Below are 72,089 nucleotides of genomic sequence, written 5' to 3'. Positions count from 1 at the left end.
TTAACTCATAATATTTACTTTTCATGAAATAAACCAATTATTTCTTTACATCTGAGCAAAACTTTCATTAAATTTAATTAATTTAATAGGTAGTTATAATCTCTCCATACCACTATACAATTTAATTTTAAAATTAAAAATTTCATTTATTTGTAAGATTTTTAATTTCTTTGTTTTATGCATATATTTATTTATTTTGACATATTTTAACTTTATCGAAACCGATCTAAGTTAACTATTATATATTTTTAACTTTTTTTTTTCTTTTTTCAATGTCATGTCACTCTAAATTTAAAAAACAAATGACAATGTTTCTATGTACGTCTCAATATAAATTTAATTCAATATCGACCTCATGTAGCGCACAATCAAAACACGTATGTCAGCTATAATATATTTTTATTTTCTTCACTGCAACTTAGTTAATTTTGAATAAAGACAACCTTATTTCACCGTACGTTTCGATATTAATTTTATAATAACCGAACCACCATAACGCGCGGACAAACTCTGTTAATTAACTTCATATTTTATCATGTCTCCATCACGACGTGCGGGCTAATCTGTATCAACACTCCCGCCACGAAGCGCGGGAATATTTACTAGTTAACTAATAAATTTCTAGTTTTTAGTTTTGTTAATAGACTAATTCAATAGTCTAAATATTTTACGCGTTTTGAAATAAACTTCCAACTTACTTAGATTTGGTCAATTAAGACTTGTGTCTTTGAATATTCTTTGGTCTTCGAGTGTATATATTCGTAGTGGAATTTGATCGTTTTTAAGTTTTAAGTCATTTACACATTCATTCAATTCTCTTTATTAATCACTTGATTCCTGTTGCTTATGATAATAATAATAATAACAACAACAACAATCGTCGTAAGTCAGTTCTATAATCTATTTCACTGCTTTGCTTTGATTGATTCATCATTTAATTATTCATCTTCATCCGTTAAGCTTTTGTCAGACGGTTCGTGAATGGCTAACCGGACAAAAGTTTCCGTTTGTCAAGTAAACGAACTTGTTTGTAAACAATTCACAAATACAAACAACGCTTTATATGATTTGGATAATCAAGAGTGGCCAGTGTCAAACGGTTCGGTCTAGCTACCAAGCATCTGTTGGTGTTTTTTTCTTTTTCAAATGCATATGTTGATTTACATATAAATTAATTGATGTTTTGGTCAAAAGGCCTTGTTTATGTTCATGTTCGTCCATTACAATGTTGTTGAGACCAGATCGTACCGGGCGGTTGGACCGGTCCGACCGGTATTTGGTCAACCGAACCGGTTCGGCTACCAGAAAACCGGCCGGTTCACCGATCCGATCAGGAACCGGACAGGTTGAATCGGTTTATTATGATTTTTTTTTTGAAAATTCTATTTTTCAACCTTAATCATCGTTTTTAGAGAAAAGTGATTCGCCCGGTCCAACCGATTCGACCGGTTGAACTGGTGAGCCTATTGCCCGGTCGGTTCGCTGTCAGATTTGGTTATGAAAACATTGGTCCATTAAGCTTTTGTCGGACAAACAACGGTTCACAAACAGCTAACTAGACAATATTTCTTGCTCATGTACGTTCGCCAAGTAAATGAACTTGTTCATGAACAGTCCATATTTCACAAACACAAACAATGCTTTATATGAGTTGGCAAATTTTACGTGATCGGTGTAACGGTTTGGTCCGGCTGTGTTTTTTTATCATTCATATTCATATGCTAATTTACATAAAACTTAATCACATAATACTCACATATATTTTTGTTTTTATAGTTAATAATTTTGCTTCATGTTCGTTCATTTATTAAGCGAGCTTCCATTATTGTCTTCATATTAATGTCAGGTGTTGGTTAACTGATGCAATGGAGATATCACTATTAAAAACACTTTTGGAAAACATATCTAGTGTTCTTGATCTGTCATGCCAACAAGATAACATATTTATAGAATTTGTTCAAAACTATTACATCAAGATTGAAGAAGTGTTGAAGCTACTTAAGCCGATACTTGAGTCTGTTATCGACGCTGATGTGGCATCAGATGAAGCACTTCAAGACAACTTTGCAGGCTTGAATCAGTCTGTTGATGAACTCAAAAAGATTCTTGCAGACTCTCATCCATTAATGAGTAAACTTTACTTTGTAAGTTTGTATGAATAGTTTTTTTATATAATATATATGATATTGAAATATTGTGTTAGTGACCGGTTTATCTGATTCGAAGGTTTTGAAGGTCGAATCGTTGTTTACAGAAGTTCAAGCCCGTGGCGTTGACCTTGTTGACTTGCTTCAGTCATGTGAAGAACTGCCTGTTGGACTGAGTTCAGCATCACTTGAGGTATATTTATAAATTGCAGTTGAAACCGAAATAACCAAAAGCGATGGTTTGGTTTTATGTCTTTTTAAAAACCAAATTTCTGGTTCGGTTTTGATTTTGTGTCTACTGAAACTGAAAACATAGAACCATGAAAACCAAACCGATTTATATAACTAAGCTCAGCCAGTGAAAACGAAAATAAAACGACTTTTGTTGTTGAATTTATGGATGATATACTTTATTTTTTTTAATAAAAAAGTTGTGCATGAAACTGAAATAATTGGCATAACTGAATCCAACCCAAAACCGAAGGTTTGATTTTATGCTTTTTTCGAAAACTTAATTTTTGGTTCATTTTTGCATCCACCGAATAAAAAAAAGAACCAAACCATAAAAACTGAACCAAACCTGTAAAAAAAAAAAACTTTGTTAATGAATTTAAGGATTATAACCTTATTTTTGAATGTTATGTATTCATAAAAATATAATAAATTTTGTAGCCCAAAATTTGTAAACCCAAATATGTGATAGTCAATTAATAATTAATTAATAAACAAAAAAGTTCAGGCTTAAAGTTTCGTGGCCAAATTCATTATTCTGGGCCTTTCCTTTCAGCAAGCCGAAATGGCAAAACTGAAAGAAAACCGAAACCTGACGGTTTTCAAAAACCAAACTTTTGGTTTCTGGCACAGTTTGAACCCAAAACCGGCCCACGCACACTGCTACAGCGAACTTTTATGTTCATGACCTTTTTTAAAATAACATAATCGATTGCAGCATTGCACGGAGAATATTAAACACATGGGATACGAAAAGCAATCGGATATTATCTCGAAAGCTATAAAAGATCAAGTTGAAGGCATAAAACCGGTCTCGGGTATCAGGTCAAAAATTGCTGACTTGCTTAGTTTAAACACGAACCAAGAACTTTTAATCGAGTTAGTCGCTCTCGAGACGCTAAAGGAGAATGCAGAACAGTTAGAACATATTAATGATGTAGAGAATATTGAACAAATTATTAATCTTGTTACTTTCATGCATGACTGCTTTGTTGAAACAAAGCAGTCAACAAAGCAGTCGCAAGGCTGCAACACGGTCCCGGTCCCACCCGACTTTTGCTGCCCGTTATCACTCGAACTCATGACCGACCCGGTGATTGTGGCATCGGGTCAAACGTACGAGCGAGGGTATATTCGTAAATGGATTGATCTTGGTCTTAGAGTTTGTCCCAAGACAATGCAGACCCTTGTGCACATTAATCTTATTCCTAATTACACGGTTAAGGCGTTAATCGCAAGCTGGTGTGATTTAAACAATGTGGAGAACTTAAGTGGGCCCCACCATGAAGAATATTCTCTCGAGGAACGAGAACGTCATGCCCGTTCGTGTTCAGAAGATTCCGTGCCTGGAGTGTCAGAAAACGGGCACGAGGTGTCTGTTGACTCTGTTCCACCGCTAGCTAAAGAAAAAGCAGCTAAAGAAAAAGAATCTTTAGCTGGCGGTGGAGTGGAGCAGGAACCAAACCCGAGTGAATACTCACCGGGATTAAGAACCCAGTCACGAACCAGAATATGGAATAGACCTTTCCAACCGTCTCAACGATTCGGGCCAAGAATCGGGTTGGTTAGCGAACCCGAAGTTGAAACACAAGTTGAACAACTAGTTGATGATTTAACTAGCACTTCACTTGAAACGGTTAAAAACGCCACGCTTGAACTCCGGTTACTGACCCGAAATGATAAAGATATACGAAACGTAATAGCAAAATGTGGGGCGATCGCGTTATTAATCGAGCTTCTACATTCACCCGACACAAACATCCAAGAAAATGCCGTTACGACCCTTTTAAACTTGTCGATAAACGACGTAAACAAGACCATAATCGGTAACTCCAACTCACTCGGCCCGTTAATACACGTCCTCGAAACTGGGAGCTCGGAGGCTCGGGAAAACTCGGCTGCAACACTTTTTAGCCTATCGTTAACCGAAGAAAACAAGATAAAAATCGGGCGGGCTGGGGCGATCGGGCCGTTAGTTAAGTTACTAGCGAACGGGACCCCGAGGGGGAAGAAAGATGCAGCCACAGCTTTATTTAACCTATCTACATTCCACGAAAACAAGGCCTGTATTGTTAACGAGGGTGCGGTTAAGTTTTTCGTGGAGTTGATGGACCCGACAACCGGGTTGTTTGATAAGGCCGTTGCGGTTTTGTCAAATCTAGCTACAATTCCCGAGGGTCGGGCCAAGATCGGTCAAGAGGGTGGGATACCAATGTTGGTTGAAGTCGTCGAGTTGGGTTCGGCTCGGGGTAAGGAGAATGCGGCTGCAGCTCTTTTACAGTTGTGTACGAATAGTAATCGGTATTGTAACATGGTCCTTCATCAAGGGGCGGTCCCACCATTGGCCGCTTTGTCGCGGACGGGTACACCGAGAGCTAAAGAAAAGGTACTTTTTATTTTTTTCTGTTTTGGTTCGGTTTTTTCTGTTTTAATTCTGTTTTATGTTTTTTAATAATGTGGGGTTGGTTTTGTTACCGTGTAGGCGCAATCGTTGCTTAGTTACTTTAGGAACCAACGACGGAGCAAGTAGCGAAAGTTAGTCGATTTTTCGGGTGCAACTATGTTGTTGGATAGTTAACAAATGATAATTTCTGATGATAAGAATTTATAGTAGAGATGATGTTACGTATGATGATTAATTTGTTATTATTTGAACTCACAAGAGTTGTATGTTGTAAAGAATGAATTTTAACGAATGGTTAATGAAACCATTTGGAAATAAGTATTGGCTTTTAGTCTTAAGGTAATAAGTATTGGCTTTTAGTCTTAAGGTATATTGGTTTTTAATGATCCCAACTATTGTCTTTTGGTAACTATTGGTCTCAACTAATGAATTAGCTACTGATGGTCCCAACTTTTAAAGTATTTGTTCCTAATGGTCCGCGACTAACTGAATCCTAACGCCGTTAGTTTCAGGTTGTCGGGAAAACGTTTTTGGCCAGAAAATTCAAATTTGTTACCAGAAAACACCACCTGAACACCGTACTCACCACCAATTGACTCACCGCTAACCAACTACCACCACTTGAGCGCCATCAACCGATTCCGACGGATGGTTCTAGGGTTTCCGGCGACCACAATAATTGGGGCTTTTACTTGGAAAATATTCCTAAAGGTCCAATACGAAGTTACCAAGATATTTGGGACGAAAATGTTGAGTTTTCGAGGAAATAATTGAGTTTTCTGGCAAAAACTGTTTTTCCAGCGACCTGAAACTAACGACGTTAGGATTCTGTTAGTTGCGGACCGTTAGAAACAAATACTTTAAAAGTTGGGATCATTAGTAGCAAATTCATTAGTTGGGACCAGCAGTGACCAAAAGACAATAGTTTGAATCATTAAAAACCAATATACCTAAGTCTAATGATTTTCTTTCTAACTTTATTTAATGTTTTAAATCCATATATATATTAGTTAGTTAAAAAGAGGTAAAGTAGTGGTCCTTTGGATGAACAAATTCGATATGGTACCGATTGTTATATGTATCGGTTCGGCACTGGTATCGAAATCAGTACCGATTTGGTACCGTCGGTATCGAATCGGTACAAAGGTTTTGAGTTTTCGGGGCCGGTACGGTACCGGTATTTCCCGAATTTTACCTTAAATATCGATACCTGTACCAAAAATTTGTGATTTTCGGGATCAGGATTTTCGGTACCAATACGGTACCGAGCTCATCCCTAGTGGTCCTAATTAGAGATGGGCAAATAAACCGATTAACCGAACCGACCCAAAAATCAAACAGATTCTAAACCAGTTTGAAGCCGGTTTAGAACCGGTTGCAACCACATGTGACAGGTCGGAACCGGTGTAATTTTCTCAGCTGTTCCAAACTGGCTAGCTGAACCGAAACCGGTCGAAACCCGAAGCAAAACCGATCAAAACCCTAACCGAAAATGATCGTAACCTAGTCAAGAAACCAGTTTTTATCCGAATCGAAACCGATCATAAAACGGTTTTGAATTTTGTTAAACAAACTAAACCAGTTTCAACCCAAACTGGTTTTAAGTTTTATACCGGTTTATGCACCGCTAGTCCTAATTGAAAAGTATTATAATATGTAATTGTTATCATCATTAGATTGAAATTACAAGTACAATTTTAAACCAATCACTTTTTTTTGTTTTTTTTTAATACCATGTTTAATTATAAACCATGTTCACAACGCTTGTTTTATAAGTTGGTTAGTTAAAATTCACTGTCTATGTGGCAACAACGTGACGTGTTATTTTACAAATAGTAAGCATATTACTATATGACATCAAATCTGTAATTTTTCAAATACATAAAAATAATTCTTAAAATAGACATACAATGAATGTAATTTAGTCAAATTAATTTATTACACATCTAACTTTGTTTCGAACCCACAATGTCGAATAGGCCTCACGCAATAAATGTCATATCTATCTATAATATATATAAACGAAACCTCTAAAATCCTATGTGTCATGATGTGGTCGCTCCCTCCTTTTATGGAAGTCACCAAATTGCTTGATTTTTAAATGGAGGTCTCTAATTGATTTAACCAAAATTCATGGGTATGGGTCTTACTAAAACCAGATAACTCTTAAACTGGTTATAACATCTCGTTAGATTAAAACTTAATCATACCAATTACTTAATATGAAAATCTTATAAAATAAGGATATACTAAAATTTAATATCCAATTTAAAAAGAAAAAAGATATTATTTATAACTAATAAACAATTTTATAGTAAAAAACATAAGCGGGTCATGGGTCACCAAATGCAAATAGCTTTTAAACGGGTTATAACATATCATTTATTTGTGAAATCCTTTCATCATTAAACCCTAACTAAGTATATTATTAACTCAATCGGTTCTCCCGCATAATATGTTTGAAGAAGTCAAAGCTATTGGTTACTTGTGGGTTAAATCTCGGTTAAAAAGAAGGGGCTTAACTTAGGAAGATTGACGTAGTTTTAGATGGAATTAGGAGTGTTTTGTTGTTACTTTGTTGCTGGTGTTGTTTTGGTTTTGGTTTGGCTTTGGTAGATGTTTTATTGGTCTAGCTCCTTGCTAGTTTGTGTTATTTAATATAATCTTTGTTGGTCTTTCAAAAAAAAGTATATTATTAACTTTCTTATAATAAAAAAAATTAAAATCCAAAAACTAAATATTAAAAAACGAAAAATGTAAAACAACCATTCTCTCAAGTCATCAGATTGTTTTATTTGTAAATGAAGGCTTCTCAAGCATTTAATCCGAATTCACGGATAAAGGTCTCACCAAACCCAGATAGCTCTTAAACGGGTTATATCATCTCATTATATTAAAAATTAATCTCTTCAAATATTTGACATGAAAATCCTATAAAATATGGATATACTAAAAATTAATATCCTATTCTATTTAAAAAAAGATATTATTTATAATTAAAAAACAATTTTATAATAAAGAAAATAAACGGGTAATGTGTATCACCAAACTCAGATAGCTTTTAAAACGGATTATAACATATCATTAACCATTTCATCATCAAACCTCAAGTATATTAATTATTAACTTTTTTACAATAAATAAAATTAAAATCCAAATATACATAAATAAATATGAAAAATGAATAATATAAAACAACCCCCGTAATACGGGAGATAAAATCTAGTTACGCAATATAAGAGCATGTTTGGGATTGAGTTTGAAAAATGCTTATAGGTTTTTTTAAAAAGCCATTTTGAAAAGCCAAGATTTGGGGCTTTTGGGAAACTGCTTTTTAACCATTTCAAAAAGCTAAAATAAAAAAAAAGTGTGATTGCCAAACACCATTTAACTTATTGGCTTTTTAAAAACACTAATAAGCCATTAAGCATTTTTCAAACTCAATCCCAAACATGCTCTAAATGTCGTATTATATGATGTCGAAATAAATGCCTTCGTGGGATATTTGATGAAACGGCTACTCATGAAATTAAAAACATAATTTGGACCATGTGAAGTCAATGATGTAAGATAAAACCTATACCCGTCTTTTCATTAAGAGATATCTTCGATCATCACAAGATCATTCCCGACTGCAAAAGTAAAATAGATCAAGTACAGATTTTTCGCTGTAAAGATAAAATTCGTCTGATTTACATGATCCTCTCACCATATAAGACGAGTTATGGTACTTTTACATACATGAACCACAACTTTATTATCAAAGCAATATAACACTCATAAATATGCATCAAGACATATAAAGCACATTGTATTTTAGAACCTAAAAACATAGCATATGAAACATAAAACACCACAACTAATTAAGGGCACTTGGGTTTCTTCTTTGAGTTCTTCAAGTCGCGATAGCAAGGGCACTCAGACTTGCTAGCATAAGGACTAGAAGGAACACAACCCAGACACTTGTTGCAACAGATCCCGCAATATTGCAAACATCGCTCTTTGTAGCCTGCATTCGCACATCGTTTCCCACACTTCGTGTCACATCCAAACGTAACTACACATTCAAATCATATCAAAAGGTTCATATTAATATATGTAGTGATGCAAACATTAACACAAAAATCAGTTAGATTTGACAAGACATTGACCAATGATTTGAACAGGGCCATCTTCAAAATTTTTCAGGTGCCTTAACGAGTACTAAAATAGACTCTTATATAGTGCCCTGCTTGCGGTACGCGCATATAATGTATATATGTGTGAACCCTCGGGTGGGCAAAAGTAAAATTGCACTAATTTTGACGTTATTTTACTAATTTTGTGAAAATAACGTTAAAAGTGATGGAAGGTTAATCAGGCATCATGTGGTGGCGTTGATAGCCGAAAGACAAGGGTACATGCACCAATCAGCCGGCGTCCCGATGATTGAGTGCTATGTGCCTTATGTAATATGTCAAAGGCTTGATGCAAAACTACTATCGAGCCGGGGGTCTCACCGGAAGCAGTCTCTCTATCCCCATGGGATAGAGGTAAGGCTGTCTACATCTTACCCTCCTCAGACCCTACCATAGCTTTGCTATTGGTGGGATATACTGAGTACGATGATGATGATGATGATGAAAATAGACTCTTATATAAATATTTTTGTTCAAAGATCGACTATAAATGTGATAACAATAAACAAAAACAAAGTTTTTTTTTCTTTTTTTTTTTTTGAATAGCGGAAATTTTATTAAACTAACCAACTAGCAATACCCAAGACCCAAGATGGGCAACTTAAATAAAAATGGGGTTTGGATCCACTTAGTCCACTTAATCTTATATTTCCGATTTCTACCACTATACAACGATAAACAAATACAAAATGCTTAAGTTTTAATTACCCATATATGTTATGGTTTAAACTGTTTAACCAGACTGAATTACCTTTTTTAAGCAGGCTGTTGTGAGTTTAAATGCTTAAATTGGGCCTATAATAGTGTTGAATTACATGTCTCTTAATGTAGAAAAAATATATACAGATATAAACTTTATATCAAACACAAATTAAATTAACATGCTAAACGTGCGAATCAAATAGTATAATTATACGCACAAGTAGTATAATTACACTATTTGATTCGCATGTTTAGTACAATTTTTTAATTTGTACGTTAACCTTCCTCTTTTTATATATAGATAAATATTTTAAAAAATTTTAGACTACTCTCAATATCGGCCCTCAGTTATGTCTGAGGCCCGACTGGCCAACTAGCCTTGGAAATGGCACCGGATTTGGATATTACCTAGGTTTGGGGAAGGGACCGAAGGCGCATTGGTGGCGGAATCTACTGTGGTTATGGAGGAGGTGAAGAGGAGGGTGGCAATAAGTAGAAGTGAAACCGGAAGGTGACTCATTGTGTTTTGTTATGGTGAAAAATGAAAATAGAGTGTTGTGTGTTGGTATTTATAGTGGTTTATTGAGTTGTGGTGGTGGTTGAACGAGCCATGTGATTTTGTTGGACCATGGATGCAATTAAACAACGTACACTGCACCAACTCCTATGTCCTTTTAAAATTTCATTTATTAATTGTAATTTTTTTTTAACGGCGACTTTCTCAGTTAAGCGGTATCGCGACCGCAATGCGGCCCCACCATCACTCAGGCCAGACTATGTTGACATTATCAGGGCCCACGTTGGCATCCAAGTGGCTTGGCGTTCCCGGAAAAACCTAGTTGGCTCACCCCGCCCGAAGGCACGACAGGTTTTTATGCTCTGGGTAACATTTCATTTATTAATTGTAACTTAGTTGTACAAAGTTATGCTTTTGAGAAAAAAATTTTGTGTAAGCTTGTTAAAATCGAACCCTCAAACCGAAAACCCGAGAGGATGGATGGCTCGATTCGGTCAACCCAACCAACCTGGATAACTCGATTTATCTTTTGCCAAGAAGTTAGCGATTTAGCTCAGAATTTTCAGCAAAACCGGTCAAATCATACCTAAAGTGTCTAATAGGCATTACATGACATATTGTTATAAACATTATATGAAATTTGGGTCGACGGTGTTTATAAGTTTTTCTCATCTTATTAATTTAAAGGCAAATTGAATTTTAATAATCTCAACTTAGAAAATAGCTGCCACCGGTCCCATTTGACATCCCACATCGGTTGGGGAGGAGAACTAAGCCATCTTTATAAGAAGGTGGATACGTTCCCCATTATAACGCGTTTTGGGCGCTTAGTGGTAGTGGATGAGAGGAGAACTCCACAGTTAAGCGTGCTCTAGTGGAAGTAGTATCAGGATGGGTGACCTCCTGGGAAGTCTCCACTAGGGCAACCAACAGCAAATCCGTGAGGCGATGGTGGTACGTCCCGGCCAAAGCGGACAATATTATGGTGCGGCGATAGCTGGAATGTTACAGATGGTATCAGAGCCAGGGCCGGACTGGTGGTGCCAGGTCCCGCGAAGACGCTGGACCCCTAAGGGGGGGTGGATTGTGACATCCCACATCGGTTAGGGAGGAGAACTAAGTCATCTTTATAAGGAGGTGGATACCTTCCCCATTATAACGCGTTTTGGGCGCTTAGTGGTAGTGGATGAGAGGAGAACTCCACAGTTAAGTGTGCTCTAGTGGAAGTGGTATCAGGATGGGTGACCTCCTGGGAAGTCTCCACTAGGGCAACCAAAAGCAAATCCGTGAGGCGATGGTGGTACGTCCCGGCCAAAGCGGACAATATTATGGTGCGGCGGTAGCTGGGATGTTACATCCCAACTGTCACACTATTTATTTTCATTGGACCTCTGTTAAAAAAAAACTTAACGTCGCTAAGTTTTTTACAAATTTCAAATCGATGTTTTAGGGTTTTTGATCGGAATGAGAATACAAATCGATTGATGTAAAACTTACTTCGAAATGGTGGTCCAAACGATTAAAGGATGCTTCAATTCCGGTGTTTAAACTTCAATTAACAAAAATCAAGCTATTTGGAGTATCATTTCGAGTTAAGTTTTACATCAATCGATTCGTATTCTCATTCCGATCAAAAGCCTTAAAACATCAATTTGAAATTTGGAAAAAACTTAACGGCGTTAAGTTTTTTTTTTTAACGGAGGTCCAGTGAAAATAAATAGTGTGAAAGTTAGGACCGGTGACAACTATTTTATAAGTTGATGTTATTATTGGCCAACTGCAGCATTAAGTTGAAGTTATTAAAATTCAATTTTCCTAATTTAAATAATTGTTTATAATAACAAAAATAATGTGGAAAAGGTAAAAATAGTTTTGTTACCATTCCATACTATTGTGCTATCTTCTTTTGATACACCGACTTCAAGCAAATTTACCCAAGGCCATACCCGATACCTCACCTTAATGAAGATGAGCCGAAAAAGGGTTTAGGCTTGGATAAACCCTTTGTTAACAAAACGTGGACCCCCTCGAGAAAGAAGCGCCGGCTCATGCTTATGGAGACCTTGGAGAATTCGGTCATCGGTAATGTAGAAAGTAAGGAAGTTTGAGGAAATCATGTGTGAAGCACTGTATCGCTCACTTGCAGTACTTTTCACACGATGTGAAACGTAAAACCATGATTCTTTTTCTTTTTTTAGTTTTTATGAAAATTATGTGGAAATGAGGTGGCGACTAAGGCACTATCCACACTTCATGAACCACATCTTTACTCCCCCCCCCCCCCCCTCCTCGCGCAACGGGTCTAAATGATGAGCTTTTAAGTTTATTGCCATTTGTGAACATATAATGTAGATTTAAGAGTAATTTTAGATGTGTACAAATGATGTAAAGGAGTAAATTTAATGGTTGGTGAGCTTAGGGGTGTCAATTGAGTTGGGGTTGGTGGGTTGATGGATTTCTGGTTGGCATGCTGATATTTTTTAACCTAACGCAACCCATATATTTATTTGTATCGTGTTGACCTATTTAGATTTTTTTCGAGTTCGGTTCATTATTTGGTTAACTAATTTTACGTTCATTTATGATATAAGTAACTCATAGTACCATTTTTACTTGTTTTTATGTATTTATCTCTCATTCTCAATTAACAAACTTTGATTTACATATTTAGTACGTAAAAGGAAAGGAAATAATCGAAGAATAAACAATTAGAACGGAAACAATTTTGTATTCTCCATATTATTATATCTCTAAAGCCAATAGTTGTTTACTTGTTATCTATGTTTAATACAATACCGCTTTTCGAACAAAAAGATTAAAAAATAAAATAAATTTATTATTAAAAGTTAATAGTTATATGAAAATTTAAAGATCATAATATTTACCGTTAAAATTTAATACTTCTCAATTCTCACCTTTAAAATCAAAAATCAAATTCTCTAAAATTTTTAGCAGGTCATGTATGGATTGATTTGTTTAAGAAAGCATGTCAAGGCATCCGACCTAAAACTTGTTTTTTCATGTCAAGTTACGGTCGTGTTTGGTGTTGTGTCAAGAATTGCTTTCCCTAAGTGAGCTTGCTATTAGAACACCCACAATGGTGCAAGTATTTTTATTTATAACCAGTGAACCAGCTCTACATCATCATTGTATCATCTCACATCTCTCCTTCATTGAAAAAACACCGACCGATTTATTTTGGTGGAGTAGTAAGATAGTTTGGGTATGAGTTTAGTGATTAAAGGTTCAATCCTCATAGCGGTGCAATATTTAGTTGTTATAAAAAAAAGAATTAAAAAAAAAGTTGACATGTCCCCTTTGACTTTCTTGCAATTCGTTCACCCTTGAGGTGGTATTAAACTCTATATTAAAAGTGTGATGAGGTGGCACATTAGCTTGACAAGTGTTAACCGTTTGCATTAGAAATTTAGAATGGTGTCGGTGAATCATTATGGCTTATAAATGAATGGCATTCTTACAATAGTTAAGTTTTATAAATATTGCATATTGATTTTTAAATGTGACACGTGGTTAAAACGTATGAGCTGTAGGGATTTTTCTTATAACGGGGCCCACAAATAAATCAAAGATTTGTAGACACGTGACATTTTAAGAAGAAATGTCTCTTTGAACGTTTTGTAAGGGAAAACGTCTGAGTCTAGCCGTTAAGTGGATGCAGTGTTTGAGCCTTAGAAGCTAAGTGCAGGTAGGTATGAGCCTTAGATGACAAGTGGAGGTAGCGTCTGAGCCCTAGATGCTAAGTGTAGATAGTGTTTAGGGCTGAGCCGCCCAAGCGAAGGAAACGTCTAGGATGCTCAATTTCCCCCACACAAAGCGTCTATAGAGACGCTTCCTTTGAAAAATGTCATCTGTCTGTAAATCATTGTTCCGTTTGTCGGTCCAGGTATCAGAGAAAACCTCTACAGCCCAGAAGTTTCACCATGTATCAATTTCTAAAGTTCTTGTTTTTCATTAAACCCTTAGTGCCTATACTTTTCCCATGCTTATGTAAAGACATTTGTGTGTAGAGCTTTTGCCTAAGAATATATCATCATCATCATCCACATACATGAATATTTTGTCGCACGCAAGATTTGATCTCTCATCATTTTAAACTATAAAGTTTTATCTAACATTTTGATACCACTAGTCTAAAATCTTAAAATTCTGTTTTTAACAAGTCCTTGTCTGACCCTAATTGGGCTTTTGTTTTCTTTTTTCGATGGTTCCGTTTTGATTTTTAATATATTTGGGTGTTAAAAAAAACGTCTTTGTGATTTTTTAGTAAATGAATTGAATTCAACTTGGTTTGGCCAAGATGACCATGTGATGTGTTTATTCTTGGCAGAGTATAATAAAATCATCAACTATATTTGTCAAATATATAATCAATTTTGTCTATTTATAAGCGAATTCAATGCCAAACAACAACCCTTCATGACTAGCCAACAATTTAACCTGTGTCGTGTTACTTGGAAGATTTTTCCAAGATTGTGTTACGAGTGTAACAGAATAAAAACTATATTAGGTCATGAGATATACTTTTAACATTCGGGACGTTTAGAGTTGATGTAGCAGCAAGTGGGCTTTAGAATGTTTAGACCCCCCCCCCCCCAACCCACCCACACACCTTTTTTTCTTGCTCAGTTGTGTAAATTTACCAGCTTTTGTCTGCAATTTTGCGTAGTGTATATTAACCTGTTTTCGTCCGACCCCCCCCCCCCTCCCCGGGGAATTTACATGTTCTCAATACTTGATCAATACATATATTTTTAGGTGGTAGAATATGGTGATTCAAAGCGAGGAGTTTGCTTGAGGTTTATTAGTAATGATGGTTACTTGGCTAGCTTTATTAGGATCGGCGCGTAAAATAGTGACATAATTTAAGGATTATAGACCTTAGAAATGATCTTACCCAACCATAGATAGAGTTTGATTGCACTTTCGAGTTGTATATATATATAGGGATGTTCACGAGTCGAACTGATCAAGGGCTTGGTTATTGCTTGGCTCATTTACAAACCGAACTGAACGGATCATTTACAAATTGAGCGAAAATTGAATCGAACCAAAATCGGACTAAGTATTTTTCGAGCGAGCGTCGAACGGTTTGGACACCGCTAGCTAGTTGTATATGTAAACAATAAACATGTAGAAGTGTAGAACTCTACTATTTACTTGTTTCTAATACTAAGGTCGGTTTATTCAAATAAAAGCGATATAGGATGCATATTCAGGTAGGAGAAATGGTTCTTATGATGGAGGGAGAGGATATTTCTATCTTTCAGCTCTCTCTTTTTCACGCCAGCCATAAATAAGCTTTTCCTGGTTTCGTCTCTAACCATCTATCAAGTGGTTGTATGCATCTTTCTCCATTTTTTCTATTGTTTATTCAACTAATTCATGAATATTCAAAATAAATTTCTTTTTAAAAATAAAATAGCATTCAAATCATTTATAAATTAAAAGGTTACAAGATTAGAAGAAATATTATTTAAATAAGACATAAAAAAAGACATTAAAAATAATTATTCTTCTAATGAGGCATATAGGTGTTTGCAATATGCTCTATGCATATCAAGATTTGGCAATTCACTAAGTATATTGGGGATGGACTTTGTGTTATGAAGACATCTTTGTACCTTGACTACCATAGTCCTTTAAGATCATGTTGTGTAGTATAATATAGACAAAATGTTTTTTCTAATTTTTTTATGATACATTTCCTGTGAAGACAGTCATAAAACACCCCACTTCGCTTTCAAAACATCAAAAGCTTGTTCCGCGTCTTTTCTTGCCGCTTCTTGTGTCTTCACAAACCTTATCCGTTTACCTTAGATGAACAGGGTATTGTTTTTACGAGCACAGCCCAGTTGGGGCATATCGCATTAGCAAATTAATAATCATACTTGTATTGCACTTCGTTTACCTCAAATGAATGTTCAATGCATATCCATGTTTCACATCGTTGAATAATGGCGATTGGTATAGGGCATTGAGTTTGTTATACCGAATCAGTGACACTAGATAAGTCATGCTAAATCCATAAATCTAGCTTTGAAAGCTACTGTTTCAAACATAACCGTCAGATACTTGTGATCACCTTTAAGCTTAAAGTGTACAACACTTTTGTGATGGTGGGTATGGTTGAACTTTCTAATGGAGTTTGACAATAACATTTTTGTTGTGTTAATGATAATTGCATTTTAAGAATGTGGTGTTCCATAAAGGAAAATTATAAAATTAAATTTCGTTTATTCTTGACACAATTATTAAATTCAGCATGGCTTGATTTTTATAATTTTATTATACACTTTTGTAGATTGCAATTTATGACTACATTTGACTTAGAGGCTAGTCAACATGAAATAAAACACTTTTTGTTGCTTATAACGAATAATAAATTACTAATCCTTAAAAATTGTTGGTACTACAACCCTCATTCAAACATTTTATTTAAATATGTAGAATCAAATATAAAACATAATTAAGGGCACTTGTCTCTGCCCTTGGGGTTCTTCATGTCGCGGTAGCAAGGACACTGAGCCTTATCGGCGTAAGGACCCACCGGAACACAGCCTTTGCATTTCCCACAACAGATCCCGCAATACTTCAAACACCTATTAACATAATACTAAGAAAGAATTATAACAATAATATTAAATAATATTTTCTGTGTATTAAATAACTTATAATAGTGCCATCACATCTAAGAATATCTTTAAAAGTGTGTACTATTAAAGTACAGAGTCAGAGAATATCTAAGTTGTCGTTCTTAAAAAAATACCTGTCTTTCCATCCGGATCTTGAACACCGATATGCGCACTTTCGATCACATCCAAGTGCATCTACTCATTCACAACATCAACATCAAATCATAATGTAACAAAATAAAATGACAAAGAATATTAATGAATATCGGTTACATATCGGTTACCGATGGATGCGGGTGCTGGGCACGGAGCCGGTGATTGAGCAAAGGAGGAGGCTATAGAGGAAAGGAGGAGGACTCCTGCTATCATCAACGCTACAAGACGAATGTGGTTCATGATGCAGGAATTAATATTATTGTATGATGTTTGTGACATTACTTAGGACTAGTGTTTATTTATAGTGGTGGTGGATTGCATGTTAAATTAAAATTAAGATCTGGGTGTCACATGGATGTATTAAAGTAGTTGACGAGGTACGATGCAAACGTCATTTTCCGCGTCAAATGTAGTTATAGTTTCAAAGACAATTAATTCAAAGACATAAATCATAAATCACTTTGAATTAGATTTTTCTTAAATTAATTAAGTTTTATTTTTTTTCCCATTAATTCAAACAAAGTTAAAACTATCACTCACTTGTGTCCTAGTGGTAGGAGACTTGGGTTATATAATGGAGACTTAAGTTCGAATCTCACTTGTGTCACTTTGAGTGGATATTGGCAATGACTGTTTTAAGCTAGGCTGTGCAAAGGTTGTGAGTTTGAACCCCAAGCCCACCCGGGTTTTCGTCCCACTGTTGGTTACGCAAGAGAGTTCTGCTCTTGTGGTGGCACAACGACAGTCAAGTGACTGTCGAGAGTATAGTTTCCTGGGAGAACGCCCAAGCCAAACTCTGAAAGCCAATATGGGCCCGGTTAAGACAACATTATCTGGGCAGAGTGAAGCAATAGGACTCTCCAAATTTGAGAAGTGCGGTAGCCTAAATACAAAAGTTCATCGTTTTAATAAAAACAAAGTTAACTATTTCACTTTTATTTTTGTTATCAAAGACAATTTCAAGCGTATAATTATCGTGGATTTGCAATTAATTTTCACTTGATTTTATGAAAAATCTATGTTTCCCATTTTTGCATATAGTTGTCCTAGGTTAGTGAAATTGGGTGTAAATCAAGTTTAAACCTACGGAAAATTTTCAAAATGACTTATTTTAGAAGAGAGGGTTCAAAAATGTCACTCACTTTTGCTTAAATCAAGAAATAGTCCCTCCAAATTCAATCGTGGTTATGAGATTTATGAACCAATGACAGAATGACAGGTGACGTCCAAACTCATCGTCAAGATGAGTTTGAGCTCAATACTCATCGTCTTGGATGCCAACATGTCAGTTTTTTATGGGTTTTTAAAACTGATCGTTGACTTCATGAATCTCACTGCCGCTATTGGATTTAGAGGGCTATTTCTCGAATTAAGTAAAAGTGGGGGACATTTTAAGAATTTTCCTTAAATCTATGATGATCATATGAGTGATATTGTTTTTAACAAAGTTATTGATAAAAAAACTATTTTACATAGACAACCTTTATTTTTGTTATCAAAGACAATCTCACTCGTATAATTATCGTAGGTCTATAATTAATTTTCACTTGTTTTCACTTATAACTATAATTAATTTTCACTCATTTTCGTTTATAACAAATGTATCTTTATGCCTTCACATGTGTGCTCATAGTTATCTACGTTAGCGAAATCAAGTGTAATTTGGTTATAATTTTATGAAGATTATATGAATAATATTGATTTTAACAACAAAAGTGAAATCAATGGTTAGTGATTAAATTGCAGGTATAAATTATTATCCTAGAGCATACTATAATTTGAATGATTAAAATCTAAATTATTATTTCTATTAAATATATAGCCTTTAAATTGCTTTTAGGATAACACATATATCGGACTATTTCTTTGTCCTCCATCCCTAACACTCCCTCACTCTAGATTGGCACCGCTTCAGATTTCTCAGTATATCCTTGAACTGTTTACCCAGTAAGTACTGGTAATGGCAGCGCCGACTTCGAAAAGAAAAAAAAAATTGGACTGAAGGCGAAAATTTTTTTGGGTCTTAAATAAAAGAAGTATTTTGTTGGTTTAAACAATTTAATTTTTAAATAGGGTATGATTTTGGGTTGTGTAAAAAACTTTTATATAAAAATAGGCTTAAGCATGTCTCAATGAGACTAGAACCCACAACCTTTTGGTTGGGAGTCATACCCTTTGCCACTAGAGCAAGCTAATTGTTAGGTAATTGAATTTAAAAATTAAATATACGTATCGTTTTTCATAAAAATACATATATTTTTTTTATTTTTTAATTTGGGTCTAGCTGGGTATCGGGCCGAAGGCCGTCAACCAGACCACCCAGCCCCACCCTAGGGCCGACCTTGAGTAATGGAGCATTTGCAAAAAATAATGTAGCGGTAAAATGCTCCATAACTCTCTTTCAATGATTACACAATTATTACTTTTAAAATTTTTAATATAAATGAGAAGTCATAAAACCTTGATTGGCCAAACTCTCCCCATCGGACATTTTATAGGAAACTACAAGCCAAAACTAAGCCTAAAATGCCCCCAAGGGCAGTGTTCCCAGAGGGTTTTCGGTAATGGACAACGCCCACTACGCATGTTATTATTTCTCTCATTCCTTAACTTTTTTGGGTTGTACATTAAGTTGGTTTTAACACACAGGGTACATCACACATGGTTCACATAGTATGATTGGCACACTCATCCAGCTCATCCCTCACCATAATTGGTATTGTATAGGGTGGGACGATGTTTCCTAGCAGTAATAGCTACCCACCTCATCAACCCCAACCCATACCGAGTCGACTCCCAGTCTTTTACCACCCTTAAAATTTTAACTTGTTAAGAAAAAACGAGCCAAACTAACTCACTTAACTTTAAGCTCGAGGTGAGACAAAGTACGTTCGGCTCGCTTGTTAGACAGCCCTAACTACATGTTACTAGTACAAATGAAAGACACATGCATGCATGATTAAAATCATTTAACTAAAGAAAGAGGGTAATAAAAACTGTGAGTTATGTTATATTTAAAGGGAGATTGGTTTTTATTACTCGCAACTTTCACCCACAGGATGATAACACTTCCAACTTTCATTTGATATCCACCACTCCTAACTTCCACTCTATATGTTTTGCCAATCCCTCAGTAACAGACAACTAGCGTTGTTAGTGCCTAGTGGAAGGCGGCTGCAGCAAGTCCAAGGTTCGATTGATGCAAAGAGAGGATCAATGGATAATATGCAAGGGCATTCCGATGGTTGTGAACTGCATCCGGCAATCTGGTTTGATTTCCGACAGGATTCCACTAACGACGTTAGTCATTCGTTAGTGAGGGAGTGACAAAAACAAATTGGGTGAAAATTAAAAGTGGGGATAACAAATCATAAGTTGAGCGTGTTATCAGTAAACAGACGAAAGTTAGACGTATTAAAAACCAATATACCTATGTTTAATAATTGGGCATGTACATTATTTGAGTTGTGAGGTAAAAACCAAAAACAGTTGGATGGCACCTTCCATTGTTTATCTCACTAATTTAACTTTTATAATTTATGTCCCAACATTACAGCCTGGCTATGTCTTCAAGCTTGCATATTTAGTATTTACAACCTGTAACGTCTTCAAAGTTGCATATTTACAACCTGTAACGCACCTTTTATATGGTACAAAAATAAATAACCTAACAATCGAAACTTGTACTATTTCCATGTTTAAAAACAATTAATGCTTTGCCAAAAAAAAGTACTATTTTGTTATGTTAAATTTGATTCATTGCTTGCTATATTTTTATTCTTTCTGGAAATTTATAACACAACACATTATCACGACATGACTAAGATATGAATTTAAATAGCTTGCAATGAACGGGCTCGGTTTATTGACGAGTTGACACGTTAATGACATTGTTGAGAACGTGCCTAGATGGGTTCAACGCGCTTACTCATTTAAGTAATTGTGTTAATGGGGTTAACAGTAAGACATTTCAACAACCCGTTTATCAAAACGATATGAATTTGTAGTTTTATAATTAATTAAATATGTTATTCTAAATTTCTAGTCCCAATTGTGTCTACCTAGGCCCTAGCTATTATTAACATTTGTATCAATAATCATCTTAAACGTGCCATGTCGTGTAATATAAGTTATATTTACATGTGTTTTGTGTCGTGTCATTCGTATTATTGAACATGTAAATTCAATCGTGTTCTTAAAAAGAGAACTCGGTTTGTGGGCTAATTTTGGGTGAGCAGTATTTGGGTCAATCATGCCAACTCATTTCATGGGTTGGACTTTGGAGTTACATTTGGATCTTTTACATCATACTTAGGTGAAGGGCCCTTTTATTACTAAGCTTCATAAATCATAACTGGTGCCGGTTGCTCCTTGGGCCCGTTGTTCTAATATCCACCGCTTAGAGATGATATCATCATAGTGCAACATACCCGTTCTTGTTTCAAACAACAATCTTAGCATACCACATCAGATTTTAACCAACCTACAAAAACATTTATTTCTCCTCTGTAGTTATTACATATTTTTGTTTTAAACCACTGCCTCATCACTTACTTTTCTCTTTATTTAATAGAAAGTTAATATGAATGGGCCCACTATCAAGTATTTGTTGTTTTTGCTCACAAACTAATTGGGGAAATACAATCCACTCCAATGAGGGAAGTGGTTTGTAACATACGTTTGTAAATCCAAGTGGTGTCACGTGGACACCATTGGAGATGCTCTTACAGAGTTTCACATGACAATTTGTTGGGTTTGTAACAAATGTTGAAGATTGAAGTGGATGGACATAAGGCGAACATGTTAAGTGACTGTTAACATCCACTCAAACGACTATATATCCGGTTTCATCTCTTCCTTGTTATATTCACTTAAATGCAATCTTTTAGAGTCTCCATTCTCCAAGATATGAACAAAAGTGTTTAAAAGCTAAAGAAATTATGGAAAACAAACTATTTACCTCCAGCACTGATGACACAGCCTCCATGCAAACTGCTTCAATATTACAAGCATGGCTATATTTCATATTTCTCTTTCAAACAACAAACAAACATGCAATATTACAATTCTCGACCGTTGAAGTCAAAATATATCCGACAGAGAATCGACACAAAAAAAGACAAGACTAGGGAACCCGACCACGAGGCCATAACCCATGACTCATATCCATCTATAATAAATACACCGCCTATAGAAACTATTATATAATATAAATACACCTTATCTACCCATTTTGAGACCATGGTGTATGTGAAGTTTATTATATGAACAAAACATGGTGTATGCATATGCAAGATCAAGGAGAAAACTCAGCATTATTTGAATTGAAAGTGAAGATATCAACCGGCGTGGTAGTAATATCCTCTTGGAATCCACCGCCCACGTTTGACCATCTTTGACTCTGATCAAAGTAAACAACTACCACGGTTATATCATCATGAAAATGCCGCCTCACCCCCTTCTCAATTTTCTTTATATCATCATATCTCATCTCCCTTTTCCATGCTGCCTCCTCTATTGCAGCCCGTATTAGTCTCTTTGCTATTCCCTAGAATAAATAAAGCGGTTACCATTAGGCATGCAAATGAACCGAACGTTCACTAAACCGTTCGTTTATTTAATAAACGAAGAAACATGAACAAAATTTTTTGTTCATCTAGTTCAACGAATGAACATGAACACATGTTTCGTTCGCTCATTTATGTTCGTAAATGTTCGTTCATTTAAATTCATATATGTTTGTCTGTTTGCATTCATTTATGTGCTTTACTTAATGGACATAAAGTTACGCAAACACGAACAAGAAACCCCTTTTCATTTAGCTATTCATGTTCAATCGTTTGTTCGGTTAAAGTTGAACGAACATGAACACGCCCCTTCAGTTTTAACACAGTTAACTGCTTACCAAAATATTTTGGACAAAAGTGTTCTAGGTCAACCCATTAACCCAATCAGCCCGTTTCAAGTTTCATCCCAAACTAATAGCTACTAGTTTTGACCCATACCTGTTACTCAACCCATACCTGTTACTATCCAAATCCTTACAAAAAAAAAACTTACATTTCTTGGATTTTTATGAACAATTTCAACAACCGCCTCGTCACTGAGTTGTTCCCACAAGCCATCTGAAGCAAAAATTAAGAACAGGTCTTGTGGCCTCAACTTGCGGATTAATATTGACGGTTCTGCTGACATCACACCTCTTTTTAAAGGTATAGGAGCTGCATATTGTTGGAATAAAGGATTCCTGTTAAACTCGGGTTTCTTCAAGTAAACATCACCAATTGATCTTGAAACCTAATCACAAACACATCATAACAGTTAACATTAAATGATATAACATTTGAATTGAATTATATATCTAACTATCATGACAGAAAACCAAGAATACAAGAAATTAGTGCCTGAATGATGCCTTTTAATCTCCATACACCACGAGTATACACAACAATATGTGGATCATCAGGATGAAGAGCTTTGACTTCTTTTCTGACTTCCTCTTCACCAACATTGTGGTCATTTGTTAACTGTTCTGCGACAACGGTTGAAGAACTTGTTAACCTGCCACCTGATACTTGGCGACCAAGAACCGCCCTCGAGTCACCAACATTTGCCACATAAAGAGTGCCATTTGAGATCACACCAACAAGACAACATGAACCTACTGATACAATTTGGGGTCTATCCAGCCATGATTCTTTCACTAAGTCCAAGAAGTCTGTCTCAGTTGCATCAAATGCCTTTTCTATCACCTCTTTGGATAATCCTCCATGTTCATCAGCAAATTCTAAGATATTAATATGTATAGTCAATAAATCTTCATAATTCACAGATACAACTCAAAAATCTTTCATAATTGAATCATGGAGACCAAAAAATCCGATTGCTGGTTCAATATTTTTATCATTTGGACTCCTTTTTATTGGCATACAGTGAATTAATTGTTACTAAACTGAAGAGATATGATTAATGTTTTGGTGACTTTATAGTCTATGCCTCTAGTTTGCTAAGCATAACCTTGTACTTCAACCAATGATGCAGAAGTCGCTGCCCGCTGCTAGATTGGTTGACTAGGGAATTGCGAGTACTTGGCCTAGGCGAGGAGTACTTGAGCAAGGTAAATTATACAGAAATTAATTTTTGAGAAATTATATTTGTGTCAAATATCATAAGTATGCTAGTATTTATAACAAAATACGTGAATATCAATATAAATCAATAGGATACATGTTCAAATACTAAATTAATTCAGAAATTTTTAGTAATCATTTAATTATTGTCTTCCAAAGTATCTTCGTAAAAACAATGGAAAATCGGTAAAAAGAAATGTGAAAATCGGAGAAAATACGCGAAAAACAGAGAAAATCCGACTTGAACAAGTTGTAGGAGTTGGACCAACTAGCTCCGAGTTTGACCCATTCCGAGTAATGTTAGCACCCTACTGAGTACTCGACCACCTGGAACGATTTTTACAACACTGATTTCAACTGATACATATTAGGCACTCAAGTCAAACTCGATCCAAGTTTTACTCCTTTCGTTAGTCAACTTTCCTTTAAAATAAAACAAACCTAGGTACTCTTCTAGTAATATTTTAGAACTCCTAATAAGGTTAATAATCTAGTGGTTACAAATAATTTGAAGCAATTAGTTAATTAATCTAGTGCATTAACTGTTACTAACCTGTAGAGATACGCTTAATGTTTCATTAGTCAACTTTCCACTAAAACAAATCTAGCAATATTAGAACTCCTAATTAGGTTAACCTAGTGGTCAAAAATAACTCGAATAAATAACTGTAAATCCTCTCCATATTATTCAATCCGATCACAACAAATCGATTACTGTTTCCTACAGTCCTACACCAACAACTGGAGCAAATCAGGTCAAAATTACACAATCAAACTACACATCAAGCAAAATCAAGCAAAAACATACTAATCATCATTCAATTAACCAAAACCGGAACAAATTAGGTCAAAACATCTTGCAATCAGACTATATATATGCAGAATTTAGCAAAAACATAATAATCACCGTTCAATCAACCAAAACAAGAACAAATCAGGTCAAAACATCTTACAATCAAACTATATATAAGCATAATAAAGCAAAAACATAACAATCATCAATTCATCACTCAATTAATCAAAACTGAAACAAATTAGGTCAAAACATCTTGCAATCAGACTACAAATAACCAGAATCAACCAAAAACATACTAATCATCAATTCATCATTCAATTAACCAAAACCGGAACAAACTTACTCTGTATGTGACCGAATAGATGATTCGTGATAAACCGAGAGGCTTCAGGACCGCCATGACCGTCGTAAACACCGACGTACGTAGCGGACGATGACGTAAGCACCTGAGCTTGATCTTCGAGTGACGAATTCGCCTGAACGACGGCAATGGAGTACTCGCCGGTGGCGTGTGGCTTCAAGTCTACGGTCCATAGGAGTCCGTCGTTAACGGCGCCGGTGAAGCACTTGTAGCACGACTCTAGCATCTGAACGGAAGTTAGTTGATGGATGATAGGTGGTTACTCTCTCTCACACACATACACGGTGTTTTAGAGAGAGAGAGAGAAGGTGGTTGGGGTTGTTAGGTTGTTGGATTTTGATTTGAATATTTTGTTGCAGAGAGTAAAAGACTGGAAAGAAGAAGAAAGTGTGAACTTGGAGACAAAGCGAAGAAGAGTTTGTTAAAAAAGTGAATTTCGGGTATTGGTTAGATTTGTTACGATTAGGGGTGCAAACGCTACTCGAGATCGGCTCGTTAAAAGGCTCGATCAAGCCAAGCTGAATCGAGCCCAAACTTCATTTATCGAGCTCGAGCCGGCTCACGAACCTAAACGAGTATGTCATTTATATTATTTTTTAGGGATTTTTACATATTCCCCCTCCTAAACTTTGAAATTACATATTTCCCCAAACTCTTCTTTAATTTCAACTTACTGGTTAAAATCCTTTTATCATCTGCTCCATGAAAGTTTCTCTTTGTTTACCGGTTAAGTTAGTCTATCTGTATTTAGAAACCCTAAAAGTATAACTGATGAATACAGCTAAACGGCTAAGCGACGGCGGATGTGGTCCAACCTGTGAAAACCGCCAACCCGTCCCGTAGAACCCGTTTCAACCCGGACCGACCCATTTGTAGATGGTCCGGTTCCGGGTTTCAAAATTCCATGTAAACGGTTCCGGTCCAGGTTTCATGTAAACGGTCCGGGTTGTACCCGTTGCACACCCCTACTAGGGGTGCATACGAGCCGAGCCCTCGAGCTCTGTTTTCAAAGCTCGAGCTCGGCTCGTGAGTAGATTTTCAAGCTCGAGCTCGGCTCAAACTCGGCTCGTTACTATTTATGAATTATTTTTTATATAATTATAATTATTTTTGTATATTTTTTTTCTATTCTAATTTTATGTATAAAAAATATATATATTATTTAGTTATTTTTATTTATTTTTTTCATAACATTATATATATTAATTAATTATTATTAAATATATACTTAAAAAAAAGGTTATTAACATATTTCTCCCTCCTAAACTTTGAAATTACATATTTCCTCAAACCATGCTTGAAGAGCATTGTACACTTTGCATTAAAGCTCACTTTGCATTAAAAACTTGTTCAAGCATGGTTTGGGGAAATATGTAATTTCAAAGTCTAGGAGGGATAAATATGTTAATACCCTTTTTTTAAAGTATATATTTAATAATAATTAATTAATATATATAATGTTATGAAAAAATAAATAAAAATAACTAAATAATATATATATATATATTTTATACATAAAATTAGAATAGAAAAAAATATACAAAAATAATTATAATTATATAAAAAATAATTCATAAATAGTAACGAGCCGAGTTTGAGCCGAGCTCGAGCTTGAAAATCTACTCACGAGCCGAGCTCGAGCTTTGAAAACAGAGCTCAAGGGCTCGGCTCGTATGCACCCCTAGTAGGGGTGTGCAACGGGTACAACCCGGACCGTTTACATGAAACCTGAACCGGAACCGTTTACATGGAATTTTGAAACCCGGAACCGGACCATCTACAAATGGGTCGGTTCGGGTTTTGAAACGGGTTCTACGGGACGGGTTGGCGGTTTTCACTGGTTGGACCACATCCGCCGTCGCTTAGCCGTTTAGATGTATTCATCAGTTATACTTTCAGGGTTTCTAGATACAAATAGACTAACTTAACCGGTAAACAAAGAAAAACTTTCATGGAGCAGATGATAAAAGGATTTTAACCAGTAAGTTTAAATTAAATAAGGATAAAAATTATAAACAATAAAGAAATGAAGTTTGAACCATGAAAATTTAAAATATTAGTGATTTATAAGAGCCATAATTTATAAAAGATGCATATGCCTCATCAATACATGTTTAAAGTTTTGAAAACAGGTGTTTGAGAAAAGCATAGAGAAGCCAGAGACGGGTTTCACGGTTCCGACTTGATCCGTTGGGTACAACCCGGAACCGACCCGTTACCCATTTCAAGCTGAATTTCATAACCGGACCCGTACATGGTTTCAAATAACGGTTCCATTATATGCGTTTTGTAAACCTAGTACATGGGTTTCACGGGTTGGAACCGTGACATGCACAGCCCTAACCCCTAGTAACGACACTCAAGAAAGGAAATTTTTGAATGATTAAATTGGCACGAATTCAGTCGGTATCAGATATTTTTGTTTGTATGCGCCAAGCCCAAGAAATAAGTTCGAAAATGCACAGTATAATAATGGTGCTTGTGTAGTTTATGATTAAAAGGTTAAATATTTAAAATGACGTTTATTCAATCGGTAGAATGTGGACTTTGGTAAAACCTGAGTGATGCGTTGACTGGTCGATGGAAATTTGTTTGGTATCGGATAGGTTCGTTACCTTACGGGAACTAAAGCCAAATAATAAATTTGCCAGAGTTAACATTTTTGAAACAAAAAATAGCATATTTAAAAAATATAAAACAATAAAGAATATATAAAAACAAATTTATTAAAAAATGAATTGTAGCACTGGCACCAACTTCCACCAGTAGTAAAAGTGTAATAAGTTTATATAGATCTTTAAGAAAGTAAAGAAAGAAATTTATAAAATTAATTTGTACATTTAAAACTTTATAAGCTCATTAATATTTACTTGTTGAGTTGGTGGTGTTGGTAAATATAACTTTTGTGTTCCTTGTATGATACACTTTATTTATTTGAAGTATCTTGGAGGAAAAAAAAATCTATTTATTCCTTAAAACAAAGTAAATTATGTGGTTTATATGTTTGGGTTTTAGAAATGTGATTGATGATTTGATAAAACAAAGAAAGAATATAAAATTTTAAACGGAACCCTTTAATGGGTATGAAATACCTAATTATGGAGTTATCAATGATTTAAACTCTTGCTTTTAAACCAAATGTTCTAAAATGACATTAAACTTATCCTCTCAAACCAAATGGTTAAAGCAACGACCATGAATTTTATTACCAATTTACTTTTCACCAAGTTATGACAAAAGAAAATTTTAGAAATTTGTTATGTGAATTGAATAGTTTTTAATCAAATGAAAATGATGTTAATGAGCAGTCATTAACAAGCTATTATTAAACGAGTAACAAGAACGAAACAATTGTTGTAACATGAATTAGAGGCGTAGTCAATCGAGCTCAAACTCGATCCATTTGAATTTCTAATTAACAAAAATCAATCCATTTGAATCACCGTTTGAGATAAGTTTTACATCGGTTGCTCGTATTCTTCTTCCGATCAAAAGCCATAAAGCATCAGTTTGAAACTCAGAAAAAAACGTAACAGAGTTAAGTGTGTTTTAACGGAGGATCATTGAGATAAAAATAGTTGAAAGGTTGGACCGTTAGTAGTGATTTTTAGATGTGAGATTATTATCGGTAGTTTGTTAGTTGAGATCGGCATCAACCGAAAAATGATGGTTGAGATTAATAAAACCAATACAACTGATATATAGCATATAGTAACATACATATCAGTATATCACTATCAGTTTTGTTTTGTAAAAGTTCAGTATAGTGATAAAAAAAAAAGGTTGACTGTTCATTTAAAAGAGTGAGAAAAAATTAAAGAAAAAACAAGAAGTTTGAAGTCAAGAAACGAAGGGAAAAGGTGGAGTGATAAGTGGGAGCCAAAGCGTGTTTTACGGGACAGAAAGAAGCATCCGTGGAATTCAAATGTGGGGCCCGCTTTTCACATTGACCCAACCGTCCCATTTGAATCCAACCTAAATATCAGTCACACATCATAATAATAATAATAGTTGAAAGGTTGGACCGCTTAAGAAAATTCATTGGGTCGCTTGGTCTGAGATGGTCAAGCCGAAAATTTTTGGAGGGTTAGGTATCGGGTGCTTAAGAATTATTAATTTGGCTCTGTTAACTAAATGGGTATGGCAGTTAAAGACTCAAAAAAATCAGCTTTGGGCTAAATGTGTGGGTTCTATTCACAACATACAAAACACTTGTCATGGAAAGCTGGCAGACAAGAAGGTAACAGGTTGTTGGGTAAAAATAACGAATTCGGTTAAACAAATAGAAGACATGGGAGTTAGCCTTAAGACATGCTTTCATAAAGTAGTCAGAGATGGAAAAGATACTGATTTTTGGATGGACATTTGGTTGGGGAGATCAAACATCGGCGATATGTTTCCGAACCTACTTGCAAGAGAAAAAATGAAATCGTGTGAAGTAGCAGATAGAGTTTGCTTAGGAACAGAAGGGGTGTCGGGTTTCAATTGGGTATGGAAGGTTAAAAATTTGTCAGCTTTAGACTCAAAGATTTGGAGGAAATAATATCTTCGTATAAGTTTGAGTCTGGTGGGGACGGGTGGCGGTGGATTAAGGATATGAGCAGTAGCTTCTTGGTTAATTCCTTGAGGAGGTTACTACAGGAACATGGTTTGGGAGAACCTCAAAAGGATAGTTTTCATTGGTTCAGATGGATTCCACTAAAAGTGTCATGTTTCGTCTGGAGATTGATAAAAGATAGGATCCCGATGGCTGTAAATTTAGCTAAGAGGGGATTAAGTATTGGCTTAGTTGAATGTAAGTTATGCAATGCAGGGGATGAAGAGTCAAAGCACACGTTTTGGAGCTGCAAAAATGCATCCGAGGTTTGGGGAAAAATATTGAATTGGTGCGGCTGTGGTTTCGTGGGTAATTCTGTTATGTCGGTGTTGGAGTTTGTTAATATCCAAGGTCCACAAAAAAGTTTGGCTATCTATTATGTACACCACATGTTGGGTGTTATGGCTGAACCGAAATGACTTCGTTTTTAATGGAAAGAAGCAGGCAGTGGGTAGTTGGGTTGATCAGATAATGATGCTGCTGACGTTTATATGGCTTCTAGCTTGGTTAGTTAGATTCGGTATACTTGTAGTCATTTTGTTTTATTTGTACTTGTATTAGCTACTTAGCTACTTGCTAAGTGCCATTTCTTTTAATTTATTTGCTGTTCAAAAAAAAACATAATAATAATAATAACAACAACAACCAAGTTTGGTGCCGCTAAGTCCTAATTGGACCACTTGACGGCATCTTACTGGCCATTGACATATATATATATATATATATATATTTGTTTTTTGGTTATGTTATCGTAAAGAATATAAGCGAAGGATCAAATTCCTGGAGATTTACAGTCTTAACTCTTAATGCCCAGAACCGACAAAGTTCGGGTTTATCAGCGCCTGAGTTTATCAGTCGATGTCACCCCATTAGTTCACCTCAAAGTTTTTATATTTTTTATTCTGTTTTTAGCTCCCATACCAAAAAGAGAGTAACCGAAACCTACCGAACTCGTGTCGATTTACCGCCTCAATGCCCACGCTTGGGTTTTACCACCATCTGAGTTTTACCGACCTGTCCCAGCGCAACGCGCTGTGCAAAACACTAGTTCCTAATATTTATTATTATTACTTTAATCACACGTGACACATTATGATCATTGATACACATTTCACTTGTGCATTAGTCCCAAGATTTATCCTTGTGACACTTTTGATAGATTGTGACAATTAATAATTTGAATTAGGTTTTGCGAGGTTGTCAGTTAGGACTTCGAGACCACTCGGGTTTTCGTCCCTCCATGTGTTACACGATAGAATTATGCTCTTGTGATGGCACCACGATTGTCAAGTGACAGCTGACGGTATGACATCCTAGGGGAGCGCCAAGCCAAACTATGAAGCCAACATGAACCCAGTTAAGATAACATAGTCTGCCCATAATAAGACCACATGGCTCTTCAAATTTAGGAAATGTGATGGTCAAAGACACAAGGAAGTTGTTCAAAAAATGACCACTGATACACAACATTTATTTACATAAATGGAGTAAAAAATATTGTGCACTAAAACCTTTGCATAAACCCACTTCCCGCGTTAAAATTTGAGGTGGAATACCGAATATGTGTAGAGCTTTAACGCTTATACATAGCTGTTTAGATGACATATACATTAACACGTAAACTCCATTTTAAACAAAGCTTACATCCAAAAATGGATAAAAATAATCATGTTGCAATGGTTATTCGGAAATTTATAAAACGACATATCTACCTATTCTAATAAAGTAAAATTAATGTGGACACTTGTTATGTTTTGGTTAATTCTCACAATTTTTTCCATCCAAAACTAATTTACCCTAATATATGTAATAAATCAATAATTATTCACTTTACTTTTATACTATATTTATATAATATCTATATATTTTTATAAATATAAATATTAACATATTATTTTACTATATATTTCAAAATACCTGGTGAATTTCAAAATCAACAACAAATCATGTTTCTCAAATGAAATTTTTTTCGGGTTTTTTTATGGAACTTAAATTTGATATTATGGGTCAAAAATTGGTAAATAGATTATTTGGTACAAATTAACTACATTTATGTCAAAATTTGTTACGGGTCAAAAATGAAAATTTTGAGTATTTTTAAAAGTTTGAGAATGGAAAATAGATTTATCGTCAAATTTGTTATGGATTCAAAATGTTGACTTTGAAATGTCAAAAGTATGAAAGTTAGAATTTTAAACATGATTCGGGTTTCAAATTTATTTTTAAGGGCATTTTTTAAAAATAATCAAAAGGTTCTGGATTTGGCAAACTGACTATTTTTCCGTCAACTATTAAAATGTAAGAAAAGACTGCAAACATTTTCGACATGCCACACCCATGCCTATTAATGCTTCTAACTTTTATCAATTTTGAAATATTTATGTTAACATTAATTTTTCCTTCAATGGTGATCAGAACGTTATATGGGAAGCATGTCATGGAAAACTATGCTCAAATGAAACAAAACATTCATAAAGTTGGATGGGTTAACGTGTTATTTTTTATGTTGTCGTTATGACAAAGTCGAGAAGCCCTCTGAAACCTATCAAAATCTTTTTCATGGTGTAGCTCAGAAAAACATAACTCTTGAAGAACATCCATTTTGACAATTTAATGTTTTACTTTCCTTTAATGAGTGGTAAATTGATAAATATTTCAATAAAGATAACACTCCTTTTGTATTTAGACTGAGTAGTTAGAACTACTATCGTATGAGAAGCTTTATTTCCAAAATTGGTTCATAACCAAAAGTCTTTCAATTATACATATATGGCACCGAGAATTAATTTTTCAATAGAAAGAAATATTTTCGGGTACGTTTTTGCACGAACATTTTTTATTAAGTTCATTTAAAAAAATAATTTTGTGATATAAATAAAATCAATTTATGTACACATTATATAGATACAAGCATAGATGTAATACATTTTTTTTCATATACGCTATGTAATTATTTGTTTTACTTATAATTTTATAATTTGAATTATCTCGTGTGTGACACGGGCTCTAAAACTAGTTAAAGGAATAAACAAAAAAAATATATATATATGACTTATGAATGAGGCACTTGTTAACTTGCTAGATTTCTTTTTTCTTTAAAAAGACATTTATAAAAATATAAAGTGTAAATGGTAAGTTTAATTTAAGTGAAAAGGGTCACATGCAATATAAAAAAAATTGCACTAAATGTTTGCATATGAGGCTCAAAACGTCATTAACTTTGAATAGTAAACTCTCATCCAAGACTTAGAATTTAATATAGGGATATAATTATCTTATTATATACATATAGATTTATTTACTTGCGTATATATCATAGTTTCAAATGGATTGACAAACCGTGTCCTTGAATAAACAATACTGTTTAATAATTTTAATAAATAAAATGACTTTATATTATTAATACTTTTCTTTTAAAATACATATGAATAAGGAATCCATCAACATTTATGAAAATATTCAAATAGGATCCTATGTTACAAAACATCAAGGAAAACGACTTAACCTTTAATTATTGAATTTAAATAGAATTTACATTGTTTATTAGTATAAAATAGTTTTAATTTTAAAATAATAATAAATTAGAAAACTGGAATACGGCAACTTGACCTTTTCAATGGTGGTTGTTGAAATTAAGGTAATAATAAATTATTAAAATAGTTTTTGTAGGCGTAAATGGAGAATAATAATATAATATTGTAATATCATATATCTTTGTCAAATCAAAGATTCATAGGAATTCTATTCCTACCTTATCAACAAAGCAAAGATACTACCTTCGACAACAACAAAGCATATTTTCAACGTTTGTTGTATAACATTTTGGTTTTCATAGCGTATCTCACTAAATTCTTAGTATATGATATGCAATGTTACATTCAATATACGATACGTGAACAAAGTGTCGTGTACTAATGTTCATCGTGCGTCATAAAATGATTTATTAAAGGTTTATTGAAATTTAACAATCGTTGTTGACTGTTTTTGACCGATAACAATCTTTATTCATTTTATTACCACAGACAGTCATAAATTTAAAAAAGTGCCCCCCGCCCCCCCACACCAATATCCCCCCTCCCCCAATTAAAAAGGACATAACGGCATACGTTTTTCCAAATTTCAAACTAATGTTTTAGGACTTTTGATCGGAAAAAAGATACGGGTCGATTGATGTAAAACTTAGTTCGAAATAGTGCTCCAAAACGACAATGTTTCAATTCGGGTATTTAAATTACCAATTAACAAAAAATCAAGTTGTTTGGATTACCATTTCGAGCTAAGTTTTACAACAATCAACTTGCATCCTCCTTCCTATCAAAAGCCCTAACACATTAGTTTGAAATCCGGAAAAAAGTATAGCGCCGTTAAATCTTTTAACAGATAATCATTGGGGGACCCTTTTTTAAATTTGAGACCGCTACTAACGATAAAATAAATATGGGTTATTGTCGGTCGATATCAATCAATAAGAATTATTAAAATCTAATAAACCTTTATTAAAAGTTCATATTTAAGTGAAATTATAGTTGTACTGTTTTGAGATGGTAAGTGGCATTCTTCTAGCAATAATTTCTCTAATTGCGTTTAATTGAAAATAAAAGTTGGAAATAGTGTGAACATGAAAAGAAGACAAGTTTGATGACTAAATGGGTCAAGTTCCTAAAGTGAAATTGGTTTGTTTGATTGTGATTGTTGAAAAATAAAATAAAAATAGAAAGCCATTGACTTGGTCTTATAAAGTCCCATGTTTGGTCTTGTCCTAAAGAGGCACATTGATATATTTGAGGTTTTCTTTCTAGGTAGTTCATATAAGTATATAAAATAAAAGTTCTAAACTCACTTATAATGATGAAATCACTATTAACTAAGTGAGATATGATAATTATGCATATGCATTTAAGTAATTTGCAAGATTTAATAACAGGCAATTGATGTGCATTTCGCCCCAAATGTTATAAAGTAGTAAAAACCTGCCTTTATCAAAATGGTGAGAGTTCAAACCTTATGAACGCTGTTCAAGAAAAAAAAGAAGGTGATCGGTCAGTTGTTAGTCGGAAGCAAAGCGTGTTTATACCAAGGAGAAATATTTTTGACGGTCCATTTATCCTCAAAGAAACATACTCTCGGCTCGAAGCCTCTAATAAAAAGGCGTCCATTTATCCTCAAAGAAGCATACTCTTGGCTCAAAGCCTTTTTTAAGGTGGACTTCAGAAAGGGTTTCTATACTATAAAGTGTAAGTTCTTTTTAATGGACATAACGGTCGTTAGGCAAGGGGACCCGTTGACTCAACTTCTATTTATTTTAGGGATTGGGGGGGGGGGGGGGGTTGGTTGAACCGTCATACGTGTCACACCCCAACCGACGGCGGAATACGTCGAGGTGAGACGGTGATTGTTCATAGCACATGATACTACGTGTTACAATAGTCGTTAAATTTAATTTAATATTAAGCAATACAGAGACAATGAATTTTTTTATAGTCATCTAGGTCCAATCATGCAATCTTATATCTTGCATCAAGTAATCTTCAACAAACAAATTTATAATACCTGAAAAACATGCGAGAGTGTCAACTAAAAATAGTTGGTGAGAACATAGGTTTTAATAAAATAAGTTTTAAGTTGAAAGCAATCCATATGTGTTAAGTTACTATGTATACTTTGTGATTACAACCAAACCTCTGACACGTTTAGCGAGTCGTCTAATCCACGATTAGACTATTATGTTTAATGTTTAACGATCGTCGGATTCTGAACACACAAGCCTCTACCTAAGGCCTGCGTGGGCGGGTCGGGCCAATAGATCTATCATCATACTACCACGGGCTTTAACAAGTGAATGGTTGTACATGCGATTAAGTATACACTTGTAATAATCACACAATGAATATCATGAATAAAACTTGAATCAAATAACATGTAACACAAATTGATTATGCATGTTTCCACCCCGAAGTATAAAACGTTTAAAAGCATGAAAAGGGGCTATGAACTCACATTCGTTGATGAATTGAGACTTGTAACGCTTTTGTTTAGAGCCCTAATGATCAAGAAAGTTGTTAGAATGTGACCCTATTTCGGTGGAATAGAATCTCCGACCTCAGGTTCCCAGGAAAAGGTAAGTGGGTCCATTCACGCCCGGACACGCCACTTGGTTTTTCCTTAGGCCGTAGCCTTAGTGACAGAACCCTTGGTTGAATATCTATAGACTTGGTGTTTGTTTGGAAGTACAATTGGATTTTAGGGTTTCAAGTGATACTTTATGGTTTAGGGTTTTAGATTATCTTTTCTAGAAAAGAATAGGTTGTTTACTGTTCAAGACACGAATTTTTAAAAATAGTAAACCTTTGAGTTAGATTACGAAAATTTTATATCTTGTAACCGTATGAGTTTTTTAACATGTATATTTTTTATAAGATTTAAGTGTTTATAAAAAAAATATAAAATTCATAGACTACCGAGGGGTCTGATTCTGAGTCAGTTTAGTAGAAAAATAACTAAAAATCGATAATTTAACAAATTGAGGAGATTCCAGTTGGATAATTTTTATAATTAGAAGGTCTACAATATATCCAAAAATTGGGTCATAATTCGTAAACATGAGTGAGTTATGACATTCGTTTTGAGGCTAAAGTTATCTGTTAGGATTTTCAGCAAGACCCTTTGTTAAAGAAAAATAATAAAAACGTTTTTAAAGTTTATAAAATTTTACACCAAAAATTACAGAGATACTAGACACATAAAGAACCAATTTAGGCTTTTGAAATTCGTGATTTGGATATAGTATGACCGAGATCTAAGCGTTGAAATAAAAGGTTTTTCTGCAGAATGAAAGAACAAAACATTATACGGAAATTAGAACTTACTAGGAAGGAAACGAGTTGTGAATCTTTGAGAGGATGATGATCACGAATTTTCAACCTTGGGGCTTTGGAATATGCAGGTTTGGAATGAATTTTAGGGGTGCTAGAGAGTTCTATTTATAGGGGTGTTTAGAGAAGAGATTATGATGAATTAGAGATAGAATTTGACTAGTACTTGAATTCAAATTTGGATAAGGCTAATCTTGGAGATCAAGAATAGAATATTCTAGAAGGTTATTCTTAATTTGAATTTAAGGATATAAATAAAATTACTTTAGGATAAAATTGACAATGACAAATATTAAATCTAGGCATTCCTGGTTAAACGTGTCACGTTAACGATTAACCATGTATAACTAAATGTACATAGAAACATGTAATTGTGCATATGAAAATAATATTAATAACTAGAAATAAATAATATATGATTCCATAATAATATAGATGGTGAACTAATACATGGACCTTCTTAAATACGAGCATAAAAGACTAGTGATTTCATGTATGAAAATACATAGGTGTTACAATACGCCTACCCATTAAAATAATGTTATCAAAGGTTAAAATAATTAAATCATATCTTATTATTTACAAAAGGTAAAAAATAGTTTTAAAAAATATCATGTCACCAAACACATTTTAGTTAGACAGAATTATAAAATTAACTAAAATATGTATGTAAACAATTTATTAAAAACCCATTTTACCCCTGTTGTGTACCCTCAAAACCAATTTCTTCCCTACTTATACAATCCCATATATAATAACCATTTAGTCAAAACAAACAAACAAATGATACATTGATCTACATGTAACAACCATCCCAAAAATCCAACACAATCAAATGTGGTCAAACCACACGGTAAAACTCAAGCGACGGCTTTCGGTTGAGTTTGTTCAAAGTCAAAAACCTCAAACATGAGCCGTCTAACATCGGGTTTGCCATAAACCGTGTATGCAAGACCATGAATGGCTTGTTGAACTGAAGTGGTGGCCGGGTTCCTGAGCCTACGGTTATGCTCATACGAATCTTGAACCTCCTCGCTATATATAATGAACCGATGAAGATGCTTTTCCCTTAAATACTTGCCACAAAACTTGTTCATTAGGATTCTTCGGTGTTTTTCTTGTAACCATGTTCCCGGTGCATCTATATGCTTTATAAGCAGCCTCTCAGCCATTACTAGATCCTGCAAAAGTTGACTTTCAACATTAAGATTTTCAAAAACATCATGTGCTTATTAGCGAAGTTAAAAATGACGTTTTTGACACATTTGTCTAAACATGTCAAACGGTTTGACAGGTGATAATCAAGCTGTAAACGTGTTAAGCAGATTGGTGGGTTGTTGAAATGTGTCATAAATGGGTTAGCGGACCGACCTGTTTACCTAAACGGGCTAATAGGTCAACCCAAACAGGGCCCGTTTAACCCATTTATCTAAAGGTGCAATGGGTTGGCGAGTATCAAATTGTAAATATTTTACTCTGGTTTGTGTGTTAAAAAATGGGTCATTGACGGGTTAGCGGGTCGACCTGTCTAAATGGGCTAAACATTTAGTTCATTTATCTAAACATGTCAAACAGGTTGACGGGTAATAATCAAGTTGAAAACGTGTTAATCGGGTTGGTGGGTTGCAAAAATTGGGTAACATGTCAAACGGTTTGACAGGTGATAATCAAGCTGTAAACGTGTTAAGCAGATTGGTGGGTTGTTAAAATGTGTCATAAATGGGTTAGCGGACCGACCTGTTTACCTAAACGGGCTAATAGGTCAACCCAAACAGGGCCCGTTTAACCCATTTATCTAAAGGTGTAATGGGTTGGCGAGTATCAAATTGTAAATATTTTACTCTGGTTTGTGTGTTAAAAAAATGGGTCATTGACGGGTTAGCGGGTCGACCTGTCTAAATGGGCTACACATTTAGTTCATTTATCTAAACATGTCAAACAGGTTGACGGGTAATAATCAAGTTGAAAACGTGTTAATCGGGTTGGTGGGTTGCAAAAATTGGGTAACATGTCAAACGGTTTGACAGGTGATAATCAAGCTGTAAACGTGTTAAGCAGATTGGTGGGTTGTTAAAATGTGTCATAAATGGGTTAGCGGACCGACCTGTTTACCTAAACGGGCTAATAGGTCAACCCAAACAGGGCCCGTTTAACCCATTTATCTAAAGGTGTAATGGGTTGGCGAGTATCAAATTGTAAATATTTTACTCTGGTTTGTGTGTTAAAAAAATGGGTCATTGACGGGTTAGCGGGTCGACCTGTCTAAATGGGCTAAACATTTAGTTCATTTATCTAAACATGTCAAACAGGTTGACGGGTAATAATCAAGTTGAAAACGTGTTAATCGGGTTGGTGGGTTGCAAAAATTGGGTCATAAACGGGTTAACAAGTCCACCTATTTAACTAAACGGGTTAAACATGTCAACTTGAGCACGACCCGTTTTCTAAAAATATTAGATATGCCAACCGAAAACCTAATAATTTTCATGCCATGTCAGTCCTAATATTATTAACAAGACTAAATATAGATGAAAATCTTACTTGAATCTTTTGGCCTACGTATTCAAGTCTTTCAAAGCAAAACCGAGGGTGCTCAAACTTGTACTTTGAAGGGTGTAAGAAAGCAAGCTGCAATTCAAATAAACATCCCGAATTTATATAAACAAATAAAAACTACACAAACTGTTATTAAAAAAAAAACTTTACCTGTAATCCAAGGCCAAGTTCTATATTTCTGGCATTAGTAATTTCTGGCATTCTATCTTTCATTTGTAAAGGATATCCTAATGTATTCATAACTTGAGGTCTGGAGTCATAATCCCATATATTTCCTCTAAACCTATGCATTCCCGGTGGAACACAAGCCCTAAAAAGCCTCGGGTGAGCAAAAAGTGCGTCTTCAGGAGGCTGCGAAATGAAATAAAGAAATATGAAATGAAAATTGCATATTATTTGACTTCTTAGATCAAACCAAAGCATGCTTTGTTAAGCACAAGTGAAATGACTTCGGGCGTAAGTTTTTAGTTAGGTGCATGTAAAAAGACTAAAATACCCCTAAGTATAAGTTCATCAAAGCTTGCCTTATAAGCAGCAACTTCTTGCCAAGTAAGTTTTCTTCCTTCAAATTCAGCAGAAACATAGTCAACGTCTTCAAGTTGTCTTCTTAATTTAGGTTGGCATTCTTCATCTTCAAGATCCATTCCAAAAACTTCAAAAAGTACAGGATATACTTCGGGCATGCCAAAACACAAATATATTGCTCCGAACAAAGCCCAAAACACAGACCTGCAGATAAAAATATAATCTTTTTAACTTAAAAGATAATTTTACAGCTATATTGTCACTTAGCAAGACTAAAGCATAAATAGTATCTTCAAAATATTCAAAACTAGATTAAAATAGGTAAGCATGCAAACAAACCACGCGCTCAGTAAACCTTTCGGTGGAATATCGTTTTTGTTCATTTAATAAGCGAACAAACACGAGCACAATGTTTTGTTCAATAAATCAACAATCGAATTAACGAATACGTGTTTATGTTCATTTGCGTTCCTTTATAGTTCAATCAAATTATTTTTACCACTGATATCAATTTAATTTTCATATTTTAAAATCCTTTGTTTAGATATATCAGTTTAATGGTGAAATGTTTGACGTAACGATGATGTTAGTTTAGACATGAATTTGGATATTCACGCTTACTTTTATCCGTATTGGTTTATGTTTGTTGATTTATGTTCATTTGTCCTCGTTTATGACTTAATCTTCATTCATGTGCATTCGTGTTCGTTTATGTTCGTGAATCATTCGTTTAGAAATTAGAATACTAACGGACAAACAAGAACACATTCAATTTCTTAACAGATGAACAAAAACAATAAACTCTGTTCTTTTATATGTCTTTGTTCAGCTAAAGTTAATGAGAAAACAAATTTATCCATGTCATTAAAATTTCAACTTTTTAAAGATTAAACACCCAAATGTGATCATTTTAAAGAACCAATTACTACTCAATCCAATAAAACACCTTAAAATATGAACAACAAACTAAGAAAACTTACTTAACTAAAACGAAAACAAATAAAAATGCAATCTTTTTAACTTAAAAGATAATTTCAGACCTAATTTATCACTTAGCAAGACTTAAAGCACAAATAAAAATGAAATCTTTTTAACTTAAACCCAATTATAAACCTAATTTATCACTAGCAAGACTAAAAAGGCTTCAACCTTAACCTTTTAGAACAACATTTTCCTATTTAAATACTAAACACCTAAATGTAATCTTCATTTTAAAGAACCAAGTCACTATCCAATCCAACAAAACAACAAATTAAGAAAACTTACTTAACGGGCGGTTCTCGTTCCTTCCTAACAAGTCTATATATCATTGTTTAGATGTATGACTTGAATTTGGATATTCAAGTTTCCTTTTAACTCGTATTGGTTTATGCTTGTTGATTTATGCACATTTGTCTTCGTTTATGTTCTCAAACCGTTCGTTTAGAATACTAACGAACGAACGTAAATGAACAAGAACAAGTTCATTTTCTTAGCGGATGAACAAAAAGAAGAAACTCCACTCATTTAAATGTTCGTGTCCGTTCGACGTTTGCTTGTTTTGTTAAACTTAGATGATTAGATGAATGAACACTTTATCCATGTCATCAAAGTTTCACCTTTTTAAAGGTGTTTGGGAAAGTTAGGTTTTGTGAGTGTATAAGTCATAAGTTACAACTTTGTAACTTATAACTTATGACTTATACAAGTCATAAGGAAGTAAAATAAGGAATCCCAAACACCCCCTAAACACCCAAATGTGAATATGTGATCATATTAAAATAACCAATTATTATTAAATCTTATAAAACAACTTCATACATGAACAACAAACTAAGAAAACTTACTTAACTTTAATGTAGACAAATAAAAATGCAATCTTTTTAACTTAAAAGATAATTCAGACCTAATTTGTCACTTAGCAGTTAGCAAGACTAAAGAAAAAATAAAAATGTAATCTTTTTAACTTAAATCCAATTTTAAACCTAATTTATCACTTATAGCAAGACTAAAGCACAAATAAAAATGTAATCTTTTTAACTTAATCCCAATTATAAACCTAATTTACCACTTAGCAAGACTAAAAAGGCTCAAAACTTAAATCTTCTAAACAACATTTTCCTATTTAAACACTAAACACCTAAATGAAATATTCATTTCAAAGAACCAACAAACTATAAAAACTTACTTAACAGGCGGTTCTCGTTCCTTCCTAACAAGTCTATCCATATCATCATACTGAAAAATCAAGTTATGCAAGCTAGCCGCCTTAACCCATTTCGGCAAAAACCTCTTCCCAATCAACGCATACACCCGTTCCCTCATCGGTCCAGGCGACTCCCTCGGGTACCTCTGCAACAAAAACTCTGCCAACGCCAACTCAAGCACATACTGCCCCAAAAACCCCAACCTCGAGTGCCCCGACCGCACATGCCGGGCACGCGTCCGCTCACAATGCGGGTGCCCGAACGCCAAATACAACAATGCTTCAAACTGTTTCGCGGGATTATCATCCGGGTAGCTTTCGGATGGCTCCAACGGGTACCCGAGGGCCTGTTTCGCCTCGAGGAGGTACTCATCGATCCAGGTTTTATCGGGTGTGGTAAATCTTGAAGAGGGTAAGCAAGAACTGAGTAAAGGAAACTGCTTTAGTGATAATTGTGGGGAGTTCAAGAATCTTTGGGCTAATTTGGCATCATCTAAAGGGGGTTTGAGGATGAATCTTTTGGGGGGTGTTTTCTTATTGGGTGTGATGAGTTTTTGGCGTTTGGAGAGTTCTTTAAGGAGTCTTTGTGGGCTGTTTTGTGGGAGTTGTTGATCTTGGTTGATTTGGGAAATGGGTATTGAGAATTGAGGGATTTGGGAAGTGGGTTTGGAAGATTTGAGGGTTTTGAAGATGGGTTTGATTGGGAATGGTGAGAGTGAGTATTGAAATGAGAGGTCATGAGTGGTGGATGAAGGTTTGAATAAATCCATGGGGTTTGAATTAGGGTTAAGATTGTTGAGAGATTGAATGGTGGAATTGAAGGGGCATTGATGATGATGATGATGATGATGATGGAGGTTTTGTGGAGGTTTTGGGGTGGATAAGGATTTTAGTGTGTGTTCTTGTGGAAGATGATGAAATGGCTGGGAAAGTTGCATGTATGGGCTGGGATGGGGTGGGCTGGTTTTAAGTTGCTGACTTCTTGGGCTTACTTCAACTATCAAGCCCAGCAAATAGGGGGCTGGGTTGTGACTTGTGAGTTGTGAGTTGTGAGTTGTGAGTTGTGACATGTGAGTAGAGCCGTAGAGGTGAAAAAAAAACCCGAACCAAAAGAAAACACTCAGAACCGGGTTTTTTATACTTAGGATTTTAATACGCAAACCCGTATCCGACTCTATCCGTAGGGTACGGATAGGGTATGCTTTTCAATATCAAAACTCGTACCCGGGACCGGGCCCGATTTGTACTAGAAATACCCGAAAGCTGGAACCAATTCATACCCGAAATTGGGTTTTTCAAATATCTGAAACTGGGTTTTTTAAATAAGTAGAAAAATACCCTAAAAAAGTGCAGCCCCTTAAAACTTATCTGTACCATAAAAATTCATAGAAAAAAGGCAAAAAATAAGATTTTTTTTTTCAATACCTTGAAATAGGGTATTCAAATACCTGGTTTTAGATTACTCGGTTCTATATTCGACCCAAAGGGACCTTATCTAAGAAATGGTCATCACGAGGTTGAAAGCTGCGTTTTGGGTTTCATCATAAGGACCATAACTGCAATTAACTCTATTTTAAAATTAAATAATACCACAAATTGCAATGCATTGAGAAAAATTACAAGCTTTTTAAAAATTTTAGTAGGAATGGTTTGAACCAGCAGCCCGCTTGAAGAAGAATCGCAACCCATGGAAGATTGCACACTAGATGAAGTCATATAAAACGGTTTTTTTTTTTGGGGGGGGGATCTTTTAGAAGAATGTCCATGCAAACACGGTTCGAGTCAAGCTTTTAAGTTTTAACAAGTCAAATCTCTAGTCATTCACGAACGAGTCTTTTAACGTTTTGCAGAATAATGTGGAGATGCCTTTAAAAATTTATTTAGATATAAATTAATGAGGAATTGATTCATCCGACACGTACACGTCATGTAAATTGTCTAGCATTACTACAAATTAACTATTGTATATTTGTATGTATCAACAAAAAAAGAGTATGAATACATAACAAAACAAATTTCCAAACGTGTTCATTTGTAATTTTGTCAACAAAGAATATTTGTGTATCATCTATCATTTTAGTAATGTAAATATAATTATTAATTTGGAATAAAAATCATGTAGAGTTTCCATTACCACTACTACCCGGGACCAATATCCCCAATCACCTTTGCACTACATTCCAATTTTCACTCACCATTCTTGACCCATTAGTGTGGCCAAGAATCATCATCAACAACAATTATCACCCACAATTAGTATGTGTTTTCTCGATGTTATTAAACCATGTGTAGTAGACTAGTAGTTCAGCTAAAAAGTGAAAAAATGACTGTCACGTCACTGGCATAGTGGCACGTTGGCGGAGGGCTCTCTGATTCACTTTTAGGTGTAATGGTTTAACTTTAACCGGTAAATTAAATAAAAGACAAAATTAGAAATAAATTATGTGTGTTTGTGAGTAGTGAAAAGTTGGTAAACCTATGCTCTCCCTGCCCTCTCGCCGGTTACCAACATAACAAAGAAGGCGCCACCATACTACCTTGGTTTAAAAAAGCGCGCCTGAGGCGAGCCGAGGCGAGAGGCGACCTAAGGCGAGGGCCTCTTCGCTTTAGGCTAGTCAAGGCTAGTAATGTTCAAAAGGCGAGCCTGAGGCGAGCTTTTTAGGCAAAAAACGACCTAAAGCGAAGGTGAAGCGCTCGCCTTTCGTACGCAAATGGTTTTTAAGCATCTAAATGTTGTATAATATGCTTTTTTAGGTCATATGTGTAGGTAGTTTATATATTAAATTATATATAATGCTTAAATATAGCTACATCATGAGTCAAGATGCTAAATACCCATGATATATACATATATAAAAATTATATAAATGTGTTCACTTCGAGTACAAAAAGCTCTCGCTTTTGCGCCTGGCGCTTCACACTTCTGTTTTAAACCCTGTCGCTTTTCTTCGCCTCTCGCTTTTTAAAACCAAGCATACTACACATAGGCCTGTAGATGACCAACTGACCGAACGCTCATGAATTGTTCAGCGAAAAGTTTGTTTAAATTTTAATAAATGCATAAGTAGTTATATTTAGAGTAAACTACGGTTTTCGTCCATGTGGTTTGTCCAAATATGTTGCTTTAGTCAATAGTTTTAAATCTACGATTTTCATCCCTGTGGTTTCACTTCACTTGCGATTAAACCCGAATTCATTAATCCTGTTAAGTCTGGTCGTTAAACCCATTAGCGTGTCCTTCACGTGAGGGGCAGTTTTGTCTTTTTTCTCCCCAAATAAACCCTAGCCCTAACTCGCAAGCGTCCTCACGTGAGGGGCTGGGGTGTATTTGGGGGAGGAAAGGACAAAAATGCCCCTCAAGTGAGGGGTACACTGATGGGTTTAATGATCAGACTTAATGAGGTTAGTGAGGTTTGGTTTAATTGCACGTGAAATGAAACCATAGGGACGTAAACCGCAATTCACTCTTATATTTATATATATGTGTGCGCGTGTATTTACCTGGTTATGTTATATTGAAAAAAACACATGTCCCCCCCCTCCACGCATTCGTGTTCGTTCAGTTCGTTTAAAGGCAGTCTTAACCAATCTGACTCACAATCCGATCGCGAGCGTGTTTAATTCACTATAGAAAGAGATACCTGTTATGTGGTTGATAGCTGATAATAAACTGCCAAGTTGGCATGTTCCAATCTTTGTCAAACTGTCCAAAACCATCCACACCACCACCACACACACATACCATAATCTTAACCTTACAAACTTCATGATAAGCTACATAATGCTTCATTTTTGGCCTATTATTGATCCCATTTATGGCTATTATATGATTTATGAAGTACACACTACACAAGTTGTTTTCATTCAAAAACATTGTAACTTGCATTAATATTATGCATTCTATATGTGCATAATTTTGGAAATATTTAAGGCTTTTGAGCTTGTGTAAGGTACCAAATAATAATAATAATATTATTAATCACCATGGTGGATGTTCATCAAGAAGGAGTTGACCTACCAATAACACTTCACATGCCTGCTGCAAAAAAGGAACTTAATTCTGATGCCATGAAGAGAATTAGTGACTGGTTTGCTTTCAATTTTCTTCACTTTATTTAAAGTTTTTTTTTATTGATTAACATACGTTAATTTAATAAGCAACATAATGATAACATCGAAACAGAAGGCAGTGATTACATTTAAAGTTGTTTTATAATATTTATCTACTTTTTAAATATAGTAAGAATCCAAGTATGGAGGACAAAGTAGAATATTTAGTGACTCTTAATTATAGATATTGTTAGTTTAATATTAGGTTTTATATGTATTTAGCCCAATAGGCCCAAGACAAAGCATGTTGGTGTTCGTTTGTTTAACTCTAACTGAACAAATGATTGGACACGAACAACGTTTACTTGTTCGTGCTTGTTCGTTAAGAAAAGCGCACTTGTGCTTGTTTATATTCGTTTGTTAATAGTATAAACGAACAGTTCACGAAAGTAGACGAACATCAATATGTTCGGCCTAAAAAATTAGTAAAATAGACTAAATTTTAATAGGCCTAAATATTTTAAAAGAATATACAAACGAACGTATTAATCAAACATAAAATAACGAACATAAATGGACGTAAATGAACGAACATAAATTCTAGTAAAAATGTAGCCAGTTTTGCATAAACCTTTAACGGCTTTTCCTATATTTGCAGGATTTCATCTCAAGACATCCCGAGTGATATTATTGTTTCTGTAGGAAGTGTTTCTTTTCCAATACACCGGGTACTCTTTTTTGTATTCTCTTGTTATAACCACGCGTGTAAATGAACCAAACGTGTTGTTCGTTTCACTTTAACCGAAAAAACGATCAAACATGAACAATAAACGCAAAACATTCTTGTCCGTGTTTGTTTATGTTCATTCATTAACACTATAAACGAACTGTTCACGAACGTAAATAGAAGAACATAACTAAGCTAAAACTAGTTACATTTAAAATGTTGGGCTTAAAAATTTATAAAAATTATATTGTAATAAGCCTAAAAAACTTAAAAGTGAATATATTAACGAACGAACTTATACAAAAGTAAACTAATGAGCATAACTAAACGAATGAGACATGCGTTCATGTTCGTCTGTTTATTAAATAAACGAACATAAACAAACTTCCCACTGAACGGTTCATTGCACGTTTAGCTCGTTTACAGGCCTAGTTATACCTTATAAGTTATAACTCACACTTTTTAATATAATAATTTCACATATGCACTATTTCACTGCAGTTTGCTTTAGTCTCAAAGTGTGGTTATATAAAGAAACTCTTATCAGACACCAAAAATGCTGATATTTCTATAATCAAAATCCCGGAAATCCCAGGCGGGCCCGAAGGATTTGAACTTGCTGCAAAGTTCTGTTACGAATCACACTTAAAATTATCAACCGAAAACATTGCGGTGGCGAGATGTGTGGCAGAATATTTGGAAATGACAGAAGAATATGCAGCTGGAAATTTAGTTAAAATAACCGAAGCCTATTTAAATGAAACCGGGCTTAAAAGTTTATCTGCTGCAGCTTCCGTTTTGCAGTCATCGGGTAATCTGTTACCGATATCTGAAAAGGTAAATTTGATTGATAGATGTGTAGACACTATCGCGTGTATGGTGACTGAAGAAAGTCAAGTTTCTGTTGTTGACTGGTGGGCTGAAGACTTGATCGGGCTTAGAATCGATATCTTTAAACGGGTTCTTCTTGCCTTAGTTTCAAGGGGATTTAAACAGTTTGCACTCGGCCCGATTCTAATGCTTTATGCACAAAAATGCCTTAGAGGTTTGGTAAGATCCCTTGCATGAATGCAGATCGATTTCATAAGATTAGACTTTTGACCCGTTTGGCGTTTGAGACAGGTTGGACTTGGGATCGGCTCATTTAAAAACCGAGCGAGCCTGGTCGGTTCGTTTTTCTTTAACGAGCTGAAACCTTGCGCTCGAGCCAGAACGTTTATTTAAAAGAATAATAATAATTTATTTTCTAGACATATTGATATATATTAGAAGAAAAAGGTAATATTTTTAATATACAATCATGCATAATTAATAAACTACGAAAATTTTAATTTATATATATATTAAATCCTGCTTACAATTTATATATTTTAAATCCGGACTTTAATTTATAGGAGCTATATAAACGGGCCTAACCCGGAGAACCAACAAGCCGAGCTTACATCGGCTTGTACTCGGTTTAGCCAGTTGGCTCGGTCGTTTGCTAACAAGCCGGGCTCGAGTGAGCCACGATCCACGAACCTTTTGAACAACCTTTTTTAATCTTGTGTGGTTACCGCCAAATATTGAACAAACTTGCATTAATCAAACAGGAAATCCATGGAAAGTCAAAGAAAAATCTTGACCCGAAACAAGAACACGAGAAGAGAATTGTTCTAGAGACAATAGTCGGCCTGTTACCGCGGGAAAAGAATGCAATATCAATAAGCTTTCTTTCAATGCTGCTTCGGGCCGCCAAATATTTAAACACAACGGTTGTATGCAGACTAGACTTAGAGAAAAAAATGGGCCTGCAGCTCGGGCAGGCGGTTTTAGATGATATATTAATTCCTACATATTGCTTTGATGGTGACACATTGTTTGATGTTGATACAGTTCAACAAATCATGACGAATTATTTTGAATATTATTCTAAGGATTCGGGTGATAACGAGAATGTAGGAATATTAATGGAGGACTTTCTTGCGAAAATAGCTTCGGATCGGAACTTGTTGGTTTCAAAGTTTATAAGTTTTGCAGAATGTATACCGATGGAGGTTCGGGTGACTGAGGATGGAATGTATAGAGCTATTGATATTTACTTGAAGGTATGATTTCTATATTCATCATGATATTATTATTCAGGAGGTCCTATGCATTAAAAGTATAGTGTGTGTCTTTCAACCCGTTCGACCCGTTTGACTAGTTTTCTATTTAGCAAATTTTTATTTGGCCCGTTAGAGGTAAAACCTGAATCAACCATAATATATAAATGGGAAAAAGTTTCGGGTTGTATGATAAACAAGCCGACCCGAGCCCATCTCAAAAGCTCTTTTATGTTAACAAGATGAAATGATGGGCTCGGGCTCGGGCTTGTCAAATGCTCGAGCCAGCTCATGGCTCATCGAAGCTCGATTATTTTAAAATTATAAAATTTTTAAGATTTTGTAATTTTTCACACATATTGATATGTATATAGACTAAAAAATATTATTTGTAACATACATATAACGCTGAATTTATAAACTATAAAATGCATAATTTATATCTACTAAAATTTGGGTTGCAACTTAAATATATTAACATTTGTGGCTTTAGCTGTTCAAAAATAAAAAATAATATAATAATAAAAAAATTGTGGCTTTACTTCTAAAGGAGCCAAACAAGAATATAAAAAAGTAGAAAATTTCAATACTATTTTTCTCATTAAAAATACCATATGGCTTTAAGTTATAGGCTCGACGCAGGCTAACAAGCGAGCCACAAGCCGAGCTGACCTTGGCTCGTGCTCGGTCTGTTTACAAACAAGCCGATTTCAAGCGAGCTGTGAGCTTTTTGACCCGTGGTAATAAGAGAAGAATGCATACTAATGGTCCGGTTATATTCAAATCTTTCAGGCTCATCCGGGTATAACCGACATGGACCGAAAGAAAGTTTGCAGTATGATGGACTGTCAAAAGCTATCCCGTGAAGCCCGGGCCCACGCATCCCAAAACGAAAGGCTTCCAGTTCAAACTGTCGTCCAAGTCCTTTACTACGAACAACAACGGCTACGCGAGCTAGACAGCAGCCCGATATCTAATCATGTAACCACACAACCAACCCTCGACACTCAAAAATCAGTATCCGATGAAATCTCGAGCTTAAGAAAAGAAAACCAAGAACTAAAATTTGAACTTTTGAAGATGAAAACACGATTACAAGAGATCGAAAAGTCAACCGCCAATAAACCGAAAGTCAACAGTCCAAAAGTACCCACTGCTGGTAAGCCCCCATTGCCTAAGAAGTCAATAATAAGTTCGGTGACGAAAAAACTTGGAAAGATTACACCTTTTCTTCACGCTGACGGGTTTTTGCCTTCGAGTACACGAGGCAGGAATAAACCGGATAAAGATCGAAGGCATTCGGTAGCTTGATGATAGATGTAAGAAGGTTGTTATTTGTATGCATGGTTCATTGTTGTGATTCAAGTTGTATGTATGGTGGTTGATTATCAGTTGATAAATAAAATACAGAGTGGATGATTATTGTAATCATGGTTTTAGAAATGGCATAAAAGAAAATTAATGATGATGAAATCATTTGTCACTTGTTGTAATGATATGCTTAGTTATTAAACTTAAAGAAACCGACCTATAATCAATGCGTTATAGTGCGAGACTGCAAGTTAAACATAAAACAGGGGTAAAGGTTGTGGATGGTGGTGGAGGCACGTGGCGGCTGGAGGTGGTTCTTGCAGTGGTGGCACGTGTCGTTGCATGAGAAGTCCGATGGAGATAAGGTTTGGGTATTTGTTTAAGTTCGAGAACCGTTCGTTGATACCATTAACAAACGAGCATGTTCATTTTCTTCACGAACGAACAAGAAAACTCCGGTTGTTAATTGTTCGTATTCAATCGTTTGTTTGGTTTAAGCTAAATAAACGAACGCAGACCGTGTTCGTTCGGTTCGTTTACGGGCCCAACTATAATGGAACAATAAGTGTTGTCTGTTAGATGAGCAACCACAAACACCCTAGTATCAAAAGGCAATAAGCCGGCAAACAATTCAATAACGAATGCATCGCTTAGCATATCCATATACGTACGTAGTGATTTCGAGAAATTGTCATTAATCATGACACAATAACCAAAAGCATTTGGACTAAACAATCCCAACCTGTCTATTCGAAACAAGTTATCTGGCGCACATATTATCAATAATACTACTTTGCGAGAGCTATCAAATAGCAATAAGCTTTAATAAACAAACAATCTCGACAACCCCTTAAGAGTGTCACTAAACGCGGTTTAATCTGGCAAATACTAGATGCATGCTCTCTTCTGCTTCATAGGATCAATAACATAATATGTTTTATATGTCTAAACATGCAAAATCACAGGCTCATTTATGATCATTCTCAAAATTACTAACTAGAGCATAAAGATTTGTCCAACATGCCTGGAAAATACGCAACCAGTGCTTAGATAATACGTCATAACTACTTTCTTCCTCGGTTCAACCTCTGCAAGTGGTAATTAAGGGTTGCCCATGGTTTTCTTTTTTTGCCCGACTGCAAAACGATAATCACAAGAAAATCAAATACAAAATAAAAGAATGCTGCTTTTGTTGTTTAGAGTTAAAGGAATCAACACTTAATCTTGTAAGAAACCAAACGATAAAATGACCAAAAACAGCATTCTTGGGTCAAAAGAAAGGGTAAATAGGTAATTTGTACCTGAGTGTCCATGCATGCAGCGAGTAGTTGGCGTTGACGGACGCATTTGTCATCACTGTTGTGATTAAGTGATAAACAACCAAGATAACTCATCATATCCTTCATACATGGTTTTGCAAGACCTCCAAACTTCTTTGCATTTATATGCAACTCACCAGCTTTTTTGCCCATTTTATTTCAAGTATAATCTACAAAATGATCAAATAACAAGAATTTTAAGTATGACAGACTGACAGATGAACACTTCAAGTTTCAACAGGTTCTACAAAGACATACTGCATACTTATATATGAATACATTATTTCCAAACATGAAGGTTTTGGAACCCTATATTCTACAGTTAGTTCACCAAAACCTATGTTGTCAAAAGCCCTTTGGGTGTGCGCCTACATCCACAGGGGAGGCAAGGTGCAGGGAAAGTGCCTCGCTGCCATTCAAGAGATTCGTCGACTTTTGGGCAAGAATCCGGCCAAATTTTGGTTAACTTCAGCCAATTGCGGGCAGATTGGTCTGACACATCCAAAATGACCTCAAACCAGCATATACTAGCCTCTAAACATGTATAAAACCTATGCAGTCAATATCAGTGGTATCTCGGTTATCAGTCCTCATGTGAAATATCGGTAAAAAGAACGGACAGAATATCGGTACCGATAACATCGGCGATATTGACCGATATTTCACTGATATTTCACCGATATATCCAATATCAGTGTTTTAAGTCTTAATTTTCAACTGCTTAGCATAAAACCTGTCTAAAACCCCCAAAGTTGGTATCTTTATTCTACGCACCTTGCTTATCTAGGCGCTCACTTAAAATGCGCCTTGCGCCCAGGCCCAAGGTTCACCCTTTGCACCTTGAGTGCGCCTCACGCCTTTGACAACAATGATCAAAACTACACAAACGTAAGTCAAATTTTGAAAAAACCTTGAAGCTTATATATTTTCAGTATAGACATTTAAGTAACTCCAGTATCAAATACTCATTAACCAAGGACATAGCGTTTTAGAAATCTAGAAATGATTGTGTTTATGTTCAATGAACTTGTCTAGTGATTTAGCAATCACTAAACTTCAGAACGGAAACATAAATCGCGTGATTTATTAATTCAAACACATTCGTATCGATTCAAACTTCATTGACACCCTAAATCCGCAAAAAAAAAATGATTATGAAGAAAAATTTAACGGAAACACTACAACGTTGAATCGTAATAATAAGTCAATAACATGAGTGATAACACCTAAACTCATAGTTATCAAATGTGCTAGGTGCACTCAAGGCGCATATTCCTCGCCTAGGGCCTAGGTGCAAGGCGCAAAAAAGCGAGGGCCCAAGGAAAAAAAAGCACTTAAATAAAAAATTAAAAATATATTATGTATATGAAAAATACTACTAATCTTCAAACAGAATAAACAAAAACTATCATATAACATTTAATATGATCTAATTAGTTCCAAAAGTTCTAAAATAGTCAAGATTCAAATGAAAGTTGACCTCTCCTAGACCTTAGTTTCAATAGCGCTCTTTGCGTATGTTTTGCTCGGCTTTTATCTTCTCATGTTCTTGGCATAGACAATGCCGAAGCGCTCGCCTTGGAACTAGAGGCGCATTTATTGAGCCTCGCCTGAAAAATGGGCCCGGACCCAAGAAGCGAGGGCTTTTAATAACTATGCCTAAACTACACAAACACAAGTCACATTTAAAACCTTGAAGCTTATATGTACATTTTAGCCTTGAAAGCATAAAATCCAGTGATTTAGCAGTCACCACTCACTAAACTTCACAACTGAAACATAATTTGCATGACTATGAAAGAGTTAACTTAGCTTTTACAACTATTTGAAATCACATTCGAATGTCACCTAGGCCTTAATTCCCTAATTATTATTTTTTTTTTTAAGAACCACTCAAATTTCTCATTAAACTCAATAAAGTGGCAGGCAAACGGGCAACAAGCTGCGCCGCAAAGTTAACGGATTACGCATCAATTCGACACCAAAAGGCTACAACACGAATCTTCCATCTAAAATGAATAAAAGTAACCACAAAACATAATAAATTAATTTGAATTAAAACATTTCATAATAAAATGTAAGTACATCTGAAGCTAATAAAATTCAAACACGTTCGTATCGATACCGAAACCCTAATTCCGTATAAATAATTAAATCCAACCGAAAATCAGCACCAATTCAATAACATCTGAACTAATTTGAATCAAAACATTTACAATATAATAATAATAATAATAATAATAATAATAATAATAAAGTAAGAGCTTACGGAGGCGTATGGTGGAGATCGTCGGCGGCGAATGGTGGATATGAGATGAAGCCGAGGGGTATTTTGGTAGAGACATTTATGAATATAGAAACTTCATACTGGACCTTCAATTTACCATTAACTACGATAATGGTATTTTTTATAATAATTTAGAACAAAACCGTCAGGGTCTAGTAGCAGAAGTTTGGGTTCTCTCGTGAAAACCTAAATTCGGTCTTCATTTGTGACACTTTTAGTAGATTAATGTAACGAAGGATTTGAGGTACGCCTAAGGCAAGATTATCAGTTTGAATCCCGAGCTCACTTGGTGTCGTGTGTTACACCAGAAAGTTCTGTTCTTGTGGTGACACAACGACTTTCAAGAGGTAGTCGGCCTGACGTCAGCGTGAGCCGTTTAAGACAACATGGTTTGGCCAAAGTGGGGCAATGCGGCTCTCCAAATTTAGGTAGTGCGGTAGCTAGGGCTGTAAACGAACCGAACGAACACGAACAAGGCCTTGTTCATGTTCGTTCGTTAAGAAAATAATGTGTTCACGAACACTTACCGAACGGGATTTTATGTTCATGTTCGTTCATTAAGGAAATTAATGTATTCACGAACGATTCACGAACATAAACGAACACAAATAAAATCGGCAGAGTCTAGAGATTGAGACCTATGTATTCATCAATGTGAATAATGAAAGCCTGTAAACGAATCGACTGAACACGAATAAGGGCATGTTCGTGTTCATTCATTTAACTTTAAAAGAACACGGACACTTAATTAAACAAATATTTATGTTCATGCTCTTTTATTAAAATGGGACATTTGTGTTTGTTTAAAATTTAAACGAACATAACTGAACAACGACAAACGAACCTACATGAACAAATATAAATGAACAAAAACAAATATAAACGAACTTAAATGAACACAAATTAACAAATATAAACCTTTAAGCAAATGACCTATCTAGATAATATTTAATTATTTTCTATTGATACATAAACGAACATAAATAAACAGACATAAACGAACATAAACAAACGAACGTTCATGAACATAAATGAACGAACGGAACATGTGTTCATGTTCGTTCATTTAATTAAACGAACACAATTTTTTTGTTCATGTTCGTTCGTTTATTAAATAAACGAACATAAATGAACTTCCCGCCGAACGGTTCACGAATGTTCACCGAACGTTCGGTTCGTTTACAGGCCTAGCGGTAGCCTAACACACAAGAAAGTCGTTGTTTATAATAATAATAATAATAATAATAATAATAATAATAATAATAATAATAATTCAAACTATTGTATATTAGTCTAACTTTTACTTATTGTGAAAAGCAATTTCGGTAGCATAATTATCACAGATTTTTTAATCAGTTTACATTTGATTTATACTTGATTTCGCTAGTAAATTTTTCCATTTCATGAGCAATTGTTATTGTGAAAGATATTGAGTGAAAATGAAGAGTAGCGTTGTTAGAAGATGATAACATTAAGCTACATATGTTTAGCTTTGTAATAGTTCACGATAAAAGTATAAAAGTTATGAATGAATTGTTCTTTCAACACTCGCCAAACTAATGCATGTTTATTGTTTAGTCCACACGCTATAACAAATAAGAACATTCACATTGAACAAAGAAATATGGCTCTTCTCTCCCTTTCACGTCTGAATCTTGACGAACACCCATTTTCCTCCATCTCTCATACAGCATCCTTTTATCATTGTCTCTCTTTCATACCGATTTAAGAATCTGCATTGACATTCCGTCAGTCATATAAAATATTAATTAAAATATATTTCCACATATACAAATAAACTTCATTCATTACAAGAATGTATGTTAGTGCGTCCAAGTAAGAACATGTTACCCGCTCAATGTGGATTTAGTCATAGCATTTGTAATTTTGAACTATATTAATATATTTGACTAAATATTTTTTAATAGAAAAATAGCAGGAAAACAAATGTTAATTTAATTTGAAATAACGCAATAAAATGGAATTATATATTTTGAGAAGTACATGAATTATATTAAAAATTCAATCAAGTAAATAACTAGTTATAACAAACAAAAGGTTATGGTTACCCGTCTCCTCAAAGTTGTTCTAGATCATGATGTATGATTCACTACTTGTCGTAGTTCATCTCGATATCTGTTATATCTGTGCCATTTTATATATATGGCTAATAATCATATATGCTACTAGAATGATTCTTAGTTTACAAAAATCCTTAAATGATTATTATTTTAAGATATGTTCTGAATGAATCGACACGAATAGTTTAATATTATACGAGTTAGATTGATTTACACATATTAGAAGTACGTGAGAGACTGAGAGATAAAACAATATTAATGAATAAAATTTTTATGCAAAAATAATTGAAGAATAATTTTTAAGGATCTCCTATATGTTGATAGAATAAAATCAAATAAGTATAAAAACTATATACCAGTAATGTATTTCTAATGAAATATAAGTCAATCTCTGGCATAACCGATGAAGCTCAAGATTGGCTGTCAAATAGGCAGCTCCAATGTTGTCACATTATAGTGTTGGTGGATTGGTAATGGATGTCTGAAACTTATGAAGTTCGAAAGCAATCTAATAAAACTCAGCTAACAAATTCAACTGAAATAAATTAGCTAATAGATAATTCCCTACTAATAGCATTCATTAGTAGCATATTACCCATAGCTTATTATCCGTTAATAATTTAAAATGATCACTACTTTTTTGTTATTTTGTTCATATGATATAATTAACTGAAATTCTCTTAACTTTACTTACATAAAAAAAACCGTCAATTAACCAAACTAGCTTTTTCAAAATAAACTATTTATAACCAAGGCCGGCCAATTATAAAAATCTAAAAACTAAAACTGAGTTGATGTAAACATTATATTTTCTTATGAAAGTGAAAATAGAAAACTAAAACATAAATTCGACTTTTAACCACAACCTACCGACATATCTTCACACCTAATTTATGTTGGATTTAGTCCTCCACGAACCCATCACATCACATTCTCACAAAACAATACAAATAAATATTATTTAAATAGCATCACAGATTTGTTCTCACTGTTCAAGAAACTTAGTGCTAGCCCACAACTCTAATAAGTTTCCACAATATTAACTTCATTCATTCAATAATCAAATTTATATATAAAACAACCCTAACTACGGGTTTCGTCCATGTGATTTGTTTAAATATGTGGTTTTAGTCCAGTAGTTTTAAATTTGTGATTTTCGTTCCTGTGGTCTCATTTCACTTGCAATTAAACCCGAATTCATTAATCCCGTTAAGTCTGATTGTTAAATCCATCAGCATGCCCTTCACGTGAGGGGCAGTTTTGTCCTTACCAAAATACACCCCAGCCCCTCACGTAAGGGCTTGCGAATTAGGATTGGGGTTTATTAAGGGAGAAAAAAAGACAAAATTGCCCCTCATGTGAAGGACACACTGATGGGTTTAACGACTAGACTTAACAGGATTAGTAAATTCGGGTTTAATTGCAAGTAAAATGAAACCACAGGGACGGAAATCGCAAATTGAAAACTATTGGACTAAAAACGCAGATTTGGACAACCACATAGACAAAAACCGCAGTTTACTAAAAAACAATTTAACAAATGCATATCCTTCCCAAAAGTCAAAACACAGACAAATAAATAAATATATAAATAAATAAAAATAACATAAAAAACAGCTTTTGCCTTCTTTATTTAACAAAGCTTACTATACACCATCATCTTGCAAAAACATACACTTTCATAATGGGTCGGGTCACTACTATTCAAGTATTAGCTCTCTCTTCACTTCTCATCATTTTCCCAAACTTAGCTTTTGCTCAACTTAAACAAAACTACTATGCAAACACTTGCCCGAATGTGGAAACAATCGTTCGCAGTGCGGTTAAAGCTAAGGTTCAACAAACATTTGTCACCATCCCAGGAACTCTTCGTTTATTCTTCCACGATTGCTTCGTTAAGGGATGTGATGCTTCGGTTATGATAGCATCTACCGGGTCCAACACTGCAGAGAAAGATCATCCGGATAACTTGTCATTGGCTGGAGACGGGTTTGACACGGTTATCAAAGCTAAAGCTGCAGTTGATGCGGTCGCAAGTTGTAGAAACAAGGTTTCGTGTGCAGATATTCTCGCATTGGCTACACGGGATGTTGTTGTCATGGTACTTACTGATTTTGTTTCATGCGGGTTTACTATGGGTGTAAACAAGTCAAACCGCTCGTGAGCTACTTGAATCGAAACGAGCCTAACAATAAGTTTGTTTAATAAACAAGACTGAACCTGATGCTCATTTAGCGAGCTCGAGCTGGCTCGAGATCTTAAATGAGCCTATTATTTATATTTATATTTTATATATTAAATATATATTTTGTAAATAGTAAACTATTATAGATAAAATTATGCTAAAACTAACAAAATAATATGCATTATGCCATATATAAAAACTATAATGTGTGTGTGCACGCGTGTCTCTATGCGTGCAAAATAATAAACAAACCGAACTCAAGCTATAGAAATAGAGCTTAATGCAAACCGAGCTCGAGCTCTTGTCAGTTAAACGAGCCGAACTTGAGCCTAGGCAAGCTTGGGATCAACTCAGTCAGCTCAACTCGTTTAAACCACGAAGGTTTACAAACATTAAGTTGTTTGGATATGACCATATAGGACTGATGATGATTGCAGGTGGGCGGACCATCATATGCAGTAGAGCTGGGGAGACTAGACGGGTTGAGTTCCACAGCTGCTAGTGTCAGTGGGAAGCTGCCCAAACCAAACATGAATTTGGATCAACTTAATACCATATTTGCTGCCAACGGGTTGACCCAAGGCGACATGATTGCTCTCTCAGGTAACAAGTTAAACGGAAAATGATAAAAACATGAGCCCAAATAATGAAGGTGTTAATTTCGACTGGTTCATTTATGAACGGGTCAATTCATGTAAAAGGTAAAACCGTAAGATTAGTCAAATGGGTTAAAATTTAACACAACAAATGATCGGACATGAAGAATTTGACGGATAGGGCTTTCTTGTTTGTGTTCGCTTGTTAAGAAAATGATCGTGTTCATTCATGTTCGTTCGTTAGTAGTGCAAATGCATGGTTCACGGACGTACGCGAACGAACATAACTGAAGATAGACGGGCCTATATAACCAAGCTAAAACCAATTACAAGTAAATGTGGACAACAATGTGTTGAGCATAAAAAGTTACTAAAATTATACTAAACTGTAATGAGCCATAAAATATTAAACTGTTATTAACAAAATGTAAACAAACGAACACAAATGAACAAATTTCACGAACATAAAATAAACGATATGTGTTCATGTTTGTTGGTTTAACTAAATGAACAAATATCATTGTTCATGCTCATTCGTTTATTAAATAAAAGAATTTCCTGCCAAACGGTTTACTGAAAATTCGATTTGTCTACAGGCCTACATGCCATAGAATTATATAAGTTGCAATCATAACTGACCAACTATTTATTACAAAACCTTTTTTAAACAAAATGTTCTCGGGTCAACCCAAACCGATCTAAACTATATTAATTACCATATCTAGGTGTGCACACACTTGGATTCTCGCACTGCAACCAATTCGCAAACAGAATATACAACTTCAGCAAGCAAAGCCCAGTGGACCCGACTCTAAACTCAACTTATGCAGCCCAACTGCAGCAACAGTGTCCAAAGAATGTTGACCCGAGGATAGCAATAAACATGGATCCACACACACCAAGAACATTTGACAACATGTACTTCAAGAATCTGCAGCAGGGAAAAGGATTGTTTACCTCTGACCAGGTTCTGTTTGTTGACTCGAGGTCAAAGCAGACTGTCAACTCATGGGCCTCAAGCTCACAAGCTTTCAATAATGCCTTTATTGCAGCCATGACTAAACTGGGCCGCGTCGGTATCAAAACAGGCAGAATGGGAATATTAGGAGAGATTGTTCTGCATTTAATTGATAAATACTCAAATATTATTCAAACACTTTATTTACGTATTATATGGGAAATGGAAATACTTACATAATTATTATATATAACAATTTGCAAACTTACAAATAGTTTACTTGACCAATCATAAATTGTCACATTTTTTTAAGTTTTAGTTTCATCCCTTATACTGTAAATAATACACATCGTTAATCCGTTCATTTTTTATTTATTTTTTTATACTTTATTTAAGTTTCAGTTTCATCCCTTATAGGCTTATAATAAAGATAATAGACAAAATGGCAAAAGACGTCCTTTACGTTTGACCTGATTTTCATTAGACGTCCTTTAATGAAAGAAATAGCAAAAGCCATAATTCATGTTTCAAATTTGTTTCACGTTACGTCCTTTGTCACTAACCAAGTTAAATTTTTTTGTTAAATCTGATCATGTGCCATGCACATGAGGGTATTTTTGTAATTTTATATATAAATTATTTTATATTAAAACTAACAAATACTCCTCTCTCTCTCTCCTTGCATCCACCATCACCACCCACCTTTCAACATCCAAAACCACACCACCTGTTGCCGACTGCCACCACTGCCCACCACCTACCACCGCCACCACCACCTGTTGCCGACCGCCACCACCTGTTGCCGTGCTCGCATAACCTGAAATCCTCTGTTACAAATACCACCACCACCACAACCCCAAATCCACACCACTTTCTCTCTCCAAATCCCCTCTTCCCATTTGGGACTCTAGATCTTCAAAACCCTAATCAAACCCACACCTTCAATCCTCACCCCCAAACACATTATCCACTAATCCCTTAAAACCCACATCACTCACATGGCTTTAGCCTACCTCAGATCCAAAAAACCCACCGCCGCCGCCGTAATGTCACAGCCGCCGCAACTCATCCTCACCCAAGACGACCTCAAGAAAATCGCCGCCTACAAAGCCGTCGAATTCGTCGAGTCCGGCATGGTCCTCGGCCTCGGCATCGGCTCCACCGCCAAACACGCGATTGACCGCATCGGAGAGCTTCTCCGTCAAGGCAAACTCGCCAACATCATCAGAATCCCCACATCCACCCAAACCCACCAGCAGGCTTTGTCCTTAGGGATACCCCTCTCGGATATCGACACCCACCCGGTCATTGATTTAGCCATCGATGGTGCCGATGAAGTCGACCCGGATATGAATCTGGTCAAAGGCAGGGGCGGGTCGTTGCTCCGGGAGAAAATGATTGAGGGGTGTTGTAAAAAGTTTGTAGTCATCGTAGACGAGTCCAAGCTTGTGGATTATATAGGAGGAAGCGAGTTAGCGATGCCGGTCGAAATCGTGCCGTTTTGCTGGAAATTTACGGCGTCTAAGCTTCAAATTTTTGTTTAAGGAAGCCGGGTGTGTTGCGAAGCTGCGGGCTTTGGGGGGGTCTTGTGTTGTCGGCAACAGGTGGTGGCGGCGGCGGTAGGTGGTGGGCAGTGGTGGCAGTCGGCAACAGGTGGTGGGGTTTTGGATGTTGAAAGAAGAAGGTGGGTGGTGATGGTGGATGCAAGGAGAGAGAGGGGGGAGTATTTGTTAGTTTTAATATAAAATAATTTATATATAAAATTACAAAAATACCCTCATGTGCAAAGCACATGACCAGATTTAACGAAAAAATTTAACTGGGTTAGTAGCAAAAAACGTAACGTGAAACAAATTTGAAACATGAATTATGCCTTTTGCTATTTCTTTCATTAAAGGATGTCTAATGAAAATCAGGTCCAACGTAAAGGACGTCTTTTGCCATTTTGTCAAGATAATATTAATCTTTTACCCCTTAAATATTTTAATAAGATTTCATTTATCATTTAATTTTATTTTCTCTAATAACTTTTCTTCAATAACTTTTTAAATTTCTAAGTACGTAAGTACACAACTGTGTTTAATTTTTTTTCATCAGCATTCCGATATATATTTAATAAAAAACGGAGTTATTTTCAAAATAAAGTGTTTTCTGGTATATAGGTCAGATTATAGATATACATGTACAAAATTTTCCCACAGCATCGCGAGGAGCAACTCCAACTAATTATAATTTAAAACACCATTTTAAGAGTCAATGGCATATGATAATCAAGCTTACTCACATGTGAAGTTGAAAAGGCATGTTAAGAAACAAAGGCAAGTAGGCAGCCAAAGAAATGGTTGACTAACAAAAGGCAAGTATATTAAATAGTATGTAGTTATGCACTTATGCCGGCTTTTGCAAACATATGAAGAGCATTTCATATTTTTCATGTTATTAATCTATGCAATAAATTGATGTGTGTATTAACACGCATTTGTCAAAAACAAGAAATTGAAGATAAAAACTTATAGTCATGCATATCAACTATGGAAAAGAAAAACTAAAAGATAATCAAACAAAAAGGAAAAGATTTTAAGACTAGTGAATCTTGCCTGTTCATATGATTTCCCTTGAATCTGTAAATCTTTGCAAGATTGAACCTCTATCATTATTAGATGTCTTGCTAACTCAATAAAATCAATAATAATGAGCAAGGAGAAAGATAGCGGTTGGTTTGAAATCAATATTCAGGATCTTTGTACCATATATGATTATATTCATACTTCATAGCCTGTTCAACACAAGAAAAAAAGATTTAACAACAATCAGTAAAGAAAGTTAAGTAATACTACAGATGATAATTAAAAACCACCAGAATAATTGAGGTGGCCAAGAATCTTACAAACTAGTTATAACTTCCGCTTCAATGGAGATGTATATACAACCTAATTGTTTTCATCCAAAACTTTTGTGGTTTCCTATTTTCCTCCATGCACGATCTACACTTTTGCTTCTAGAATCTTCTCGAGCTGTATAGACCAATCTTCCCCCAGCATCTTGGGGTCAGTCAATGCTGCCGTTTGGAAATCCAACAAAGAGGTGGTAAATCGTGTTTTGCGCTCCTGTAATGACCTCGAGCTAGCTAAATCCAAACTCGGTTTTATAACACGTTTCAAGTGCCCAATCCATAGATATATCCAAACCCTCCATTTTCAACTTTTGCTTCAATCGGTTTTCTAATGAAGTTTTGCTCAACAATCGACCACTGTAATGACACGTCTCTGTGTAATAACCATAACCAGAACCTGAATCATCAAACACCACTTTTCGCATTTCATTCGAGTGTATACTAATACCAAATGGAGCTGTAATTGGGATTCTTCTATAACTAACTTCAACCATATGATTCTTGTCATCTTTAAACTTTCTTTCACAAACATCTGGATGTCTTCCTTTTCTAGGAGATTGAAGACCACCGTTCGTGTCTTTGAAAGTCAACGGGTTGACATGTTTGACCTTTTCTAGTGGAGGTGTGTCGCAGACGGCTGCGTTTTCAATAATCGCCTTGATAAGCTCATTATGAAGGCGGATATTATCTCTACCAATCAAACGGACGCAGAGTTTATCAAATTCTGATTTTCCAAGCGTTAGACTCAGATACCGCGTTAGAAGATTAAAGTATTTCTCAGATTTCTGTGCACCGAGATTCCTTCCCATTTGAAGTTTAAGCTCAAACGTATCAACTCTAGAACAATGCCTAACTGCTGGCATTTTGGTAGTTTATTCAATGTCTCACATTCATCAAAACATTTTCTCATTTGAAAGAAAATAAATATAGATACCTTTTATCTTCTATCTTCTATATCTAGTAAATAAAAATAATGGAGGACGCGTGTCAGGCTGTCAGCTTTGCAGGCCACATAATTAAATATTGGATGTCACGTGTCGACTTTTGGTGAAATCTAGATTTTGATTTCCCGCCTCTTTCTCCTATAACATAATAAATTGCTTTCATTTGGTAAATAATATGATTACACCATAAGCCCTATTCTATAATCTTTTATAAAGCGTCTTTGAAAAATATACAAAATGTTATTTACGCAAATATTTTTTTAAAACATTTATTTAACACGTGCAACACACAAGTTACCTATTGAGTTCTAACTGATGTTTGACTTCAGTAACCAAAGTCAACTGTACTAACTCAATGAAACCAGACCTACAAAACTCTGCAAAACGACAACGAAAATACATAAACAAAGCCTATCATCACTTCAATGGATCAAATTCACCATCAATTTCATTAATAGTTATATACGTATTGAATTCTGACTGATGTTTGACTTCAGTAAGCAAAAGTCAACTGTACAAGCAAAAAGACAACGAAAACTACATTAAAATCAACTCAAACAAAGCTTTTTAACACTTCATTGGATCAAATCCACCGTCAATTTCATTAATTGTGCCCTAGTTTAGCTAAAAATACAATTCATACAAATTCGGTGAGCTAAATTCAATTAAGTTAAGATCAACAACAGTACAAGCAAACAATTGACGATTCGAAGTGAAATAAATAAACCTAATGATCAAATTACGTCACAGAAACTCGAATTGAATGGAATTGAGTAGAATTGAAGTTGATGAAAACAAAATTGGATGAGACAGTAGACTAACCTGATTGATTGAATGCTGAAGTTGAGTTTTAGAGTATGAATTGACTGTATTTGTGAGTGGACTGAAGGGTTTTGATAGAAATTAGGGCTCGAAAGTGAATTTGGGGGTTTTTTGGAAGCTTTATTTGGAAGAGAGGAGATGAGGACACGTGTGAAGATGTAAGTGGGGTTAGGGTTCAAAACACGCATTTGTCAACTCTATAAACTCCTAGGTTTTTTTAGTTGTGTTCGGTTTTGTGTCGTGTTTGGGTTAACCCGTTAACTAGTTTATTATGTTGTTAGAAATCAAGTGATATGCAAAGGAAGCAAACCCTGCATCCGAAACTTTTTAAAGTTTCGGGCATTGGACAAATAAAAAACAGGCCCTTAAAATTGCGTTCTTAATTATGTAATAGATAATTTGACAACTACGTTTACGGCTGCAACTATGGTGATTATAATTACATATCTTTTGTTTATATGAAGATAACTATGGTAAATAACTTACTCAACAAGAAAACAAAAATAGGCCGCGTTTAATTAACAACCCCCCCCCCCCAAAAAAAAATAATAATAAAAAGATCTTTCGACCTAACTTAGAGTCAAAACCTAACATTTATGACACGGTTAACCGGTTTTTTATAACTCAGTTAACATTATTACAGGCTGATTATCGCACAAAACCCAAAAGTTTATACATCCGTCACTGGCCATTGCATTATAACATCAGGGGCGTATTCAGTAATTTTTTTAATTAGCATTTCCGTATGTTTTGATAATTTATGTTGACGGTAACTTGAGACGTTCTAATTCCATAAAAAAGAAAAATCATAATGGTCGTTGGTATAAATCTCAAACTTTTCAGATTAAATATTTTGTCACATCAAGATTTCGAAAAGAAAGCATGTCAATGTCACATATAGCAATGCAGGGATGAGCTTGGGATGTCCCGGTATCGACCGGTACCGATCCCGAAAATTCGATATATTTGGTACTGGTACCGTACCGAAATGTTCGGTATGGTATCGGTACGGTACCAATATTTTGTGCAAAATTCAAAAAATACCAGTACCGGTATCATATCGATACCAAAAACTAAAAAGTTGATACAATTCGGTACCGGTACCGAAAATGTTTCATCCCTATCAAGCAATGTCATGACAGTCATCCCGTAAATTTCTCACAGCGGCCCATTTGATACATCAATGGGCCAGACAATTTAGCTCTAATATCAATTGTACAATATTGGCCCAAATCACAATTTAGCTCTAAACTTATAATATGCAATTTATGTGTTAAATTAAAAGCCATATTTCAAAATGAGACTCGATTTAAAGATTTTAATATTATTAACAATATAAATCTCGACTACTTAGAATATTTAAATAAATACGTGAATTATGAAACATACTGTGATAAATAGTCTTACCAATCGGTGTAAAGCGGTGCTATCAACAACGTATTAATTTTCGTTATTGTCGTACAAATATTGAATTCTTTAATAGGATTATATGTGTAGATGGATGAGCAACAACGACATATAGAGACAGATACATGTGATATCAGTAAGAAAACTATTATGTACTATCTATCCGACATTCAAGTAACATCATATATTTTCGGATGATAACACAATACTATAAGCCTAAAATAGAGTTGGGAAATTTTGAGGTTGCTTTAGACCTTTTAGCACGAGTTGAATGTTAGTTGGCTTGTATGACACGACCATTAAAAAAAAATCCTCACACCTCTAAACGCCAAAACATGATGTCGTTGTTAAAAACGATTTTACGAATCTGCTACTGGTTTATTTGCGGGAACGTTGTCTTTTCCACTTGACACCAAAACATGCATAGTTCTTGACGTTGTGAAATTAAGTCCTTGTGAAGCTATTCTGGTCTTTATCGTATATTTCAAACATTAGCATTACAATTTACAACATTTAAACTTATTCAATTCTATGATCGGACATGTGAATCATTTTTTCCAAACTTAGGTTTTTTTGTCTTAAGGTTTATTTCTAGTTACACCACCATAATTATTATATATAATAATTAGGAAGTATGGTTCTGTTAAGTGTTGATTGGGTCACTTGGCGGCAACGTACTGGTCGATATTATTTTGTTTTTTCTTTTTGTTTTTTTTTGTTAGTTTCGGTACCATAACGAATATAACGGATCGAATTCGCGTAAACTCACAACCTACCGACAACGCTCAGGTTTTACCAACGTCCAAGTTTACTGACCGACGCCACCCATTGGTCTGGCTCAATTTTTATATTTTTACCGTTTTTAGCTTCGGTGCAATAACGAAAGTAACATAAACTTATCGAATTCGTGTCGGGTTACTGCCTCAAGGCCCTGAACCGACAACGTTTGAGTTTTAGCACTGCCCGGGTTTACCAACCAAATAAACATCGGATATTTTATTTTTCTATATTTTAATTTGACAAATTTATTTTTTGGGTTTAACGATTAGGTTTTACCAACTATGTCTATGCCTTCACGAGCATAACCGATAATGTCTGAATTCATATAGACTTACCGTCGTAACACTTGGGGTATTACAACACTCATGTTTCAACGTTCGGGGTTTTACCAGCTGTACCAGCGCAACACGCCGGTAAACACTAGTTGAGTAATATTCCCCAAATTGAGGCATGTGTATTAATATTTTTGTTTTCTTTTTAATAATGAAATGCATATTTTAATTTAAATAATTAAAAAAAGAATAGATGCACCAAGAAGCTTGGAAATGGAAGCTGTCGTATTTGGCTTTATCTAAATAAATATTAAATAATGTTAAAATAAAATAAAAATGAATGGTGGTGTATTACACTATTCCTCGTCACTCCTTTAGCTTTATTCCTCTATTATTATCATCATCGTTAAATATTTTATTAAAATTAATAAGTGTGTGGGCCACTGCAGAGATTAGCCCTAGAGTCCACATCATACCCATGTGTCGACGTACTTTTATCCATTGAAATATCAAATATATTCTCTCTACACATAAGGTTAGTATGCAAGCAAGTGAGATTAATTATAGAAATTAAGAATTTATTAATTATAGAATTTTTTTTTATGATTTATGTAATTAACATAAATTTACAAAACGAAATAAGAGTTTATTAATTATAGAAATATATTTTTAAAAGAGAAATTTGGAAGTAAAAATTGCTTTCAATGTGTTATACTTTTTTAATATTGTTAAAAAGGTTTTAAACAGTCATTTAATAGCCATGAGATGTATGAACTCATTTGTATTTATGTTTGCCAATTGACTAATTTTCTATTACATATTTAAATGCATATGATACGTGACTTGGTATCATTGTTCTCCATTTTCATTCGCGTATTATCAATCATCAAGAATCCATCTTTATACAGAGCAATACAGTATGCGATTACAAAGCAGATACTATTTTATGTATTTGCTTCGTGTTATCAATGTTCACTCATGTTTCTCTACATTGTACAATTAAAGATTAGATGAAGATAATGCCACTATATAGCTATCATATAGACTTTTTTTTTTAATTGTTAGGTGATATTACTTTTCATCAACGTCGTTAAAAAAACATACTTTTCTTGATCATGCGATTTTAATTCTTCAACAACATTATATTAAACATGTTTATGATGCTAAATATCTTTGTCATGTGTTAAGTTAACGTGTGCTTGATTTTATCGAGGATTAGCATTAACAACACGATACAACTGTGGTAGGAAACACATTAACGCTTGGTTACAATGGCGGATCTTTCCTCGGGCCGAACCGGGCTGCGGCCCCATCATGTAAGGCCCCGAACCCAGTAACCTTACTTTAGCGTCGGATTTACTCATAAACACAGTTCTTCAAATCAGAGTTTATTAAAACTTTTCGTGGAATATAAAACATCAATCATTTGTTACAAAACATTAAATCTTTTCTTTGATACCATAACACAAAACTTTATATTTAAAATATCTTTTCTTCCTTCTTCAGATGTCAGCCGTTCAATCCATGCCATGTGCCATCCTCATGCTAACTCTATAATCAGCTCACCTGCGTGCATACTAAAAGTCAGCTACGCTGAGTGAGTTCTAGTTAATCGAACGCCATACAATACATACACATACATATATATCCATACTTCACTAGTTACCCTTCTGTTCTACATGCATACTTGCTACCATACATACATACATATCTACAATCACTAACCTAAGTATACCGAGAGTACGTTCATAGTCCACCGTCTATACCTGTACTCAAGGTCGTGAACACGTACAAGGTTCGCAGTCCTTACCTATGTTCACCATTTATGGTACGCACAAGGATCGCGGTCCTTCCCTATACCATAGCACATCCACAACACGTACAAGGTTCGCAGTCCTTCCCTATGTTGCAACCTAATTCATAGCACGTACGAGGTTCGCAGTCCTCCCCTATGCTACAAATACAGCACGTATAAGGTTCACAGTCATTTCCTATGCTGTAATACATCCACAACACGTACAAGGTTCGCAGTCCTTCCCTATGTTGCAACCTAATTCATAGCACGTACGAGGTTCGCAGTCCTCCCCTATGCTACAAATACAGCACGTATAAGGTTCACAGTCCTTTCCTATGCTGACGCCTATCTACATTACGTATAAGGTTCGCAGTCCTTATCTACGTCTACATATATCATCTACTTCACGTATAAGGCTCACAGTCCTTAACTACGCCATCACCAGCCGAGTCAATGTCCGACAGAAGCTAGAGGGATTTGCCATCCTAACTTACTATGTCGAACGTAGAACTCACATGTCATTCGTGTACCTATATACACATACTTACATTATGACATAAGAACACTCTAGGCATTCTTTACCTCATTCATTTAACAACCATACCCCTTGTCGACACGTGCAATATCCGAAGATCGTTCACGCCCCGACAAGTATTCATTTGAAATATTCATACATCTTCGATATATAATATTCGTACCTTTATTTTTAACCTGACAGTACGCGCAATATCCGAAGATCGTTCGAGTACCGACAAGCAATCATTCATATCTATCACACATATCACATATGACATACACTTATCACTTAGGATAAATGTATTAACAACACATCGAGTATGCACACAGCCCCGAAAACATAACAAGGAATGGGGCTAGAAACTCACCTGAACACGGTTACGTTCACCGTTAATCGTAATCCCTTTCTTCAGCTGTGCACGGCTGACTGTATAACAAGTACACGTATCAAACAACTATCACTACTCATATCATCTTTCCAGTCTTAACTACTACCCACAACGAACGGGGGTCCAGGGGCAGCGCCCCTGGCAGCGGGGTCTAGGGGCGGCAGCCCCTAGCAGGGTCCAAGGGGCAGAGCCCCTGGCTGGGGTCGAGCTGCCAGGTCAGCTTGGAAAAATTTTATTTCCATTAACTGTCTTAACACATTTTTCATTAGATTTTTAATTTATTTTCTAAACGAACTTGACTTTAGGCGAAGTTAACCCTCGGGCGAACTTAGCTCTAGGCGAAGTTAACCTTAGGCGAACTTAGCTTTACAGCGAAGTTGCCATCAGGCGAACTTGGCTTCAGGCGAAGTTGTCATCACGCGAACTTGGCCTCAGGCGAAGTTACCAGTTAGGCGAACTTAACTTTACAGCGAAGTTGCCATCAGGCGAACTTAGCTTGCAGGCGAAGTTCATCAGGCGAACTTAGCTTGCAGGCGAAGTTCATCGCTTTGAAGGCGAAGTTGCCCAGTTGCAGGCGAAGTTGTCCAGATCAGCCGCTGTTCGGTTTCTGTCCAGCATTTTGAGCGATTTTAACACCCTTGCTATGGTTCAATATCACCCACTACGCTTCCCGACCATTTTCGGTCGCTTATACACTAAAAAGCTTGGATCTTTAAACTTCAAAGATCAAGAATCATACCTTTTTGAGCTTGTTTGGATCTCGGTTAACTTGTTAACACACTAATCGCTCTCTCTCTCTCTCGGATCTGCCCGTTCCTCTCCTCGGCCCGGCGGCGGTGTAGATGGTGTGTGTGTTTTTGGAGTGTGTGTGTAGAAAGTAAGGAAATGAAGATATTTTTGGGTTTAGGGGATATTTATATCCCTGAAATCCCATGGACCTAAGGCCCATTCTCATTTAACCCGTCTCCATTAATCCAATACTAGCCCGACTCATACCAACTCCTACTCTATTATTTATTTCCTGACAACCCGAGTAAACTTTCCCTCTATTAGTAAGTAATATAATTAATATCACTTTGAAATTTCGGGATGTTACACACCATGTTTTTCGCTCGGTAGTATCCTTCTTCCAGAAAAATCAAGAAAATATATATATGTATTGAGTATGGCCCAGCCAAGTTATTTGAGTCCGACCCATCCATATTATTTGAATCAGGGCCAGCCTCGAATTTTTATAAATGTGAAGTTTATTTAAAGCCAAAAATGAAAAATCGTTTACGAAATAAACGTTAAGATAAAGAAATGAATGCTAAGAAATAAAACTTCATAAAACCAACCGCAAGCCCAAATAAATTTTAAACAAAAAAATAAGCATTAAGCCCAAAATCCAACCCTAACATATGGTTGATGTTCGAACACAACAACAAGCGGAGGTTCCGTTGTGCGATGGCCGTTGTGTGACTTACTAACTTATGAGGTTCGGCATAGAAGTCAAAACAGAAGATGAGAAGCAAGCAAGTGAATTGATGAAATCGTTTGGATGTGAAATCGATTTATTAATTGGGCACTGTTATTGTCTGCTGAGGCCTGAGGTTCGGAACTCGTATGGGAGTGAATTTGATTAATCGAAATAGTCAACAAAAGCAAGCAGAGACCGGGTATGGTAATTCGCATTTCACCATTTTGTATTTCTTTCAATTTGGTAGGTTAGGGTTTGGAATTATTGTTTGACCCGACCCGAACCGGATTGCTGACCCGAAACTTAGAAGTAGGAACCAAAATTTGGTTGTTGTGACTTTCGGCCCATTCATACTAGATGCTCAAGATCCGCCACTGCTTGGTTATACCACATATGACTAAATTGGAAGCATTTGAATTGCAAATGGTGTTTACTCTGTACGACCAAAATACGATTTAGTTAGATTCATGAATGTGAGGACATGCTTTTATATGGTTGTGAGAGTTTCACATAGATATCTTAGGCAAAGATTTTGTTGTTATCAATGATCCTTATTGAGGACTTGAAAACTAGTAGTTCATTAGGAAGAGGCAAATGCATTTGTTACTTGCATGGCTATGTAAACTTTAGGTTTGCTTAGAGCATTCACAATTCATTTTCTTAAAAAAAATACAAAGAGGTTTTGTATATTGTATGAGGTGGTTGTGAAATTCTAAGCAAAAAGTTGAAATGACCAAAGCTATGGTCTCTAGGGCAACACAAAGCCATGTGCTTCTTATAGGGGTGGCCCGGAGGGAGGGCCAAGCCCGCTCTCCCTAGAGCATATTTGTAAAGAAGTTTTTTATATTTTATATATTAATTTATTTAAAACAATAAAACAAAAGCTTACCAACTAGCTGTTTGGGGGTGTTTGGTAGAGGGATTTGATTGGGGAGAAATGGAATTAGAAATATTTTTTTTGTTTGTTTTCCACTTTTCATTTCTATTTCTCTTTCTATTTCTCTAAAACTAGAGAATTCCATTTCTCTTTAAAACAAAGAGAAATCCATTTCTCAGCAGCCTCCTCATAGCATGTCACCACCTCGTCTCCGGCCACCACCCCGTCTCCGGCCACCACCTCGTCTCCAAGTATGCAACCGTCACCTCGTCTCCAAGTCTGCAACCACCACCCCGTCTCCGCCGTTCGCAGTGGTGAACACAGAGA

At 35.3% G+C, this 72,089-nt stretch overlaps 7 protein-coding genes and 2 pseudogenes across 8 annotated transcripts; 4 read left to right on the top strand and 5 right to left on the bottom strand.

Moving 5' to 3' along the window:
* Positions 1-1,850: 1,850 nt before the first annotated feature.
* On the top strand, positions 1,851-4,944 carry LOC143626334 (U-box domain-containing protein 4-like). Of its 2 annotated transcripts, none has more exons than XM_077096462.1 (4): positions 1,851-2,144; positions 2,227-2,340; positions 3,109-4,764; positions 4,861-4,944. In XM_077096462.1, the coding sequence occupies exons 1-4, from the start codon at positions 1,866-1,868 to the stop codon at positions 4,906-4,908; spliced, it is 2,097 nt and encodes a 698-aa protein (XP_076952577.1). In that variant the 5' UTR covers positions 1,851-1,865; the 3' UTR covers positions 4,909-4,944. The 2 variants fall into 2 exon arrangements, with proteins under 2 accessions (XP_076952577.1, XP_076952576.1); XM_077096461.1 differs by having other exon boundaries at positions 3,097-4,764.
* A 17,030-nt stretch (positions 4,945-21,974) lies between these two features.
* On the bottom strand, positions 21,975-25,527 carry LOC143626332 (putative protein phosphatase 2C 63). Its single transcript, XM_077096460.1, has 4 exons — positions 25,258-25,527; positions 23,393-23,775; positions 23,049-23,285; positions 21,975-22,536 (listed from the first exon to the last, which is right to left on the bottom strand). Exons 1-4 carry the CDS (start codon positions 25,499-25,501, stop codon positions 22,285-22,287), a joined length of 1,116 nt encoding a protein of 371 aa, XP_076952575.1. The 5' UTR covers positions 25,502-25,527; the 3' UTR covers positions 21,975-22,284.
* An 11,978-nt stretch (positions 25,528-37,505) lies between these two features.
* On the bottom strand, positions 37,506-39,367 carry LOC143626331 (ribonuclease III domain-containing protein RNC1, chloroplastic). The gene is made up of 2 exons (XM_077096459.1): positions 39,286-39,367; positions 37,506-37,925 (listed from the first exon to the last, which is right to left on the bottom strand). Exon 2 carries the CDS (start codon positions 37,914-37,916, stop codon positions 37,605-37,607), a length of 312 nt encoding a protein of 103 aa, XP_076952574.1. The 5' UTR covers positions 37,917-37,925; positions 39,286-39,367; the 3' UTR covers positions 37,506-37,604.
* Positions 39,229-42,780, bottom strand: LOC143626395 (ribonuclease III domain-containing protein RNC1, chloroplastic-like). The gene is made up of 4 exons (XM_077096507.1): positions 41,993-42,780; positions 39,825-40,029; positions 39,451-39,651; positions 39,229-39,372 (listed from the first exon to the last, which is right to left on the bottom strand). The coding sequence occupies exons 1-4, from the start codon at positions 42,778-42,780 to the stop codon at positions 39,229-39,231; spliced, it is 1,338 nt and encodes a 445-aa protein (XP_076952622.1).
* A 2,903-nt stretch (positions 42,781-45,683) lies between these two features.
* LOC143626330 (BTB/POZ domain-containing protein SR1IP1-like) lies at positions 45,684-50,182 on the top strand. The gene is made up of 5 exons (XM_077096458.1): positions 45,684-46,098; positions 46,719-46,788; positions 47,289-47,837; positions 48,380-48,874; positions 49,664-50,182. Exons 1-5 carry the CDS (start codon positions 45,995-45,997, stop codon positions 50,180-50,182), a joined length of 1,737 nt encoding a protein of 578 aa, XP_076952573.1. The 5' UTR covers positions 45,684-45,994.
* A 788-nt stretch (positions 50,183-50,970) lies between these two features.
* Positions 50,971-51,693, bottom strand: LOC143626329 (uncharacterized). Its single transcript, XM_077096457.1, has 2 exons — positions 51,484-51,693; positions 50,971-51,318 (listed from the first exon to the last, which is right to left on the bottom strand). Exons 1-2 carry the CDS (start codon positions 51,652-51,654, stop codon positions 51,247-51,249), a joined length of 243 nt encoding a protein of 80 aa, XP_076952572.1. The 5' UTR covers positions 51,655-51,693; the 3' UTR covers positions 50,971-51,246.
* A 5,738-nt stretch (positions 51,694-57,431) lies between these two features.
* LOC143626328 (peroxidase 73-like) lies at positions 57,432-59,781 on the top strand (annotated as a pseudogene).
* Positions 59,782-60,523: 742 nt separating this feature from the next.
* LOC143626394 (putative ribose-5-phosphate isomerase 2 pseudogene) lies at positions 60,524-61,231 on the top strand (annotated as a pseudogene).
* Positions 61,232-62,731: 1,500 nt separating this feature from the next.
* Positions 62,732-63,364, bottom strand: LOC143626393 (uncharacterized). The gene has a single exon (XM_077096506.1). The coding sequence runs from the start codon at positions 63,362-63,364 to the stop codon at positions 62,732-62,734; it is 633 nt and encodes a 210-aa protein (XP_076952621.1).
* Between the last annotated feature and the right edge of the window lie 8,725 nt (positions 63,365-72,089).

The sequence above is a fragment of the Bidens hawaiensis genome, unplaced genomic scaffold (assembly GCF_021521415.1).
Source record: "Bidens hawaiensis isolate Kalapana, Puna unplaced genomic scaffold, B.hawaiensis_p1.1 tig00004357_1, whole genome shotgun sequence".
Lineage (NCBI taxonomy): Eukaryota > Viridiplantae > Streptophyta > Magnoliopsida > Asterales > Asteraceae > Bidens > Bidens hawaiensis.
This window is presented reverse-complemented; position numbering and strand designations above follow the sequence as displayed.

Excerpts from the sequence above, each read along its gene's own strand:
- LOC143626329 (XM_077096457.1), bottom strand. The coding sequence starts at position 51,654 with ATGGGCAAAAAAGCTGGTGAGTTGCATATAAATGCAAAGAAGTTTGGA. Across the intron at positions 51,319-51,483 it reads CTGCATGCATGGACACTCAG|TCGGGCAAAAAAAGAAAACC; the intron begins GTACAAATTACC and ends ATCGTTTTGCAG.
- LOC143626334 (XM_077096461.1), top strand. The coding sequence starts at position 1,866 with ATGGAGATATCACTATTAAAAACACTTTTGGAAAACATATCTAGTGTT. Across the intron at positions 2,341-3,096 it reads TGAGTTCAGCATCACTTGAG|CATTGCACGGAGAATATTAA; the intron begins GTATATTTATAA and ends AATCGATTGCAG. Across the intron at positions 4,765-4,860 it reads CACCGAGAGCTAAAGAAAAG|GCGCAATCGTTGCTTAGTTA; the intron begins GTACTTTTTATT and ends GTTACCGTGTAG.
- LOC143626395 (XM_077096507.1), bottom strand. The coding sequence starts at position 42,780 with ATGGATTTATTCAAACCTTCATCCACCACTCATGACCTCTCATTTCAA. Across the intron at positions 39,652-39,824 it reads AAGAAGTTGCTGCTTATAAG|CCTCCTGAAGACGCACTTTT; the intron begins GCAAGCTTTGAT and ends TTCATTTCGCAG. Across the intron at positions 39,373-39,450 it reads AACTTGGCCTTGGATTACAG|CTTGCTTTCTTACACCCTTC; the intron begins GTAAAGTTTTTT and ends TTTGAATTGCAG.
- LOC143626331 (XM_077096459.1), bottom strand. The coding sequence starts at position 37,916 with ATGGCTGAGAGGCTGCTTATAAAGCATATAGATGCACCGGGAACATGG.
- LOC143626393 (XM_077096506.1), bottom strand. The coding sequence starts at position 63,364 with ATGCCAGCAGTTAGGCATTGTTCTAGAGTTGATACGTTTGAGCTTAAA.
- LOC143626330 (XM_077096458.1), top strand. The coding sequence starts at position 45,995 with ATGGTGGATGTTCATCAAGAAGGAGTTGACCTACCAATAACACTTCAC. Across the intron at positions 47,838-48,379 it reads AAAAATGCCTTAGAGGTTTG|GAAATCCATGGAAAGTCAAA; the intron begins GTAAGATCCCTT and ends TTAATCAAACAG. Across the intron at positions 48,875-49,663 it reads CTATTGATATTTACTTGAAG|GCTCATCCGGGTATAACCGA; the intron begins GTATGATTTCTA and ends CAAATCTTTCAG.
- LOC143626332 (XM_077096460.1), bottom strand. The coding sequence starts at position 25,501 with ATGCTAGAGTCGTGCTACAAGTGCTTCACCGGCGCCGTTAACGACGGA. Across the intron at positions 23,286-23,392 it reads GATTAAAAGGCATCATTCAG|GTTTCAAGATCAATTGGTGA; the intron begins GCACTAATTTCT and ends GTTTGTGATTAG. Across the intron at positions 22,537-23,048 it reads TTCATAAAAATCCAAGAAAT|GGAATAGCAAAGAGACTAAT; the intron begins GTAAGTTTTTTT and ends TATTTATTCTAG.